General features: G+C 40.8%; 5 protein-coding genes across 8 annotated transcripts in view; 4 read left to right on the top strand and 1 right to left on the bottom strand.

The window, feature by feature from the left end:
- The window catches only part of PPIG (peptidylprolyl isomerase G), a 39,476-nt gene extending 32,439 nt beyond the window's left edge, over positions 1–7,037 (top strand). The window contains 6 exon segments of the mRNA XM_042464339.1: positions 1,467–1,671; positions 2,684–2,854; positions 3,399–3,483; positions 4,702–4,838; positions 5,767–5,980; positions 5,982–7,037. Of these exon segments, the coding sequence (XP_042320273.1) occupies positions 1,467–1,671; positions 2,684–2,854; positions 3,399–3,483; positions 4,702–4,838; positions 5,767–5,980; positions 5,982–6,881 (1,712 nt within the window). The 3' untranslated portion in view covers positions 6,882–7,037.
- Positions 7,038–24,448: 17,411 nt separating this feature from the next.
- CCDC173 (coiled-coil domain containing 173) lies at positions 24,449–38,839 on the bottom strand. The gene is made up of 9 exons (XM_042446681.1): positions 38,678–38,839; positions 35,969–36,183; positions 33,904–34,077; positions 33,621–33,814; positions 32,158–32,314; positions 30,222–30,361; positions 27,860–28,052; positions 27,452–27,616; positions 24,449–24,969 (listed from the first exon to the last, which is right to left on the bottom strand). The coding sequence occupies exons 1-9, from the start codon at positions 38,748–38,750 to the stop codon at positions 24,628–24,630; spliced, it is 1,653 nt and encodes a 550-aa protein (XP_042302615.1). The 5' UTR covers positions 38,751–38,839; the 3' UTR covers positions 24,449–24,627.
- A 192-nt stretch (positions 38,840–39,031) lies between these two features.
- PHOSPHO2 (phosphatase, orphan 2) lies at positions 39,032–46,660 on the top strand. 3 transcript variants are annotated; one of them, XM_042444913.1, is made up of 4 exons: positions 39,246–39,264; positions 42,084–42,204; positions 43,064–43,174; positions 44,177–46,660. In XM_042444913.1, the coding sequence occupies exon 4, from the start codon at positions 44,197–44,199 to the stop codon at positions 44,920–44,922; it is 726 nt and encodes a 241-aa protein (XP_042300847.1). In that variant the 5' UTR covers positions 39,246–39,264; positions 42,084–42,204; positions 43,064–43,174; positions 44,177–44,196; the 3' UTR covers positions 44,923–46,660. The 3 variants fall into 3 exon arrangements, with proteins under 3 accessions (XP_042300846.1, XP_042300845.1, XP_042300847.1); XM_042444912.1 differs by lacking the exons at positions 39,246–39,264; positions 43,064–43,174 and adding an exon at positions 39,032–39,054; XM_042444911.1 differs by lacking the exon at positions 43,064–43,174 and having other exon boundaries at positions 39,114–39,264.
- Positions 46,661–51,058: 4,398 nt separating this feature from the next.
- KLHL23 (kelch like family member 23) lies at positions 51,059–62,069 on the top strand. Its single transcript, XM_042444910.1, has 4 exons — positions 51,059–51,305; positions 57,057–58,271; positions 59,217–59,369; positions 60,221–62,069. The coding sequence occupies exons 2-4, from the start codon at positions 57,059–57,061 to the stop codon at positions 60,529–60,531; spliced, it is 1,677 nt and encodes a 558-aa protein (XP_042300844.1). The 5' UTR covers positions 51,059–51,305; positions 57,057–57,058; the 3' UTR covers positions 60,532–62,069.
- A 5,057-nt stretch (positions 62,070–67,126) lies between these two features.
- Positions 67,127–71,035, top strand: part of SSB (small RNA binding exonuclease protection factor La) — a 24,085-nt gene continuing 20,176 nt past the window's right edge. The window contains exon 1 of one of the 2 annotated variants that reach the window (XM_042441458.1): positions 67,127–67,426. In XM_042441458.1, coding sequence (XP_042297392.1) covers positions 67,331–67,426 — 96 coding nt within the window. In that variant the 5' untranslated portion in view covers positions 67,127–67,330. Of the gene's footprint in view, positions 67,494–71,035 lie in introns of both variants that reach the window. The other variant, XM_042441466.1, reaches the window with a different exon arrangement.

Raw genomic sequence — 71,035 nt, 5'->3', positions numbered from 1 at the left:
CAGTGCATGCACTACCATCTTCTGAGCTGTCATTTGGAGCAACAGATCCAGAAGCACCCCCAACTTGTGATTACAGTGTTTCAGGGAGCATACCCCATTCAGGACTTGTTGACAAACCTCCAAACCCAGGTTAGGAACCTTGACAGTAAGCATTTCTGTCTTGTCTGGGTTCAGTTTCAGTTTGTTTTTCCTCATCCATTCCATTACCTCTTCCAGGCATTCATTCAGAGGGGAGAGACTATCCTTACCTGAGGCTATACTTGAAGGCATGGAGAATTATATTTGATGTCATCAGTCTACCGGTAGCACCCCACCCCTTGCCTCTAGATGTTCTCTTCCAGTGGTTTCATGTAGATGTTAAATTACATTGAGGCTAGGATGGCACCTTATGGTAAGCCATATAACAGCTCCTTTTGTGAAGAACAGCTATCCCCAAGAACCACCATCTGGACCTTACCCGAGAGATAGGAGTGGAATCACTGAATACAATACATCCAATTCCCAAATCCCCCAGGTGTTCCAGAAGGACACCATGGTTGAGGGTATTGAATGCTGCTGAGAGGACCAGAAGCACCAGCAGGGACACACTCCCCCTGTCAGTGCTCAGATGAAGATAATCCACTGAGGCGACCGTAGCAATCTCAGCTCTATCCTATTGTGAAGCTGGTTTGAAATGGGTCTAGATAACTTGTATCATCCAAGACTGCCTGCAGTTGGGAGGCAGGTGCCCTCTCAATGAACCTGCCCAGAAAAGACAGATTTGATACTGGTCTATAGTTATTTAGGTCCAGGGATGGGCTTTTTTAGGAGTGGCTATGCCACCACTTTTTTTCAACAGGATGGAAGACTTCCCTCCCTGAGAGTTGCATTAATAATATATTGTAATTGAGATCTAATTGCATTTTCTCCTTGGACAACCAGCCAGGAAGATTACGGATCGAGAGCACAAGTTGTCTTTCTTACTTGCACCAGTAGCTTGTCTACATCAACAGTACTCACCAACTGGAATTGATCCACTCTAATCCTGCTCACAGTTACTGGACACCCCATTGTTAACTTATGCTATAATGACAATATCTGCCAACTCTTATCCGAGAGATTTTTTAACCCATTTAATTAACCCATTAATGGATGGCTCATTCTTGGCAAGAATGAACCTTCAAAGTAAGTCTTCTAGTGTGCCATTTCCTGTCTAATAATTCTATAGCTCATAATGTGTTACTGTTGAATTGCATTATCAATCCACAAGGCTGGTAAAAGTACGAAGAGCTTTTGTGTTACTGTAGTGGAATTACATATTATAATGCCTTCATTACCAATAGACCAGAAATTTGGGACAGTTGTTACTCTGTAAATTTAAAGAAACAAATTTGCAAAACGCTTTAGTTATCATTGAACGCTAAAAGGACCTTGGTTAGGGCTCTTGTGGTTGTCAGTAACTGTTTACCTGTTTCATTCATTCAAAGCTAAGAAGGAAGAGAAGAAAAGACGAAAGTCATTGTCCTCATCCAGTGATTCAGAAAGTTCAAGTGATTCAAAGTCTTCTTCTGATTCATCATCTGATTCTGACAGTGCTTCTGAAGAAAAAACAAAGAAAAAGAAAAAGAAACACAAAAAAAATTCCAAGAAACACAAGAAAGAAAAGAAAAAGAGAAAAAAGAGCAAGAAGAGGTATGTAGGGAAAGGGAACTCTGTGGCAGCATTAGGAAAGACATCTGCACTGGTATATTTAATATGAAATTGTGCCATAGAGTCAGTGACTCAAACCCACTCCTCTTCATTTTCCTATTGTATTTCAGAAATAATATATTACTTTTGTGATTCAGTTTAGCAAGATAAAAATTCTAAAACACATCTGGGTGACCATGGTGACTATAAAACAAATTTCAGTGTAAAATTTGAGATATTTCAAGAGAGCCTATAGTCTGGGAAAGCATTCTAGACCATTTAAGAGTTTTGAACTTCTTTCTGTCCCTGATGTAACTAATGAGCTTTACCAACCCTGGAGGTGAAATAGCCCCCCCCCACAAACACACACACACACACACACACAGAGTTAATAGATGGCAATTAACCTACATCACATAGAGCCCTGTCTCCTGCTGAAAGGAGCCCTGGTGATGCAGTGGTTAAATGCATGTACTGAGGCCACAAAAAACAATCAAATTCAGGGGGAAATCCAGTGAGGCTTACTAACACTAAAGTCAGATACAAATGAGTAGAAACTAAAATCTTTTGTTTGCTTTTTAACTCATGGGTACTGGAAGTGTTTTTACCCGTTTTAATGTTTTTCCATCCCCCTGTTAACGTATATTCCTCATTGCTTTAGGTTAAATCCTCCCAGACAAAATAGTCTCTTCTCTATATGAATTGTAGCTATAATTTACTGTAGTTGCTGACTAGCAATCAGTCATGTACCAGTCTGATGTACCTTGGTGAAATTCACTGTGGTTTTTAAAAGATGATGGGGGTTTTAATATAATCCTAACACAAATAGATCCTTCCTTTTGTTGTCATTTTGTGGGCATTTTATTACGACAGAATACAAATTAAATAATAAACTTGCATATTCCTATTTCTTACACTTAATCAAGTTCAGATGCCTGCTTGGGCATGTATGAAATTGCAAAACACATTATGCAAAAAACAGACATTGGTAACTTTTGTTCTTTTGTTACTGAAGCTCAGCAAGTGAAAGTGAAACAGAAAATCCCGAATCACAGCAACCACTTTCCACTGTCCGTCCAGAAGAGATTCCTCCTGTCCCAGAAAACAGATTTCTTATGAGAAAAAGTCCTCCTAAAGTGGATGAAAAGGAAAAAGAAACAAAGGGCAGGGAAAAAGAAAGAGAGAGGTAAAGTTGTTTTTGATCAGAGCTACACAGTGATGTCTAAGGTGAAATTGGATTCTCCGTGTACTAACATTTACATTGACCTGAGTTACATGCTGCATGTTGATCATTTGAAATACTTCAGGTAAATTTTAAAGTACATTCTTTGTACTTAAAAGAAACTTATAAGGAAGGAAAAGACTGTTCTTTTCAGTTCTGGATTCACTCATTTAACTGAAAATTTCACATGATATATTTAGAACAGAGATGCTTCAGCATCAGTTTCTTAAATTTAGTTTTTATTGAACAAATGTCCACATTTTATTACAAATTCACAGCACTTACATAAATATACTAATAATTAAGTAAAATGAGGGAATATTAACTTTTAGTAAGGCTTTACTTTTTATGTTCATCACAAAACACATAATTCTATATTTGAATTCTTTGCCATGGAACAAATATATGGTCAGTTGTTTGGGCATATATAAAGTTTCATGATTGCACAATTGTAAAAAAAAATCAACCACAGAATTTGTAGTGACGTCTTTCTGTTCTTAATTTTTAGTAATCCATCCAATTGTCAGTCATCATATCAGAGAAGGCTGTTGGTGACAAGATCTGGACGGAAAATAAAAGGAAGAGGACCAAGGGTATGTTTGCCTTCTCACTATCTGATTGGTTTTTCAGCTTTTAATTAAGTGGCCTTGATACAGCTGCATAAAATCTCTGAAAGTTGATACTTCTTTTTTATTGGAAATATTGGTTTTGGGGGGAAAGCATTATGAGGATAAATAGGAGAGACATGTCATCTTGCTTACAGTTGCATGTCATCTGTCATTATTTTTTTCACAAATACTAAATTCCACCAGATTTGCACACTACTTCTATAATTATGCAGTGAAAGAGCCTCCTTATTACAAACTTTTGTGATGCATTCCAGTAAGCAAGCTGTCCTACTTAACAGCATTTTAAGATGAGCATGTATTAGACACTTAGAGCATAGTGCCTTTGTCCATTTTAATTTGATTTCAAATATGGTAGTGCCCATTAGTGGCTGATGCACTTTTTTACATGGAAGAATTAAACTGTTTTGCTCCTATCTATGCATAATGCAACTTTAATACAGTTTCTTTGTTGGCAGCCCAAAGTATGCAAAAGATCTGCATCCCAGAATAGTCTTGACCGTTGAATCTCTCTTATAAAAACAAGCTTAAGTTTATTCATAGCTGAAGAGTGCTAAACTCCATGGTTAAATCTGAGGTTGCTTCTTAGGTAATTCTTAATACTCACTCGTATTGTTGAAGATGGACATTGGAATCTGTTCTAGCCAACACTGCTAGATTTTTTAGTTTTTGTGGGTTTTTTGGGCTGCTAGATTTGATTTCAGCATTGATTTAATTGGAGAAGACTTGGGTGTAAATTTCTACTCTAAAATTAAGACTGAATGCTAAATTTTGGCTGGATCAGACATAATTTCTTCCTTTGAGTTGTTGAGTTGTACTATGACAACTTCCAGGTTTTCAAGTTGTTCATGAAAAAAATGAAGTGTACATTTTCTGTTGCACAATGAAGAAAAACATTATTCTATAAATGTATAATTATTTTGTGTTCATAATGTATGGCCTACATCCAGTTGTCAGTCCCAACCAAAGCTGAACCATTGACTCAGTCACTGAATGATAAGTCTAAATCTGTATAGATCTTATTGCTTTAGTGGCTGTACTGTATTGGGGACTAGCAGTTGGATTTAGAGCTATATTTTCTTCTTCTTTTGGTGAAATAGTCTGCAGTCAGGAATAATATTTGTTACACAACTTATTCAGTATCCATAGACAATTTTAAAGTTAATTTCCTTCCCATTTTTAAAGCGCTATCGGACCCCTTCAAGATCCAGGTCAAGAGATCGTTTTAGACGCAGTGAGACTCCTCCACACTGGAGACAGGAAATGCAGAGAGCTCAGAGAATGAGAGTATCAAGCGGAGAAAGATGGATAAAAGGGGACAAGTAAGATGTGATCAAAAACCTTGCTTTTCTATTCCAATTTAGCAGTGCTAATTGACTATATAGGTAGTAATGTTTTTTCTTGTGTTATATCCTGTGTAGCAATAAAATTGCTGTTGATTGGTGATATTTTTCCCCTGCCCATTTCCCTGGTTTCTAATTTTGTCCTAGACTCAGAGTATGGAATCTGTGGTCTACCAGTTGTTGTTGGATTCCAGCTCCCATCACCCATGACTGATCACCATTTTTGAGATGGCATCCAGGAGCAACCTAGTTTTTTTCAAAACAGGATGATAAGGTCCATTGGTTTCAGGCACAGTAACGAAAATAGAGTAAATCCTAGAGAGCCTTTGATTCACTGGAACCTCTGTCACACTGTGTCCAATAAGTGTTGAATTTCTGCTAATACGGTCTCCCATTTGACTGGATCCATTGCCCCTAGAGAAGAAAGCAACTAGTTAATTTGGCATGCGGGTATAATCCCAGTTGTGGTGGGTTGCTCCCATCTGCCATCCCAGAATGAACTTTCTTGGTAAGTCCAACTTCTCATTTTAGTTAGGGTTGATGAGAATTGGAATCCAAGAACATCTGGAGAGCCATGATTTCGCCATCCCTATATAAAGTTATGAGTAGTTTTAACAATTATTAGTCTTACATACATATTTAGATGGGCGCAAGGAGGCTGGCATCCCCACCATTAAGCTTAGGAGAACGGCTGCAGTTGGGAGAGGTGATGTGTTTCCTTCATTTCCCTCAGCCCTGCATTAAATGCCTAAATAAAGCTGAATAATAATAATAATGTCTATTAAGTTTTATAAAACAGTTTCAGTTACTAATTCAGCTTTCCCCTTCTGACTTGATTAACTTCCTTTTCCTATACTTCAAAATGTGTAAAATAAATATACCTTGGGGTTATTGTTTTTCTTTCAAGAGGTGAAGTTAATGAAAACAAGAAGGACGTCACAAATCAGAAGAGTCCTGGGAGAGGAAAAGAAAGAAAAACATCTGACCACAGGCAAGCTTCTGAGAGTCCAAGTAGAAGAGGTGAAAAAGAAAAGAAAACAAAAGACCACAAATCTAGCAGTAAAGACAGGGAGACAAGAAGGAATTCTGTGAAGGAGGACAAAGACAAACATAATAAAAGTAAGGCCAAAAAAAAGGGCTCGATCTAGAAGCCACAGCAAAAGCAAAGAGCTGTCAAAAAGTAAGGAGAGAGACTCAAAACACAGCAAACATGAAGAAAAGAAAATACGTTCCGGAAGCAAAGAGAAAGATTATGAGAAAGAGAGGGACAAAGAAAAATATAATGATATTCGTGGGAGAGAAAGGAGCAGGAGTAAGGAGAAGAATAAAAAGAGTGGATCTAAAAGTAATGGTCATAATCATACTAAAAGTAAAGATAGGGAAAAACATGCCAAGTCAAGGAGTAGAGAACGTGAGCAGTCTAAAAGCAAACATGGTTCAGATAGTAAGACAAGAGAGAGAAGCAAAAGTGGAGACAGAAGAAAGCGAGACAGGTCCAGAAGTAAAGAGCGAGAACGCAGCAGAAGTAAAGATTATTCAAAACACAAAGACAAGGAAGTAAAGCGAAGAGGAAGATCGAGAAGTAGAGACAGAAAAGGCACACCAGAACGATCTAAAGGCAAAGAAAACAAGAGGAGGAAGGAATCACGCAGCTCTGAGAGGGAGGGAAGTCGAAGTAAAGACAGGCATCGGAACCAAGAGCATAGAAGTTCTCACCAAAAAGATGATGCTGATAAAAGGAAGCGCTCAAAAAGTCGTGACAGTAGTAGCTCAGAGACTAATAAAAGCAAAAAGCCCTATAGAGATCAGGATAGAAGTCCTGACTCAAGAAAAAGACGGAGCAGCAAGGACAGAGAACTGAAACGATCATCTTCACGCAGGAGTAAAGAAAAGGAAAAGTCCCGTTCTTCACGAGAAAAAGACACCGCTCTAAAATCAAAGAATCAGGAGAGAGAGCGTACCCATGGTAAAAAATCGGATCATGAATCAAGTGCTGGAACTGATGAAGACAGACATGGATGAGTTTATGGACTTATTGTTTCCATTCTGCCTCCAGGTTCTAGAGACATGTTGGGGAACACTTTTTTTTAATGTGGACTTCAGTTTGGTCTTTTGATAATCCACAGCCTGGATCATTTGTACTGCTAAAGTTTTAATAAACTTGAAATGGAAAAAGAAGTTTTATGTGTAATATGGTGTGCTGTGTTTAATATTTCATGGTTTATATGTATCCAACATTTGTGTTGCCAGAAGGTAACATAATGTATTACATTTATCATTTCAGTTTAGATTACTTAGAATAAACAAGCAGATTGGGCTGAAAATAAATTTAATTTCTTTAAACCAGTAGAATTCTGACTACTTGTGTTTCAAAGAATTTCTGTTAAAGTAATATTGGTAACATTTTGCTAACATTACAGAACTACAGTAAGTAGTCTACTAAGAGTAGAACAGAAGTATGCGTGCAGATGAAAGAGGGGCAATCTGAATTTTGAATACTTTAACGAAGGTATTACTTTGTCCAAAATGTGACATTGACTTTGAAATTGGGGGAGGGGGAATCAGCTGCATCTATATGTGGAATGACCATTTATTATGGATGAAATATTTTCAGAAGAAGCACTTCCCCCCTCCCAAGAAATGGTGATTGTTACATGGACCTTGATAAACATTTCATTGTTATTTCACACTTACTTGTAGCAATGCATTTTGTGGGCCATGTTACTGTATCTTGTTTCCTCTAGAAAAGTCTTAATTTTGCATGCTTTGTCTGAAAAAAAATCTGAAGGGGGTGAAACAGTCTCAGTAGAAGTGTATGTAGAATTTCCTGTTTTCTAACTGTTCAGTAGCTATTATTTCTCATCACCACTGTATGCTTGACACCAGCATTTACTCTGGACAGTAAATCCAGTGGATTATATTCTGTGGTGAATTTCCCTTAGTCCTCCTTGTGCAGATCAGGAGACCTAGCCCCCTTTCCAACTTGTCTAGCCTTTGCCCCCTTCAAAATACTGTTTAACAGCAGTGAAAGAGGGAATAACATCAGATGGGTTGCTCTTCCCCTTCACCCTGACAGGCAGGAATGGTACAGACCTTTGAGAAGTTTATACAGAGCTACTGCATCTTGTCCTGCTTGTCGCTCCATAGGCTAATTTTCTTGCTTCTTTTTATTCCACACTTCTTACTACGTTTTTCTTCATTTTAAAAAACAAAAATCTTTCCTTTTGTCTTTAATCCTTCTCTGTCTCCTCTTCTCCTTCTTTCTGGGGATGAGAATAGATCTCCAGCTCTTCGATGCTATCTCACAAGTAGGGGAAGAGAACCCTGCCATGGCCAGGGACTCCCTCCACTTAGTTCTCTGTTCTTCCCCTCCCCAATTGCACTTCTTGGGTGACCATTCCTCGGTTGGTAACCATGTCATCAAAGCTCTTCCTCCCTCCCTCCCCTTGGGAGCAGCAGAGAACTCTCTGTAAAGGAGGAGGATGAGTCCTCGGCCATCTGTTTCAAACAAAGGATTTTCCCCTCCTGTTAAAGAAGGCTGTTAAGGTATGTGGTCTCTTACCTGCCTGTCTACAGTAGATCAACAAGACCCAAGGAAGAACTGAGGGCACGGGAAAATGCTTCCCTGTAGCAGGCCCCTCCTGTTCAAATATTCCTTTTTAAGCTAACTTCATGGCAGCATGATTGAGGAATAGAACAAGCTTGCCATGAACATGCATAATAGTTAAAGTTATTTCCCTTTGACAAGATTGTCAGTCATGACCAATTGTAGGGGGCAGTGCTCGTCTCAGTTACTAAGCTGAGGAAGCCAGCATTGTCCGAAGACAACTCCGGTGGTCATGTGGCCAGCATGACTGCATAGAATGCTGTTACCTTCCCACCAAAGTGGTACCTATTTATCTACTTGCATTTTTACATGCTTTTGCGCTGCTAGTTTGGCAGAAGTTGGGACTAGTGACCAGAGCTCACTCTGTCATTCAGCGCCTGGGATTCAAACGGCCAACCTTCCAATCTTGTGATAGTCAGATTCTTAATGGCTGAGCCATCACATCTCTCTTCATAATACTGCTTGTGTTAAAATGTTTTATACCTTCCCCTGGAATATAATGTATACACTCCCGATTCCCTCTAGGGGATGCCCCATTATCTGCACTGCTCTCCTTGGTTTATGCCCAGGATGGGACCAGTGCCTTAAAAGTGACCAATGGAAAACTGAGACAGCCCTTTAAGAAGCACACAAGGCTTCTACCTCTTTCAGGGCTTCTGCTGCCCAGTCTGTTATGGCTAGAACCTATTTTATGGGCCAAGGGGTTAAAATTAAAGAAGTTCCAATTAACAATGTCCTGTGAGGGGAACAAGATGGCCCTATGGATTGAAGTATCTCCTGAGTAATTGTCTGCCCCTGCTGAAAGGAGACAGAACAGATGAGCAAATCATATAAGTAGAGATAAATGTGGAAGTGGGACATTCTCCAATGAGGCAACAATGTTACTGTGGGTTTTTGTGGATTTTTCAGGCTATGTGGCCATGTTCTAGAATAGTTTATTCCTGATGTTTCGCCAGCATCTGTGCCTGGCATCTTCAGAGAATGCTAGCATGGAAGATAGACAGCCACAGATGCTAGCGAAACATCAGGAATAAACTCTTCTAGAACATGGCCACATAGCCCAAAAAACCCATAAAAAAACTATGGATGCTGGCCATGGAAAGCCTTCGACTTCACAATGTTACCATGCTCTTCATGAAGATGTGGTGCCAATGCCAGTCCAAAGGGTAGGGCCTGCATTGGCTGATTATAGACACAGCTCTGGATTGGTGTCTTCTTCTCCAGAAAGAATTTCAGCCATCACCATATCAACTGCGAAGACTTCCAATAGGTCAATGTCCTTTTCCTTGTCTGCTTATAGGGAGTTATAGCAACAGTAAGTTGTTTTTCATAGGCATGCCTCCAAGTATATGCCCTTCCATGGTTCTTGCTCCTCCACCAATAAAAAATTGCCAACAAAGTATACACAAAAGGAGGGTGCCATCTTAGGTCATTTGCTAAACTGATGGGTATAACTGGCCATCTGGAAGGGCTGTGCCATTTGGGAAGTGATGTTATCAAGGATGGTACTCCTGTGCTGCAGTGAGCAGTATGGATTTCAACTAATCCAGGAGCAATGGGAGCTGGAAGATTTTTACCAGTGTAAACTGGCTAGAAATAAAAGCATTTGGGCTGGCTCTCCTGATCTCTGAGCTAGTCCAAGGGTAAGTGTTCTTACCAGAATACACAGTGTTCATACAGAACATTCATATAAAATAATAATAACAACAACAACAACAATAAATTGTTTATTTATAGACCGCTTTTCCTAAGATCAAAGCGGTGTACAGCATATAAAATAGGTACAATAAAAATAAAATGGCACTTTAAGACAATTTAACACACGTTAATACGAGTTACGATCCAATGTCAATTATCTAAAAACATACAATTCAAAAATATTAAAATCCCAGGTATATATAAATTGCCTGAAAAGGCTGTAATCTTGCTCACAGAGGGGAAGCATTTCTACCCAGCTCATGGGCAGAATCTCACCTCTGCGTAGAAGCTAAAACCCCTATTAGTCGCCTGAGCAAACAGATTGGAATCTATGCCCAGACACCTTTCAAGGCATTGTAGCAAAATTGGGGTCTCAAGTAATAAAGCTGTTCACATTACTAGCAAACAACAAAGTGAGAAGGTTATAGTTCAAGTCAGAAGGGGCTGAGAGGATGGATATACAGACCTTGACTGGCTAGGGGGCCTTCCGAATGATTCTGCCAACAGAGTTCTCTGAAAGTTAAGGCTGAAAAGAGCTGACATAGTCCTAGTGGTTCCCCTCTGATCAAGGAGGGCCCTGTCTTCTTGAGCCCCTTCCCATATCATAAGAGTCTGTGGCACTCCCACTACTCCCAGATCTGCTCACACAGGCAAATTGGACTTTTTTTTTTAAGTATCTAATTCATCTCTGCTGGTGTTCTGGCAGGAAGGAACAGATAGAGGTTTGCATCTGTACAGCATAAAGATGCAGACTGCAGCCATAACTTCCTTTCTTCTAGTCAAACAAGATGACCACTTGTCTTCAGAGCTCCATGTAAGAAGGTTTATCGAAGGTCTTAATATCATTCTGAGGGATTCACCACTACCTTTCTTGGGATCTCCACATAATGCTAAAGACCCTAAGTATATCACCATTTCAGCCTGCACATAATACCTCTGAAATACATGTCTTAGAATGTATTGTTTCTGCCTGCAGGATTTTGAGTTGGGAGACCTTGGCCAGGAAGGAACTGTGTGCGATCAGATCAGACTGATATAGACACCATATTTGTCCCTGGCACAATAGGTGATTTGGTGTCCTTTCATCCTTATCCCAAGAAGCCATTAGAGAAGATCAGGCACAGCTCACTGTTAGGAGGGCCATCCAAATCTACATGTTGGACCTTTTTTTTCTTTCAGCTGAATGAGATCTTTCATGGGGAGATCTCTATTTCCATACTAAGCAGGTGAATCAAGACTTGCAACATGACTTGTTATGTATCCTTGGGGCCCTTGTTATTTGGAAAGGTTGTTGAACACTAGGAGAATCGCCATTGTGGTGGCCTTTGCCATTACTGCTCCAGTTGTTGACCAGCTTCTACTTGAAAGTCAGTCTTCACCTTGGTGAGACACTAGAATTGGGATATCTTAGCTTCTGCTGAAGCCTCATTCAGTAGATATGTACTCCAGTACATAGATCAAAAATAAGTTTTTGTTGAAACAACAGCAATTATTCCTACCTGCAGAATGGGGAGCTATGTGCATCCCATCAGATGGTTGTCCTCCTTTCACTGCTGGGAAAAATAATGTTGGCTTTTATCCATGATACATTCATTTCCAGCAGTGGAAGATGAGCATCCTCCCACCAGTAAAGTAAGATCCTTTTTCGCTGCTGGTGTCAGTCTTAATTCTTACTAGTTTTGTGAGCGAGCTCTCTCCTGTTCCCCTGTGTGCCCTCTAAACCTCCTCTTGGAGCATTAGCTAACCAACTAATCTCTAAGGTTGCTCTTGATAGAGAACATCCCTCCAAGGTCTATACCATTCCTGCCTACTGGGTCAAGAAGAAGGAGCAACCGAGGATGTTCACGTTTCACTGTTGGAAATAAATGTATTGCAGGTAAGAAACTGTGTTACTTTCTTGAGATTTGGTGACCCCTCTGGAGTAGAATGCACAGAAGGTTGCAGTACCTAGGTAGGATCACTGAAAGTGGAATATCCCAATGTGCACAAGTAGAAACCACCATCAGATATATTCCCAAAACATAGTATGCCATGTGACTAAATTTGGGCTGTATTTCTGACTTTTCTGCAGCTGGAAGGAATCAAAATTAAATGAGGAAGGCGGTACACATTCGGTATGCAACTTGTACTGCAGGTGCCATTCTTGAGCAAATTACAAAAGTAGTGAGGGTGCACTAATCAGATAAAGGCAGTTGTCAGGGAAAGCAAGATATATGATGGTTCATAAGGTTGGATTTCTATTTAGTCATGGGGCAAGATATTAGCTTGGCAGCCATTGAGCACAGGAAGTATACTACATGGTCAGCAGCTGCTTTTGGTTTAGTTAATTCTCTTGCCTTCTTTTAGGCTTATTTGGTAACGTAGCAGGACAAGGAAAGATGACAAAGGACTGTTATGCCTCCTACTGTCTCTTGCATTGCTGGGATTGTGTGATTGCACATGTATTTGGCAGGGCAGAGGAAGCAACAAAGCAATTTAAAAAAAACTGCATGGTCCATCAGCTGCTTCTGATTTTGATGCCATTCCTGCTTTTCTTCAGAATGCAGCAAGAAAGAGGCATGTGAGGGCAGCAGTTGGTATCACTCTGTAGACCTATTACTTCAGGCAGGTGTCCTTGTTTTAAGAAATGTTATTATTTGTATGCTTACTGTAGAGTGTACCTATACCAGGGCTTTCCATTTGCCTAAATTTTACATTTGCTTAAACTGGGGTTATGAGAGGTGATTCTCCTTTGAGAGCCGCACCATTTTCAGGCACATCCATAAACAGGCTGCACCACCACTTTTGCTTTAGTTTTACTTTCTAAACTGGAAATGTTTCAGCTTTGGGAGAAAATAGTTATTGGGGATCCAAAAAGCCCTATACGCTTTTCATAGTTTTAAAATGGAGAGCCATTTCATTTGGAGGCTTCTGAGGGCACAAGGACCCATTACAGAAGGCACCTTTTGAGAATGGGGGTTTCAGGAAGGTTGCTGGTGTCCCATGGGCCACACAATTCCCATCACTTCGGCTAAGAGATGAATAATATATTGTGTGTGGGGGGGGAGTTATTGCAATAGTCAGGCCATCCCTTTTTCTGTGGATCTTCTGCTCTTCTTCGTGGACATGCAACCATCTCAAACATATTCAGTCTTAAAATACTGAAAAATATAGCAAAGATTTGCAAACTGAAACTGAGTGGGGATACACCCCCCCCCCCCGGGCATACGTAATATTCATCCTATAGTCATAATTTGGGTATACTAGCAGTGACCAGCAATCTTACACAGTCAGAATCATGACTATGGGATGAATATTTGGGGGGGGGGGGATCCCACTCAGTTTCAGTTTGAATCTGAATCTGAAAATGTGAATTTGAATCTGAAAAAATAATTTTCTCTATACTACTCAATATATTAGAACTGAACATGCACCCAGGATTCATTACTGATAATTTAGGAAGTTACTTAGTTGTAAAGATTAATTGAATGTTAGTAGATAAGAATTTGCCTGCAGGCTTAATCCCAAGCATGATTTGACATTCCATTATTTCAACTTGTTTACCTTTCTAGCAGAAGGACTCAAGTTCACAGGGGCTAGAAACCACTTACCTCCCTAACCTTCCCCATTGCTTTTTCTGTTTATTTTGTTTCTTTAATTTTTGTCCCTCCCCTTTTTTCTTTCTTTATAGTATTTCTTTGCTCATTCAATGTCTCTTTCTGCTTTGTTGTTGTGTGCCTTCAAGTTGTTTCCGACTTATGTCCACGCTAAGGCAAACCTATCATGGGAACAGTGTGACTTGCCTAAGGTCACTCAGTGGGTTTGTATGGCCGAGCTGGGATTCGAACCCTTGTCTATAGAGTCATAGTCCAACACTCAGACCACTATACCATGCTGTCTTCAATCTGTCTGCTTACTCGCCAATATTCAGCACCTTGCCTCTCAGAAGAGAGAGGGAAAAGGAAGCATTTAGTAGAGTTGCCCAGGGGTCTTTAGACTAGAGAAATGACTATTCTAGGTGTGAATTCAGGTTCCTTTCTAGAAAGGTTCAAGGATGGATGCCTCCAAGCAATTAAAGACCGGGGCAACAGCCCAAATTTTTAACTACGGTAACTCCATTTTAAAAATAAAATAACCAATAGATCTCTATCATTCAGACAAACAGTACAAAAACATTTGTAAGTGTCAATTGCATGCAGTCTGTTCTATGTGTAAAAGGTTCTTAGCAGATACAGGGATGTGTTATCCTTAAGGTAAAATATTTAATCAACTGAATTGAATAAACTTTCAGAGGAAGATGTTATAACATGATTGACCTATCGTGCTCTTCCTTTTCAAACAACAGATTTAGACTATAAAACATAAATGCTTGTTTGTGGAACAAGTTTACAGGTGTTAACAATTTGCCTGTTTGTGAATTATTTCACCATGTGTTTCCCCTGTAAATTTAATTTATACCAGGAGATGAATAAGTCAAAGCTGTGGATGTTCAGAAGCACTGAGGTCTGAGTTTGTACTTGGTGGCCCCAGAATAAAGCAGCACTAACTGAAATAACACTGACTTCTGTTCATAGAGAGAAAACTAAAGTTTAGACATCTTAAAGCATCTAAATATATGTTAATACTTCTTTCATGTGACAAAGTCCATATTAGTATACATGATTAAATTATACATAAGTAGTACTGTGATGCATTTCCAGTTTTGCTCATATTGTTAAGCCTAGTTTCATGTGAGGTAAATTTGTTCTGTGTTAGTTGAAACATCTGTACTAGAATGAAGAAATCTCTACTATGCTTGTTCTAATAATTGCCAGTTTATTACTAGAGCTATTTGCGTTTTACAGTATGGTTCAAAGTTTAACATAATGTCTCACCCTGTATGTGATGTTTGACATTACTCATGGCATTATTAATATAGAAATCCATTTTTGGAGACTCTCAAAATAGGCTGCTGTTAATGTTCTTTGATGGCTATGCAAAATATCCCAAAATATTATAATCTCTGATATCATACAAACAAATCATCTTTTATGATTGACATTAGGATTAGCTTGATCCTGCAACTACTGTGGTGCTAAACGTCTGTGTGAGAGAGAGCATATACATGTTGCTGTGGGCTGTAGAGCATAGCAGATAAAGCACAACAAATGGATGAATCTGTCAATTTTCTTTTCTCATTTTTCCAGTCTTAAGTTTACCTTACCCTGTTTCCACATCAATCTATGAATTGTTTTTAAAGCCCATTTCAATATTAATATCATTTTCATGAATATTTTTCCTTATACACATTCTGTACTTAATTTTGCCTATTGCATGCCGTTTTTGCAAGCTATTTCCCCTAAACAGCATATTCAAATATTATTCACGTTTTTATGTACACCAATGTATTTCCCTTAATTTGGTACATTTTTAAAAAAATCAGAGTCCTACACTGCAAAAGTATGAACACTGAAGCTCATTGAATACTTCATTTGATTTTGTGCAGTGTCAGATACGCTTGCATTAATATATGGAGTGGTCAGAGTTATCTTTTCCTAGCACAACAACATGCAGGCTCATACAGGAAAGCACAGACTATAAAATGTAGTGAGCTGGGACAACTTTGCTATTCCTTATTGGTACATCTTTGACCATGAATTCTTGTGCACACACAGGACACGAGGAAGTGTTTGGTTGCATCCCAATAGATTTGAAAAAATGTCCTGATGCAGTGGTAATGTTGGCAAATGGTGTCTTAACATCCAGCAAAAGCATTGAGATTGTGCCACATAATTCTGAGGGTTGCTTCCTTAAGGCAGCAAATCACAACATTGATCTCTTAGAGCAGTGGTTCTCAACCTTTGCCTCTCCTGCCAGCTTGCCCAAATGATCAGGGATTCTGGGAGCGAAAGTCTAAAATGCCTGAAGGACCCAAGGTTGAGAACCACTGTCTTACAGGTTTGATATTATGTTGTCTTATAAGAAGCCCTGAATCTTATTCTAGAGCCTTTCTTAGAGTATGCTGAAATTAAAGTATGCTTGAATCCCTCCTTTCCACCAAAGGACTTTGAAGAGAGAAGGGAAGATTTGTAAACTTCCATTATTTATTTTAATTATTATTTTTTGAACTTGTTACCAATTGTGATAATGAAATCCTTATAATATACTGTAAAACTCCTACATATACTTTTCTAGATTGACATTTATGGAAGAATATGAAGTTACAGGATGGAAATTCTCTTTTATTGTAATGTATGTGCAAGTTGGTTGGCTGGCTTTTATGGAATACAACAAAATCAAACTTATTTTTATGGTTCCCAAAATCATGTTTGTGTGGATATTTAAAGATGCACACTAGTCTTGAGCATACATTCAGTTTGTGTCCAAGGTGGAAGACTGCTATGATGTAGCCCCTTTGGCATGCTAGCCCAATCCTTCCTGACAACTTCAGTTTGGAAATTTGCAATAGGGCCCATGTTCATAGACCTCATTGGATGCAGGACCAATTGACATGACCTGTAAAAATTGAGCCATACAGATCAAACAATCGTGTCAGCACTCTATGTATAAAATCCATATATCAAGTGAAGCAGGATGGGCCTCCAGAATCCTGATCATCAGACATGCTCTGAATCTGTACACGAGCATATTCAAAACTCTATACAGTCGGCCCTTCTTATACACAGAGTTCTTATACATGGATTTAAGCATCCATGGTTTGAAAATGTTTAAAAAAGTATAAATTTCAAATATCAAACCTTGATTTTCCATTTTTATAAGGGACACCATTTTGCTATGTCATTATATTTAATGGGACTTGAGCATCCACGGATTTTGTTATCCACGGGGGATCTTGGAACCAAACCTCAATGTATAACAAGGGTCCACTGTATATTTTTTTATTTCTCTGTGGATTCAGAATAAGTTAAGCGCACTTACTTCCTTTGATATCAGCATGACAGCTTATTTCACACTAACCTAAGTCCCCCTGATTTCAGTGTAATCTAAATGTGATTACTGTGTTCTGGACTGAGTCCTGTGTGTCTTATGTCAGTAGTGCAAAGGCAGTTAGTATGATGCTTTGGAAAAATACTGACTTAGTTTGGGTCATTATTTCTCTGCTTGTTGAAGCAATATATTTGCAAGCCATGTACTCATAATCCATCAGAAATTATTGTAATTTGCCCGTTTTAAATTCAGTGCTTGAAGACTTCCTGGATTAGCTGACCAGAGTTTCCCATTGCTTGAGGTAATTGGCTACTAACTTCAGAAGAAATCAGGATCTGAAATGGCTGTATGAAATTGGTTTCAGACTTAGGCTTGTTCCAGACTTGATAACCACAGTTCTTTATCATCTCAGCACACTCAGACATGTAGGTTCAACAAAGCAACATTAGAGCATTCTAGAGGTAGGCAAGATTTTAGGGGCACCGGGAGAAGTGAACTCCAACACTTGGTTTGGTTACTCCAAGGGAAGCTGCTCCCGTCTTCCTGCTCAGTCCCTTCTTAACTGCCTCAACAACAGGAGGAACTTCTCTTTTTGCATTTTCTCCAAGACAGTGTAGACTAGATCCTGCATTTTCTCTCCCTCTTTGAAAATGTATGCTATGTTTGGTCCATTCTGACTGGTGAGCATTGCTCTCAAGCAGATATTGCACTTGTAGCAGCAAGCTACTTCCTATTGATAGACATGACTACTGCCATGTCTGCCTGAGTGAAGGAGACAGAATGGATACCCCCCCTTGCTTATGTTGCCCTTGTTGGTATTGCAGGCTGTACAACACCCCTAACAAGGTGCATGTGTGTAGATATACATGACTCACATGGAACTGCTTGATTAGTTGGCCAAAGGATAGAGAAAAGTTAACTGGGAGGGCCTCTTCCAGTGAAATCGTGTACCTAGCATCCATTTTGAAAGAGTATGACTTCATTAATACCATCACCAGGGAGTATAATTCTCTTCCTTAAAGTTCTGGCTTGGCTCAACCCATTTCTTGATCAGCGTGTTCTCCTTTTCTTTGCAATGCTCCAACTAAGAGTGTAATACTCCCTCTATGGAAAAAAATATTATTTTCAGGGGTATGTCCTCTACACATTGCATCTTCCCCATCTGCTCCCTATTGTTCTGGTCTTCGTGTGAATTAGGTATTATATTGCCTCTACTTTTTAACTTCTCTTTATCTTTATTCAGTTCTCTGAAATTGCTTAACCCCAAACTCCTCAGCCTTGTGAGTTTGCTCAAATGTTAGTGTTTTCCCATCCTGAAATAACTGTGTTCTATTTGCTAGTTATTTGTCTTTTGCATATTGTATACTATTTGCAAGTTATAAAGCTCCACTTTGCCTTTCTGCGATGCAGTTATTGTATATATTTTGATCTTTGAATGTTTAATAAAATTCCACTTTAGCTCTGAATGAATTCTTGACTCCGATGTGGCTAAGACTCAATGTTGCCAAAGGCACAACATCCCTTATTGATGTGTATGCTCAGAGCATGTTTGAATTCAAACATTTGCTCAGAACAGCATACATGATGACAGTAGGTGCATCAAAACGGCTTATCTACAAGTGACATTGTGGGAGCAGGGATGCTGACAATTATATTCTTGTTTGTCAGTCACAGTTAGGCAGCATTAAAAGACAGTTTGCAGTCTAGGGCAGAGGGTTTCAAGTTACTTGACTGGGGGAATCAACAGGGTTTTTTCAAACATAGTTTTTTATGGGTTTTCAGGCTGAGTCCGTGTTCTAGAAGAGTTTATTCCTGACGTTTCGCCAGCAGCTGTGGCTGGCATCTTCAAAGAATGCTGGAATGGAAGGGACATGCAAATCACCTCCTCTCAACCAACAGCATGTATACACCACTCCCTTCCATTCCAGCATTCTTTTTCATTTTGCATTTTTACAAATGGCTGATACCATATTTATGCTCATTGGTGTTCCTTTCTTCCCTAAAAACTCACTAGGGACCAGCAACTCATTTTCAGTAGCACTGCTCTCAGTCCTTTGACTGGTATCCAAAGGGGAAATCAAGAACTACACATCCCAGACAGAATAATTTGTCACTTGACCATTTTATCTCCTTTACCAGGAATCACAATTTTCCCTCTCCAGAGCATAATCATTCTCTGTGATTCATTCACACTTTTTGGGTTGAAGAAGGTTTTATCCTGAGTCTCAGTCATCCAGAGACTATTATATTGCTACAGGTGTGACTAAGTGCTTGATTCAAGAATATTCCTATGATTCTTTGTACAGGGAGCTCTATCAGTGTTGGCACTCCCAGTTTGCATTACACTGTCAAGATTATATCACCGCAGCATGCCATTAGGATGAGATCTAGTGTTAGTTTTTTTATTTCCATCAAGAATAGAGATACTTTCCACCAAACTGCTGTCAAAGGAGCATCTCTTTTGGGGGCCATAGAGAGCCTTGCTTGCATTTCCCATGTCAGCAGTATTTTAATAAGGGCTATATATATATCATTTGTTGTAGACAAGGAAGCAGTTCCTACTATTATGGCCTTGCTTCTCCAACTCCTTTGACTACTTAATCGATATCAACTATATCTACTCCAGCCACCTTGTAACTTCTTGGTGTTCTCTGTACTGTACTGACTTCAGTATTTTCCTCCTTGATAATAGAGGTCACTTAGATTCACTGCTATCTTACCCTACACTTCTTTGGACTTAGGTCTGTTGGCAAACACAGTTTGCCTCTCTGGGTACTAGCAGTTATTTAATTCCTTTCCTCAAGTTTTGTCTCTCTAATCCAGGGGTAGGCAAACTTTTTTAGCTGGGGGCTGGGTTGCTGTCCCTCAGACAACGGGGGCCGAAGCCAAAAAATAAATACTTAAATAATTTTTAAAAAATTAAATAAATACATAAACCGGGACAAATGTAGGACACAATTTTCAAATGGAGGATACTTTTTTAATAAAAAAAAATGGAGGACATGCGAAAAAAATTGATTTTTAAAAAAATGTTAAGATAAATGCATGTTTCTGAGGCTTCTATAGACAATTGCCCCACTATGCCCCTCGCACGAGAGGCCAAAGGCCCCAGCGGCAATCGGCGACAGGACTGGGCTGGGGCCGGTCCCAAGCCCTCGCCGGGCCGCATCCAGCCCGTGGGCCGCAGGTTGCCTACCCCTGCTCTAATCATTTACCACTGGGAAAGTGATTCCTTTTTCACTCATAGAGGCATTCATTTAATTTTAAAGTTCCTTCAGATGATGTCTTCTGCTAGTTACTTTCTCTGGTTCTTCTGTCTTTTCCTTACTACAGTAAATCCAGTAAGGAGAACCATAATTACAGGTGCAGTTCTTCTTCAAGGCCTCTGTGCATTCTCACATACTGGAGAATAGTGAGACAGAGCAGACAGCATCCAGTAGTGACAGCTAAGCAAAGCCCATATGAAAAGGCAACTGCTTGAGCCCATCTATCCAGAGTGATTTCCAAATGAGGGCTCCTTGCACTAGCAGTCAAAAAGTATTATGTATGCACTTATTCTACCTTGTTCTTCCATGTGGCCGTTTGTGCAGTGATGCAACCCACCCTTCTTTTGCACAGCAAGTGCCACTGGCCTCCTCTTGTTCTGTTGTTTCCTTGCATAGCTGCTGAGGTGTCCTTTGAGGAATTGAGAGGGAAAACAGGAGCTACGTCCATTTGAATGCACTGAGGATTGGGGTGGGAAACCTTTCAAAGCACTACCCTACTCTGAAAAGTTCTGAATGTTGCTCCCCATAGACATGGGACAATAAGTGTATCAGCACTGATGACCACTCATAGAAACACCATTATAGGTGTGTAATCTGTTTGTCACCAGTTGAGAAATAACAGGATTATGGGTGATTAACCAGGAAGTCTTCAATTGCAGCACAGAGCAAGAAAAGGGCAACACAAAGACATGAGCCCCCCAAAGCTTTTGCATACCTTAGCATACTGGCCTAAACAGGTCCCAATGAGTGTCTGATTTAATGGTAGAATTTTTAAATCAAAAATTCCAGTGAAAACACAATTAAGCCCGGTATTAGTATATTATATTAAAGAATGACACATTCCTATCTTTAGCTGTATATCAAATTATATTTGAATTGCCCAGGTATTATTACTTCATGAATTTAGCAGATTTATTGACAACCTAAGTTGTTCTGTCTTCTCCAACCAATTTCTTCAAACAAGGAGATGTCTGAGTGGATGGTTTGCAGCACTGAATATTTATATCTGCTCTCTCATTCTGTCTGTATCTAAATGTTTGCATTTGTCAGCGTTCTAAAGATACAGAGCATATTAGCCTCAAACTTTGCACTAAATATATTGCAATAGTTGGATTTTTAAAAATTGGTTAAAATTTTTGTAACATGCAGTACATGTTTGTAAGAGAACTTGCTATGATTTTCAGCTTGAATATATAGCCCCTTTTGCATAAATATATATACCTCTGTAAAGCTATATAGAGAAATACATCTATGTCCATTTTGATGTGTTCTCTTAAATGTATTTTTTAAAATATGATTAAGTTACATTATCTGACCCACAACACTGTGGTGACTGATAACCTTCATAGGGTATGTAGTCACTGATCTGTTGGAACAGATGGGTTTTCAGAATAATACAATAGCTCTCTCAGTGTTGCCTAAAGAGTGTTTGAAAATACCATTATTTTGGACATTTTTGTAGTTTGTCTTAGCTGGGAAGAACACATGAAAATGTGAGTGCTTGGTATGGAACATGCAATCTATATATTAAAAGTATTTTGAGAAGTTAAAAGCTGTTTTCATATTCTGTTACATCTGATATTCTTGAAGGCAAGGGCTGGTTCAGATCTTTGGCAGTTGGTGAGATTGTGTGTGTGTGTTATGGGCTATGGATACAACCTAAGGAGCACGTGCAGTTCAATAACTTTTTCCAGCATTAATACTACCACTCACACACCTTCCACATTTTGCTTCCTTATTGTTAGACCTCACAGGTTGTTGCAACTATTGTCCAATACTTGCTGACATGAGGGCCCAGTGAATTCGCTGCACTGCGATTGCTTAAATCACTCCTTAGTCAGGTGCATCGATAAATAAACCCCAAAGACTCACACTATTATTCAATTTTTTCCGATATGATTCTGAATTTCTCCTGGCTGTGACACACTAAATTAGATTGACTGATTGAAATAAAGATTTACAGAGCACCTGTATTTGCTTGATGAAGAAGCAAGACTTCTGATCTTTAAAAGAAACAATCTTTATTAAGTTGTGAAAATGCCGTTTATTGTTTGAAGGAGCTCCCACTGAAGATGGCTTTGCCTGAACCAACAAGGCAGAGCATGAGTCAGTATCAGTCTTGATTAACATCAGTAACATACACATAGCTGGTCTTGAAGAGAGTGCATTATTCTCATATACCCCAAAGTATGCTCTCTTTCTCTCTCACAATTCCCATGTATGCCTTCACTTACTCTCTCAACATGAAGAAAATTATTTTGAATAATGCTTCCAACTTAATCAAAGGGACTTCATAGAAATACATATCGTTACCAAGATAAAATGGCTTTAACAGGTAAATGTTAGCAATAACAGACACCTATAGGGCATTCAACAGTTGTGGGGCTATCCCTGAAAAGACTTACTCACTGAGTGTTAGTATGCAGAGGAGTGCCTGTAATAATCACTGAGCATAAGCAGAAAACATGGGACAAAGCAGTCCTCTGAATATATTGTCATCTGTGTTGCATTGAGAGTAGAACTTAATATACCTGAAACTAGGTGGGGCTTTTTTTTATTTTCTTTCTTTCTTTCTGTCTGTCTGTCTTTTTTCCCCTTTGTTTTTTACTATTCAGGGTGAATTTGTTGCAGTGGAGAATAACATGCAGCTATGTTCAAGAAGTTGGTAGGAGATAATAAACTCCTAAATAATCTGTTATTTCCTGATCATATCTTCCAGGTGATGGTGAAGATACTGCCTACACATTCTGTGCTTACCACTAGAATTATAACTAGTTACTCATCTGCAGAATGTATTTGTTGTCAAGTAGGGGGATCAATTTCAGATTACTCTTTTAGTTGGCAGAAATTTTGTATTTCACTTACTAAAGGTTTTTCTCCAGGCAACTGGGATTGACTGTGCATATTCACACAGATTTCAATTCTTCCACAACACTGAAAGTCATTGAAATAATGTATTCATAAACAATTTAATCAGTGTGTCAGTGTGTTACCATAACAAGCTGCTTATAATAAACAATGTGTTGCTGTAAGTTATTCTTTATGAGGTTGCAAGTCATATAATACTTGAAAAACTTTTCCTCCCCTCAGAGGGGTTGCTATGTTATATTCATTTCAGCTGTATTAGTTACATTACATTAGTTATTATGTAACCTGATTTTAAAAGCCAGATGACTGATCAAGAAGACAACAGAATAAACTGGAGGTAGGTAGTCAACTTCTAAGTAACACTACAGGCAAAACTACATTTCCCCCAATCTTTCTACTTTGTGTGGAAACCAATCTCTGTTAGTTTCTTGTTGAAACTTTTAGGCTAGAACAGTGGCCCCAAAACTACTCTTTAAGAAATTTTGGATTTCAGCTCCCAGAAGCCTCAACCATGTTGGCCAATAGCCTGATATTCTGGGAGCTGAAGTCCAAAATCCCTTAAAGAGTACACTTTGGGCAGGGACGTAGCCAGGGTGTGTGTGTGTGTGTTCCGAAACCCCCTTTCCGTTACATACAATGAGTGGTGCATGCCGCCACACCGCCATGCCCAAGCCCCATTATAATGGTGGCACTTAATCTGGACCCCCCCCTTCCCCAAATCCTGGCTACATCCCTGCTTTGGGGACCACTGGGCTAGAACCCACATGGAGAGCAGTTCCCCGTTCTAGGTTTGACTCAGCAGACAAAGCAGAGAAGGGCATTTGCAGACAGAAAGCAGAAAGAAGGATATTTAATCCTCCCTCAATTGGCTGGAATTCCTCTCGGGCCCCACCAGTACATTTCCAGCCTCATCCTCACATCAGTTTTTCCGATCAAGTGGGAAACCTTCCCAACCTACAAGTTCTCGGCCCACAGCTCTTGACTTTGGCTGACAAATATCTGATTGGCTATCTCATATTTATGACTGAAGGGCTAGTTAATATTTCCAAACTAAAAGCTAAAATAGAAAATGAACAGTTAATACTTTCTTTAAAAAACACACATATGAGAGATAGAAACTGATGTAATTAATCTAGCAGAAGGTCCTAAAGACAGACTGAATTGTAAAACAGATTTTTTGGAATATCAACAAAACTTTTAACTTCTCAAACCTGGTATATAAGGAAAACAAACATTTGAACAGCTTCAAAATTCTACACATTGTTTATTATTGATTTTCCAATTTTTTTGTATATATAATTAGACATTTACAACCTTTATTAAATTACCTCAAGCTTGCCAATTTCTTACTCTGTTTTTCACAAACTGGAATATTTCAAAATGCATTAGACTTAATTTTAACATTCAAAACAAGAGAGGGGTGTTACCATGTAAAACCTAGTCGTCCCTTAGTGTTACCGTATTCATGTTCATTTAAGAGCCTCATTTCTTGAGCTGTGTCACCAATAAATGGCAACTTAGTAGACTGCTTATCCTGTGACTGAAGCTGTTGTTTATGATAAATGGATCCACTGACACCAGCAATACCTTCACTTGCTGCTTTATAAAGAGGGTAAAGATGGTGAGTTGTCTTGGACGCCTCATCAATGACTTTCCTTGCATACTCCTGGAATTCCTGTTCCTTCCACATTGCAATACGTTCTTTTTGTCTTTGATATTCTAGGTCTTCTTGCTTCTCACGTTCTTTTCTTGACAAATTTTCAGCCTGGAGGAGAAAATATATTCCAAAATAGTTTTATAATATATTTGAACTCAAACTATGAACTTCTGGAAGTCCTGATTCCTCACCACTACCACCACCCAAATCAAACACACATTAGTACAATATTTGGAAAGACTCAAATCTCAACTTTTGTATATATTTTTAACTATGTGTGCTTTTATTTTAATTTTATGCTTTTTATAAGCCACCTTGAGTCCCAGTCAGTGAGAAACATAGGGTATAAATAAATAAATCTAGGATGAGTCATAAAACACACACACAACAAAAAATAACAATACAGGTGAAATCCATTTTGCAATGACATCAATACTTAAATTTCTGTTCATTTTAATGGTCCCAAGATTACACTTAAAGTACTACTGAACAGTGTTCCTGCACAAATCCTGCTGAAATAAAAGAGAATTTTATTGTAATATCAGTTACTAAACTGCTACTTCCTTTCATGCGTTTCTGAACAAATGTGGTACAACCCCCCCTAAAAGGTTGGTGGGTTGCAAATTTCACTGCTTCGTGGTTTTTGCTTTTAAGATCATAATGTGAAAGTTCCAATTTTGGAGGGAAAGTAGGATACAAATAAATATCATCATCATCACTACCACTGCCTTATTCTCTGCATTGGGGGATCTGTCTGTGGGCAAGTCTACTGGCCAGAATGCAAATATTCCAGACTGCTCCTGGAATATTCTGGCCCTAAAGCTGCTCCAAATTCCACCTGTTACTTGGAGACTTGAGTGCCACCAGGCAGCTGTCTACATGTGTGACCTGCTGTGCTGCCTGGCACTGCCCCCATGGATTGCTCTCTCTGAGGTCAAAAACAAGGTGCCCAGCATCTATCACATGGTTGGGCACCACATGTGCATGGGTAGAACTTAAGCCAGCAGCAGTACCACCAGGCAGCACAGAGGAATGCTGTGTAAACTGTTCCCCAGCATCACTCCAGAGTGCTCTCGAGTAAAATCCAGAGCAAAAGGTAAATTATTTTAAACCGAGGTAAGACAGAAATAGATTCAATGTGGAACTGAGATTACTTGTGAAGACAGTCTATAGTTGAATTGGGCCTTTGGCCCTGCTGTCATGAAGATAGGTTGTGGGAAGGGTGGAGGGAAACTGCTTTAAATGGTCTGTGTAGACATGCCCTGTATTGCATATCTTCTTGTTTGAGTTACTGAGTATAGATACAAATTGTGGAAGCTCCATCTAGTTTCTGTCAAGATCTGCTCCCCTTCCTTCAGCAGCGCTTGGTCATAGAATCATAGAGTTGGAAGAGACCGCAAGGGTCATCCAGTCCAACCCCATTCTGCCATGCAGGAAATCCAAATCAAAGCATCCCCGACAGATGGCCATCCAGCCTCTGCTTGAAGACCTCTAAGGAAGGAGACTCCACTACACTCTGAGGGAGTTTGTTCCACTGTCAAACAGCCCTTAGTGTGAGCCCTTACTGTTGAGGTCGAATCTCTTTTCCTGTAGCTTGCATCCATTGTTCCGGGTCCTAGTTTCTGGAGCAGCAGAAAACAAACTTGCTCCCTCCTCAACATGACATTCCTTCAAATATTTAAACAGGGCCATCATATCACCTCTTAACCTTCTCTTCTCCAGGCTAATCATCCCCAGCTCCCTAAGTCGTTCCTCATAGGGCATGGTTTCCAGATCCTTCACCATTTCAGTTGCCCTCCTTTGGACACGCCCGTTTCTCAATGTCCTTTTTTAATTGTGGCGCCCAGAACTGGACACAGTATTCCAGGTGAGGCCTGGCAAAGTAGAATAGGGTGGCACTATTATGTCCCTTGATCTAGATACTATACTTCTATTGATGCAGCCTAAAATCGCATTGGCCTTGTCAGCTGCCGCATTGCACTGTTGACTCATGTTCAACTTGTGGTCTACTTGGACTCCTAGATCCCTTTCACACGTAGTTTCATTCAGCCAGGTGTCCCCCATCCTATATCTGTGCATTTCATTTTTCCACCCTAAGTGCAGTACCTTACATTTCTCTGTGTTGAATTTCATTTTGTTAGCGTTGGCCCAGTTTTCTAGTCTGTTCAGGTCATTTTGAATCTTGATCCTGTCCTCTGGGGTATTAGCTACTCCTCCTAACTTGGGTCCACCTCACACTATTCAGTAAGGCCCCTGAGCCTCTTACAGAGACTTACGGAGAGCCATTGGCAGCTACATGGAGGAGACCGTCCACTTCCATGACCTTTCTGCTTGTGACAGTCAACATCCAAACCTCTTTCACTATACCATACTGATGATTATCCTGATATGTTATACTACACTGTTTTCAGGCAGGAATAGAAGTTCCTATCTCTAATACATTTGCCATATGCCAGTCGAGATAAAGGAAGCCTGTCCCCATTATTTTATCCAGATACAGCTCTCTTTCTAGCACAGAATAGAAATGTGTGAGCCATACTAGAATTTGTGAGCCATACTAGCTTTAGTAAATTAAATATGTTGCACTTACTATTTGCATGACATGGGCTTCCTGTAATTTTAAGTTTGCACAATGATTTCTATGTTTCTTGTCTTTCTCCAGTTCTTGATAGATCCTGTCTGCTTCTATTAATCCTCGAAGTGTAGCTTGAGCTTCCAGTTTTTCCTGCTTTTCTTTCTCTTCCTTCATTTTTATCTATAAGAACACAATCCAATTCATATTCCAAGACAGTGAAATCTAGTATCTGAGAACCATGAACCCTCCTAATTTACTCAAAGTTAGAGACATGCTGTTCTTATATTTGGAACAATATTTAAAAAGAATTTTTGCTAAATGTTAATGGAAATTGTTTTCATGCAAGTTGTTCAAGTTCACAACATTTTCAGGAAAAAAAATGAAAACCTGCAAAAAATGCAAGGGTTCATGAATATTTCTTACCACACTAATTCTGTGATCTTTGATGGATTTGAGATCAGCTTTGTTCTTTTCTTCTTTAGCTTTACGTTCCTTCTCAAGCTCCTCTTCTGTCTCTGCAATTTCTCTTGCGATACGCTCATCTTCATCATCAGTTTTTTGTTTCATCTGTTGAAGGAGGTACTTGCTGATATTTTCTCTGTGTTCCTCCATTAACCTGCAACAGTTCAGCAATGTGGGCAGTGATACCTTATCTGCACGTTACAAAACCTAATATTGAATAAATACTGAATACCTTAATACTGAATAAGAACATGAATCCACACCAGCCAAAGATGCCACGATCTCTGCCAATAAATATATAGCCAAATTCCAATGAATCCTAACAAAGCAGACCCGCTGAATAAATGAAATGCGTGTAAGCACTGACTTGCCATTCAGCTCTTGATTCTACTCTAGCTGAGAGCAGCAACTGGATTTAGGCCATGGGCAGTGGTGTCATTCTGGTGGAGAGTAAAGAGGCTTCTTTACACAACTCCCAACACAGCTGACAAATATGAAGGAGTCCCTCAAGCATCAACATTGTCCAGGAGCCACCACCCCATCCCTGAGTGACTTCGTAATGGGAAGGTTACCTGCCTCTTGAGGTAATTTATGGTTTTCTTTTGATTGTAAGATATATTTTGAAAAAATATGTGTTTCTAAAAATATGCAAACAAAGCACACAACCATGTTTAATCTAGAAATAAATTCTGTTTGTTATTTAAAAATTTTAGAAATACAGTCAGCCTTCTGTATCCACAGATTGTTCATCCACAGATTCAACTACACAGATCTTGAAAATATTCAAAAGAAAAAAAATTCAAAAGGAAAACCTTGATGTTGCCATTTTCTGTAAGGGACAGCACTTTACTATGCTGTTTGTATGTAATGAGACCTGAGCATCCACAGGTCCGTGAAGGGGCGGGGTGTCCTGGAACCAAACCCAGTGGATACCTGTATTTGCATATACCTACATAATAGGATATCTTGGAGATGGAACCAAAGTCTAAACACAACGTTCATTTATGTTTCTTATACACTTAGCCTGAAGATAAATTTCTACAATAGTTTAAATAATAATGTGCATGTAACAAAATTTGTGTAGACTGAAAAAATCAGAAAGCAAAGGTGTAATTTTCTCAGCCACCCATGAAAAATATTTTGATTTTTGGAGTATTTCAGATTTCGGAATTCCTGATAAGGGAGACTCAACCTATATATGAATGACACTTGAATTCCATCACAGCACATCATTACAACCTACTGTAACTGTCAGAGATATTACACTCAAGCATTTCATTTTATTTCATAAGCTTGGCTTAAATAATTTAGTCTTCATTACAAAGAATATCAACATACAATACAGTGATCTAAGTTCAGACATTTACTAGACCAGCAAAAGTCTTTCCAAAGAAGACCCTGAAATGTAGCTAATGTCACATATGATTTAAGCTCTCCATATAGATGCTTAACTGCATTGTTTTGTGTTTTATTTCCCCCTTTTTTGTGGGATAGAAATTAAATTATTTGGACACACACACAAAACAATCACAACATAGTTGACATTGGTGTGGATCCTCAGTTCTCTTCTGTAAACAGAAGAGCTCCCACCTCCAGAAAGGACACCGATGCAGTGAAGCTTTCACAGGAGGAAAAGGAGGAGAAGGAAAATTTTCACTGATGTCCCCTCCTCTGCAGCAGCCTACACCAATGCTTTTTAAAACTATCTGACATAGCAGAATGGCAAATATCTTTTTTATAGAATCATATCTTTGGCCACCAGAAACTCTCCGTGGACTGGCAGCTGATAGTTTATTGGATAGTACCAATCCCTAGACCACTGAGTAGCACTGGCCTATACCACTTGTCACGCTATTCCAGAATGTCCCTCCATTCTCCCAAACAGATTTTCAGAGCTTTAAGCCCACCCCATGACAAATTGCCTTCCTATCTTATGCTAGTGGGACTGTGGGTGGAATGTCACTGAGGGAACAGTAGAGGAGAGTGTGTTTCAATCAGAGTCTGAGTCATGATCTGTATGGTGGGGGGTTGATTATCATTTGTTTATAATAAGGAATTTTTAAAGAACAGGTGCTGTTTATAATACCCATTTTTTATTTGGACAGAATTAACTCATACCAGGAAAAAGCTAAATCCCAATTTTAGTCTCCTAAAATACTGTTATCACTTGTACCTGTCCAGATATCGCAAGTAGTATCACAACTGAAATGGCAACAATAAGCATAGCACCTTTGGATTTCCACTGGCAAAATTCATTATACCAGAAAACTGCATTTTCTTTCATTTGGATCATGTATTTAAAAAAATCACTGATTCTGCCTACCTGAGCAGTTCCTCTTCCTTTTCTCTTCTCAGCTTAGCCATAGCTCGCTTTGCTTGATAATGAGCTCGAACTTTATCATCTTCTTCTTCTTCTTTTTGCTTTTCTATAGCTCTCAGAATTTTCTGATCAGCAACATACGCCTTTAAAATAACACAAGCCCCACACAGAGAAAATACATTTTGCTTACCAACAGTCACCAAAGCTTGCACTTTCCTTGATCTCTTGCCTCTGCATAGCTCAGCTGAGTAAGAGACAACAGTACAGTGGCTCCCCAATGCTCCATCAGGGTTTGCTGCTTCAAGGCATCCCAGGGGTCCTGGGGAGGTGGGCCTGAATGGAGGTAATTTCCTTGCCCCCTGCAACATTCCCTGGGGATGGACATTTAGGGAAGGGAAGCGGTTTTGACACTCTTATGTAGGGAGGCCTGGCAGGACACATCTGGTTTATAGGCTGCATGTTGCACACCTCTGAACTGAGGAACTGAACTAATTGCATCTGATCTTGGAAGCTAAGCAGGGTCATCCTTGGTTAGTACTTGGATGGTAAACTGCCAATGAATACCAGGTGCTGTCATCTATATTTCAGAGGAAGGAAATGGCAAAACCACCTCTGACTATTCCTTTCTAAAGGAAACCCTATGAATTCAAGGGTCCATGGGCATCTTGAAAATATTGTACATACACACACAAGCTCACATTATAGAAATTAGTTGTCTGGACAAATGGCGTCATTGAAGAATTCAATGAGGAGAAGTAGGGCAGAAAAACAGGATAATTGTTTACCTTTCCTCTTTCCCAGTAAGTGAAGGTATGTGTGTGTGAGTGGTGGGAGGGGGAATTCCTTGGACTCGGGTCAAATGCAGCAATCTCTTCACCAAATGTGTTCAAAGATAAAAGGAAAAGCTCATTCTTCCCTTGACCCCAAACATTCAGCTAACAATAGTCAGTAATCTAAAAGTCTAAATGCTACTTTGCATTTACTTCCCTGCTTATGCAAACCTTGTCCCGCAGAAGTTCACTAGTACTGTGGTACAAGAAGTCATGTGTAGATATGCCCACCAAACCCACACCTCCCTCCTTCCTGCCCACCCGTCTACCTTGTTTTAGTTTTTAAATTTCTCCTAGCAAAATGAGAAAGTCAAGAGTTGTCAACAAAGCTAAAATACCAACAAGCAGGGTTTTGGATGCTAGCACTTTTAAAAACCCAAAATTGCCTTGAAGGACTCCCTATGGTAGTTATGGAGTGGTGGGAAAGGCCTTCTTAGTGAAAAGGAAAAACGTCAGTGGAAGATAACATGATTAAACTTTCTATTTGGTAAATACTTCTAATATTATAGAGTAGATATTCTTACGTTTTACAGAACAATAAATTTTAGTGGCCTCTTACTTAAAAGAATTCAGGATGTCTTGTATCGATTAGAACACGGAAAGATTAGAAACACAAAAGCAATACTAGCAACACAATCATTATATACCACAGTCATATATATGTTCTGCCCAAGGATGGAAAATTGTTAGAAACTACCATTCGACTTAATGCTGATATTTTAAAAACTAGCCAGTCATATTCTATTACTTAAGAGTGGGTAAAAGCCTATGATGCCAAAAAGATTATAATTTGGTATCAAGTGGACTTTCCTAGTGAGAGCACTCCACAGACAAAAGATCACAAGTGAAAAGACCCTCTGTCTTATCACCCCTCTTAATTTCTCTTATATGAGATATGTGGAGATAATTTCAAGTTTGGTACAGCACCTTACCTAAGAACCAGAAATTTGCTCTCCCTCCATCTTTCATGCATAAATCTGTTAACAATTTATTTGACTGGCGTATACAAATCCAGCATCTCTTAATGTTTCTATAACTTTGTAAACCTCAGAAAGTATTCTTTGGGTCCCAATTGTCTAATGTTTGGCTACTGGCTTCTTGCTACAAACCTGATGGATCTGCTTACGCTTAAGTTTCTCCTCACTCTCCTTTTCCTCTTTCTGCAGCATTTCCAGTTGATGTAGCCTGACTTGTGCCTGGATCGCTTCCCCTTCTTTTTTCTCTTCTAGCTTGTTCATTTCTGCTTGATGTTCATGCTCTTTTATTCTAAAATGCAAACAAAAGAAAACCACATGGTAAATTAGCAGATATCACTAATGTCTCGACTTCCTGTACAATTAATGAAAGTTCCGAATTAAAGGCAGGAAGTTTTTCAGAAGTCATACACCCAAGCTGAAGTGCAAAACCATTTTATCTCTGCATTATGCATCAGCAGAAGTAGGCAATTTTATAGAAACTGTTATTGTTGTGTGCTTCAATACAATTCCTACTAATGGCCCTAAAGAGAACCTCTTGTGGGGTTTTCTTGGCATAATTTGTTCAGAGGGGGGGTTGCAAGTACCATCCTCTGAGGCTGAGAGTGTAAGTTGCCCAAGGTCTCTCAGTGGGCTTACATGGTCAAGCAGAGATATGAACCCTGGTCTCACAGTATCCTAATACAACACTCAAACCAACACACCATCCTCTGGCTCCATACACATCCCCATTACTGATAAGCTAAAACTCCCCAGCAATTCTGACTTGCTGTTTTGTTCAGATGTAACTATTACCACACACACACACACACCATGTAGATGTAAATGCTACATTTCAATCTAATTAATTCCAGGTGATTAAGACTGTCCTGCACTAACCAGTATCCTTGGGTCTCTGGCTAACACCAGAGGCCAGTGTGTCATCTTCTACTCACTTTTGTGGTCCCAAGGGAAGTGGTTATTTGGCCAGACTTTTTTCAGATGTGGAGGCTTATTTAGAATGTGGCTCAATGAAAGATACCATCTTATCTCTCTTGTATTACCTACTCTCTGATATTAATATGAGTCAATAGTAGCTGCTGGGGTCAAGCAGACCAACTGCTTCAGCCCCAGTCATTCCCCATTCAGCGAGGGACCACGGATGCTAGATGCTGTGATCCCAAGGCCGGCCACAGTGGTGGTCCTGAATGGCAGGCGTTTGGACTGGATGGCCCTTGCGGTCTCTTCCAACTCTATGATTCTATGACAGCCTGGAGAGCTTGTTTTGCACTCCTTTTGTTTGCAGCCCTGGGCTGCCTTTGGTGGCTGTGGCACAGTTTTGGACTGATCCGGGGGATGCATCATTTGTACACTGCACTCCCAAATCAGCCTGAAGCTGGTGCTTTTGGTCCATGTGTTTCGGGCCATTAATCAAATATCCCAAATAACAAAAAAATATTTACACAGACATCTATAATCTAACAAGGTTTCTTTTCCACCTCTAAATACTTAACCAGATCAATTTCTATATTATTGATTTATGAGGGGAATTGTGTTTCCCTAACTAAGCCTGGTCTTCTTAGGTGGATTTTCAAAAGGGTTATCTTGATTATATTTACTGTTCTAATTGATCCTTGTTAAGCTGCAGTCTTTTCAGGCGGCGCTCCTTGGCCTTTTCCTCCTCTTTCTGTATAGCTTTTTGACGTTCCCGTTCTATTTCTTCGAATTTATGGAGGTATAGATTTCCTTTTTTCTTGTTATATTCAATCTGAGCATCTCTTTCCTTTAAGACTTCAGTAAGTAAAAAGGCTTTCTACAAAACAAAATTTGAACATTTAACAGGATGTTATGCTTCAACAAAGTCGAAACATTAAAATGAAGAGGAGCAGTCAGCTACATTACATGGAATCCTTTCACTCTCTCATTTTCATAGTATTGTTGCATTTTGGCTTTTTCTATAAACTCTTTTCGCTTCTGTGCTTGGTATTTTGCTTCTTCCAGGTCAATCTTTCTTCGCTCTTCCTCTTGCCTTTCTTTCCGCACTTTTTGAGCTTTCAGTTTCATTTGTGACATACCCTGCAGTAAAAAGAAATCTCTGCTATTAGAGAATATTATTAAGAAGCAATGGTCCAAAATTGCCCTCTTTAAAAAGTCAGACAAACAACTATTATTGTTGTGTGCCTTCACGTTGTTTCTGACTTATGGCAGCCCTAAGGTGAACCTATCATAGTTTTCACCTCCCTTCTCTTTTACCTCCCATTCTACCTCAAGGGTACACCAGATAGCTTCAATTTTTTAGTTATATTAAGTGGAACATTTGCAATCAAATTCAGTGACAATTTTATTGTCTCTCATATATGCTTCCTTTTCATGGTACTATCTGTGTTTGAAATAACTTCCATAGTAGCAAATTTCTGCTGCTATGTTGACACGGCACAAAACTATTTAATCACAAGGAAGGGCTGAAACAGATGTTCTGAAAAAATCCGCTCCTATTTTGGTTGGGAAAGGGCTGCCTTTGGCAGCCCCGCTGCAGCCCCAGGGCAGCTTCTGACCATTCCAGCAGCTTGTGCTCCAGCAGCATGCAGAGTTCTGGGCGGCTTCCGGATGTCTTGGGGGCATACGGCATGTAAACGCCACAACCCCAAGCTGCCTGGAAGGTGGCTTAACCTGCTGGTCTGTTCCAGCTGTAAGTTCTAAGGAATTCAGTGAGGTTTACTCACATGTAAATATACACAAGATTCCAGTCTGTGGCACTTGATTAGAAACAACCTCACTGACCTCAATGGAACTACACTTGTCCCTCGATATCCATGGACTTGCTATTTAAATGCCTGTACTGCAGCCATTCACTCAAAACCACAAGGTTGCGAGTTCAAGACCAGCAAAAGGGCCCAAGCTCGACTCAGGCTTGCATCCTTCTGAGGTCGCTAAAATGAGTACCCAGACTGTTGGTGGCAAATTAGCTTACTTGCTAATTAGCTTACTTGCTGTTCACCGCTATGATCTTTGGAATAGCAGTATATAAATAAAACAAATTATTATTATTTGCAGTTTTGATCATCCACAGATGGCAAATCCTCCCTCTCTCCCTCTTGCTTTCCCTGGCGCCGGTGCCACCGGGGCCTGTAATCCATGCTGGCTGCATGGCAACTTGCTTTCACAGCAGTGCTCAGGGACAGGCAAGTGCACGCCCCACCCCCCTCCACTGCAGCCAATGGATGTGCGATACGTCCATTGGCTACGGCAAAGGGGGCGGGGCGTGCCCATGCCAGGCCCCGAGCACTGCTAGGAATGCAAGTCCCCATGCAGCTGCTGTGAATTACAGGCTCCGGCAGCTCTAATGCAGGGGGAGGGGAAGAAAGAAGGAGGGAAGAATCCCATTGTCCTCAATGGTGGCCCGCAATTGGGGACAACGGGAGCTGAATATTTGCAAAATTTCAGATTCACAAGGGGGGGGGGCAGGAATGTAACCTGCAAATCTGGAGGGACCGCTGTACTTCCTAGTAAACACACAGAGGATTGCATCCCTTACCCAGAATTCCAAAATCCAAAATACTCTAAAATCCAAAAATATCCACATGGTTGGCTGAGATAGTGACACTTTTGCTTTCTGATAGTTTCTGATACACAAACTTCACTTTATATACAAAATTGTTAATAATACTATGTAGAAAATTACCTCCAGGATATGTTCATAAAGTGTAAATGAAACATAAATGAAGTTAATGTTTAGATTTGGGTCCCATCTTCAAGAACTCATTACGTATATGCAAATATTTGAGAATCTGTAAAAACCTGAAATCCAAAACTCTTGTGGTCCCAAGAGTTTTCAGCCCTGTCTCTGCTAAAATATCAATTCTGGTTATGCTGCAGCTTTTTTGACTAACAAATTCTTTTGCCTCACTCAGCAGAAGAAAACACACAGAAATTCAAGAAGGCAGTGAAATGCTCATTTTTTTCTTACTGCAATAGTGTTGGTCCAGTTCTTAACAAGCGCTTGAGACTTTAAATGCAGATCTTTCCGTTCTTTCCTTTCTGCACGAATCTGTGCCGCTTCTCTAGCTCTGGCAGTGAGGCTGTCTTGTATCCTTTGCCATTCTGCTCTGGGCAGTATAGTTATTTCACGAAGATCTACTCCTACTGGGAGAAATATTCCCTCAACTTCATCCTCTTCATTTGCTGTGAACGAAAAACATTATTTATTTACATCTATTTCACTTCCAGGCCAGAAAGTCATAGTTTTAACACCCACCTGGGATCTCAATCTCCCCACCTCAATTACAGTATCACTAATAAGAGAGCAATGGGGTAACAGTAACGAAACTTTTTGTATACTCATAAAACTATATTTCAAACTTGGATATATATTATAGAAATCCAAAAAAAAATTGGTATTACATGATAATATAAAAAATTACTATTCAAAATTCTTCAGAAAGTTCTCCATATACTAGGTTGGCATGAGATGTGTAAAAGGGATTCTATGTAGTCCAGAAAACACACGGATATGGCAAATTTGGAGTTACTCAACAGTCTCATAGTTCTTCAGTCCTTGGAAATAAGGACTGAAGAACTACAAAACAGTTGAATATATGTCCAAGTTTGTGATATAGTTTCAGGATGTACAAAAAGTTTTGTTATTGTTATTCCGTTGCTCTGTTATTTGGGAACTATGTGACCCTCCCAATGTTCTTGAACTGCTGCTCCCAAGAGTTTCACTAGAGCTGCTGGGAGTTGAAGCCAACAAATTAGAAATCTTTGGCAAATTAGCCAGCCTTATGACATCCAAACACTACAAGTGAGCTTTGAGTGGAAATGTTACAGGTTATACCTCTTTCATTTCATGATCAGGTGGCCTTACTGTTGGCGTTGCTAGGGTTGCCAGGCCTCCTCTAACATGGTGCCAGTGCAGTGCTGCCGCCACATGGCAACCTGTTCCAGGTTTGGTGCAGTTGCTGGGCAAGCGAGGAAGGTAAGAGATTCCCAGGATTCTCTAGCACTGAGCCAGGACAGTTAACGTGGTTTCAAACTGGGCTATTTCTGCAGTGTGTTTTCAACCTTAGTCGTCTTCTTATTTCTTGACTGCAATCTCCATTCTGATCAATGTTTGATCCCAGGTGCAAGAAATCTTTTCCTGTCTCAATTTCCTTCTTGTCCAGGCTGAATTCATGTAGGTCTTCTGTGGTCGTTATTTTGGTTTTCTTTATGTTCAGCAGTAAGCCTGCCTTTGCACTTTCTTCTCTGCCCTTCCTTAGTCATTGTTCCAAGCCTAAATCCACTCCAAATGCTCTTTAGTGCAATAGTGAGGGTTATGAACCCACAGGCTACACACAGGCCTCTCCTCACACAGCCCTACACACAAAACAAATACAACCTTCTTGTTTTTGGCCAAAAGAAATCAAGCACTGTCACTTCTGGAAATCTTCAGGAATGGGAACAAGAACAAGATGCAGCTGGACATGAGACAAGGTTAGGTGCTAAACTGTATATCTTTGCTCTTAAAGATCCTGCCTAGTTTGTTCATAGCTGCCCTTCCCTAGTCTTCCTTTGATTTCTTGACTGCAGTCTCCTTTCTGATCGATGTTTGCTCCAAGAAACAGGATGTCTTTAACTATCCTAAGTACTCTTCTCCAGAGCCAATTCTCAATTTATTTTTCTTCTTATCTGCCCTCCTCCCTGTCCAGCCCTTGCATCTGTACATGGCAATAGGGAACACGATGGTTTGGGTGAATCCAATAACACCCAAACAATGATACCTTTATGGGGCAAACCAAAATGAACAATGATATGTTGCAAGCTTTCAGACAGGAGAAAAAAATGGAAGATGTTAGTCATAGGCCTGCATTTCTTGTTTCTAGTCTTGGTTCACAGGGTAGGGAGGGCTATCTGCAGGCTGGTACCTCCCCCTTTAGACATGCAGTCACTGGGAGATTCTCAAAGTCAAGGAAATTTAATGTCCATTTGCAATTCAAAGAAGATGTTTCCTTGGAATCCAGGATGTCTCCTTCCTTAGTGAAGCCACAGGCTCATATTTAGGTGCTGTATAGGAAGATTCCTCAAGAGGTCTTCATGCTCTGCCTCAGGAAGACTTCAGGTGTCTAGACCCCAGTGCTGCTCACTGCCATGTGGGGATTATGGCCTATGAGCCACAGGCCACAGAGAAAGAGACATGCCTAAGGATTCTACGTGGAGCAACAGGGAGGAGGCCAAGGAGGAGGAAGGAGGTAATGCCATGGAATCATGGAGTTGGAAGAGACCGCAAGGGCCCTGATCCAGTCCAACCCCTTTCTGCCATGCAGGAAATCTCAATCAAAGCCTTCCTGACTGATGGCCATCTAGCCTCTGCTTAAAGACCTCCAAGGAAGGAGACTCCACTACACTCCAGGGGAGTGCATTCCACTGTCGAACAGCCCTTACTGTCAGGAAGTTCCTCCTAATGTTCAGGTGGAATCTCTTTTCCTGGAGCTTGCATCCATTGTTCTGGGTCCTGTTCTCTGGAGCAGCAGAAAACAAGCTTGCTCCCTCCTCAATATGACATCCTTTCAAATATTTAAACAGGGCGATCATATCACCTCTTAACCTCCTCTTCTCCAGGCTAAACGTCGGACCCCCCCTCCCAGCTACTGACTCCAGCAGGGTTTGGCAGTCGCTGCCGGCCCCTTCCCTGACTCACGGGTGGACTCCCGGCTGTGCCTCCTGCGCCTGCCCAAGCGCACCAGGGGCGGCCGAGGCATTGCCCCCGTCATGGCCAGCCCCGGTGGGGGGGAGGAGGAGGGGGGGCAGCGGACGCTCCCTGCTTGGCGCGCGACGGAGGGAGGAAGCTGCTGTCTCTCAACCGCCCTCAGCGTTCCACGGTTGCCAGGCGACGAGGAGGGGGAGGAGCCACAGGAGAAGTCGCGCGCGCGACGCTCTGTTCTGCTCTGCGCACGCGAGAGTTGCCTGGGCTCCTCCCACGTGACCCGGCTGGTGGGCGAGGAGAGGTTGCAGGTTCAGTTTGGGCAAAGCCTAGGGAAGGTTGAGAGCGGCTGCCTCCGTCGTTATCCCTATACTGTAGGTTCTGAGCCACTTTCTCAGACCCCCCTTTCTTTTGACTATTGGTCCCTTCCGGCGCCCCGCCCCCAAGAGGAAGGGAGGAAGGGAGGGAGCTGGCCAGGGCTCCTCTGCTGTACCTTTCGGGAAGGCGGGCGCGGCGTAGTGGTGGCCCCAGCGTTGGACTGCACCGTCGGAGGCAGGGTTGGAATGCCTCCGCTCAGCCAAGGAGTAAGCCCCTCTCCCTCAAGAGCAGCTAAGCACTCCCTAAGCTGCGGCTGACACAGTGTCCGCTAATGGCCCCCAGGAAGCTGGGTCCTCGTTTTAGCCACCCACCAAGGAGGGCCCTGGCTGGGCTCGAACTCACAAGCGTATGGTTTGCAAGGAGTGGCTGCAGCACAGGCGGACTCTGAGGCTGAGGGCAGGGGCCGGGTCAGGAAAGATCATAGTCATAATAACGACCCTAATCGTAAGCTGCTCTGAGGAGCACCACAAGCCAATTTAAGCACTGCGCCCCAAGGGCAAGCCTCCCCTGAAGGACGCTGGGCGGGAAAAGAGGGCCCACCTCGACAATAGGAAGAATGTCCTGACACTCCTTCCTTGGAGGCTGTCTTTAAGCAGAGGCTGGATGGCCATCTGTCCATGGGGGTGCTTTGACGGAGAGTTCCCGCATGGCAGAAGAAGGGGGCTGGACTGGATCAGGATCAGGGCCCTCCTTTGGGTCTCTTCCAACTCTATGACTCCTGATGAACCCTTTCTGGCCATGGGGGAACATTCAGTTATGTAGCAGCTAGACTCTTGCATCTTGTTTTTGCTGCCTGCTTCTGCTTTAATCTAACCACCTGCCTCCTTGTTTGCCTGCCTGCCTTCAGGATCTCTATGCGTTGTATCTCTTCCCAGCCCAGTCTTTTTAGATGGCCAGACATCTCAGCTTAGACCCTGTCCTACCTTTTCCTCCGCAGTGACCCTCCTGTGAATCTCTGTCCCAGGTCTTGACTCCTAATCTGGCAGGAAGACGCTTGGGCCTCTGGCTCCATGTGGCCCACTGTTAATAGCCAGGGGTGGTCTGGACAGCCTTTTCAAGGTAGTGGGACTGGGTGGCCCTTGGGGCCTCTGCCAACTCTCTGAGTCTATAAAACCCCACAAGAGGTTGGCATTCGGGTCGCCGTAAGTCAGAAAGGACTTGAAGGCACACAACAACCTCTACCTTCAATGACTGTGTCTGTTGTTGCTGCTGCTAACTGCCCTCAGCCTCGACTCATGGCGACCCTGTGGACTCTGGTCCAGCTCACACAGACATACATAGCAACAGGGAATACGATGGCATGTATGAGTCTGACTTTTTATGCTCAGTTGGATATCTTTGCATGTTAGAAACATTTCTAGTTCTTTCCTAGCCACCATTCCTGTTCCTAGTCTTCTTTGGATTTCTTGACTCCATTTTGATCAGTGTTTGATCCAAGGTTTGGAAACTCTCATGGTCTATGTGGAATTTACATAGCTCTTCCGTGGTCATGATTTTGGTTTTCTTTACGTTCAGCAGCAAGGTTGCCTTTGCACTTTCTTCCTTGGCCTTCCTCAGTAATTGATCCAAGTCTATGAGGTTTTGGCTAGTGTCATCTGCATATCTTAGATTGTTGATCCTCCTATTTTCACTCCTCCTCCTGTGTCCAAGCCTGCTCTTAATATGATATATTCTGCATACAAGTTGAACAGATAAAGTGATACAGCCTTGTCTGTCCCCTTTGCCAATTGGGAACCATTCTGTTTCTCCATGTTCTGACATTAACTGAAATCCGTACTATGTGTCTGGGGAAGTAGACCCAGGTTTACGAAAACTTATGCTACAACTTGTTTCACACAGTCAGTCTCGAGATCCCCTTTCATGCCGAAAACCAATACTGCCATTTGCTATTTAGGTACAACACAACTTTGATAATAGCTAATTTCTGGTGGTCAGCTCTGCGTGTCATGAATTTTGGATGCCCCTCCTTCTTATTTTGAAAAATGTGCAAGATAAGTTGCACTGGACTACACTGTAGAAGGCGATGGGGAATACAGTGGCTTGCACAGCTGAATATCTTTACTCTCTAAGATCTTGTCTACTTCTTTCCTAACTCCCCTTCCCATCCCTAGTCATCTTCAGCTGCTGTTACTGGGTACTGGGTCTACCCTGCTGACATTCCTTCTTCTGCACAAGTATTAAAGGTACAAAAGCTGTCTCCTTTATTCACTCTGGCAACTCTGTTTGCCCAAAACCCAGATCTACCCATTGGCAAATGTTCCCAAAGTATCCTCTTGCAGTTGTTGTCATCATGTGCCTTCAAGTTGTTTCCTATTTGTGGCAACCCTAATCACAGGGTTTTCTTGACAAGCTTTGTTCAGAGGAGGTTTGCCAATGCCTTCCTCAGAGGCTGAGAGAGTGTGACTTGCCTAAGCTCACCCATTGGGTTTCCATGGCCAAGCATGGAATCAAACCCTGGTCTCCAGAGTTGTACAATTGTATCCCGAATCCTCAGTTTGCAGGCAAATGAGAGCTGTAATGCAAAGTGTTGATGAATTGTCCCTCCACTAAGAATAAAATGTTTCTTAAGAATGTATATATCACTAGTAGTTGAAGGTGTTTATGAGAAAAAGCTTTGTGCTCTCACTGACATTTTAAGGTAAGAATCTTAGGATCTCATCTTGACCTGATGGGCTTCTCAGTTTTTTACTCTCAGGGCAAAATGGTTCTTAGACCTGTGACAGATACTACTGTATATATCACCTCTAGTGTGAGAGGCAGTGTATGCCTCTGTAGACCAGTTGCTGTGGTGCACAGATGGAAGGTGTAGTTGCACTGATGTATTGCTTTCTCGTTTCCCACAAGCAACTGGGAAACAGGATAGGAGAATAAATGGGGAATGGACATTTGGTCTGATTCAGCTTAGTTCTTCTTCCTTTCTTATGTTCAGTGATGGGAAGCAGGTGCCACCTTGGCTGTGAACGAAGGATCTGCATAGTGCTGGTTGGGCAGCTTAATCACTCATCTTCTGTCTTTTTCCCTACAGAGCATGATCCATTCACACTTTTTGCTACTCGGAACAAGCAAAGCTGTCATCTGAATGAGGAACACTGCTTGCTCTCAGTCTGTCAATGCTTACTTCCATTGTGGAACTTCTATCCCAAAATGTAAGTGACATTTATGACAGAAATTGCAGGGACTTTTGAAACAGAATATTTATTTCAGGTAGTTTCCACTGAAAAAACAGTGGGGAGCTAAGTCCTTGCCTAGCTGTAAAGAATGTAAAAAGCAAGTCAAAGTTCAGTGGAAACTGTCTGATCTTAAACTATCCTCTGAACCTGTTGCCTTTTTCTTACCCTTCTCTTATCTCATATAGCCTCCAAAGTAATCAGATTCCACAGTTATTTCTTCCTTTGTACTGTAGTGAACAACTAAATTGTGTGCCTGTGTGCTGAAAGGTGTTTCTGTTAAAAACAACAACAAACACTGTTAGGATTATAGCATTATCAACATGGGATCTGTGTTCCCATATCAATTCAGTATCTGGAACAATGTTTATTTGTGTGTGTTGTACTCCCACAATATTAATTTACAGTTAAAATATACACAATGATGAAATATGATCAGGATTGTATGGTTTAAGGGTTGAATTTTTTCTGGCCTCTGAGCAGTTGATGTCATTGTCTAAGTTCCAGGGACAGTCTTCCTGAGAAAGGATCAGAAGGATTCAGTGACTCCTTAGATAAAGAGACCTGCAAAAGCAGCCCATAGCAGTTGATACAATCCAGGATCTATTCTAAATGATTGGAGCAGTTTTTATGAGTGCATTGTGGGGTTTTTTTCTAAATTGTGAAAGCAGTTCAAATCCCCACTCCCAAGGTGGTTTTAAACTAGTCAAGTCCTCTAAGCCTGCCCTGCTTCACAGGACTGTTGCAAGAATAGAATAATGTATTCCATCCTGAGCACCTTGGAACCCAGTGAGGGCAGGAGGAAAATGTAAGTCTTTTCATCTTTCTTTATGTGCAGCTGTTGTAAAGTGCCCTCCATTTATGTTGGGACAAAACTGAAACACATTCACCACTTTTTATGTTGAGACCCTTCAATGAAGTCAGGTTTCAAACATCCGAACATCAACCAGTGAGTACCATTGTGTTGTTGGACTGTTAGATTGTTTTTCCTATATTGGGGGAAAAGTTATTTTTACAAAGTATTTATTGATTTATTGGATTTATATCCTGCCTTTCTCCCAAGATGGGATTCAAGGCAGCAATTCCATAATCTTGAAATTAACCAAATGGCCTTTTTTTAAAAAAATTGAGAACTGCTTTATAAACTACACTTATATATTGAACATGCATTTCATTTCTAGAGTAATTAGTTGTATTAAACAGAAACAACAAATACTAATGTGACATCTCAAAAATGTGCATGTGTTATGGCTATCATTTTCCTGAACTTTAAACACTTGCTATAGTAAATTTATTGCTATTTAAGGAATCATCTGCTTTTAGACTTATCTGCCTATGTTTTAAATTGATATGCTAAATAAACACTCATTTTACCAGGTGTATTGTACTAAAATACAAATGCTGGAAATGTAATTGTCCCCAACTTGTTATGTTTTTTGTATTGTACACATGATGCAATGATGTACCTGTGTGTATCATAAGAGATTTCAGGCAATTGTTATGTGGATCTGAAACATATAAGGTATGGAAAATATTATTTTACTACATATACTAGTTTTCTTTGAAGGAACTCCACACATGTGGTTCCTACCCTTACAACAGTCCTGTGAGCTAAGTGAGGCTGAGAGCTTCGTGACCAAGTAAAATTTGAACCCTTTTAATTTCTAGTCCAGCCTTTCGTCCACTCCACAACACTGTGTGGTATTATAGAATCCAAAATCTAGTGAATTCTTATTACTTCCAAAAACAAATACTGTGGTATGTAGCCTGATCTGAGAATGATATAAGATAATTTTTCTGGTAGAGCATTTTTTCTGTGATCATGGACAAAAAACCATATTATTTTTATAGTCTGACTAATTCTCTTTCCAAGGCCATCATCACCAAACTATAATATAATTATATATAGTAATACTGCTCTTGCATAAACAGTTTTTCCTCTCATTTTCAGGGTTGATTTATCCAACAGCAATGAAGCTTCTGCTGGTGTTTGATTTTGACCATACCATTGTAGATGAAAACAGTGACACCTGGGTTGTGAAATGTGCACCTGCTTCAAAACTTCCTGATGGAATAAAACATTCCTATAAAAAGGGATATTGGACAGAATATATGGGCAGAGTCTTCAGATACCTGGGGGACAGTGGAGTTAAAGAAGAAGATATGAAAAGGACCATGACGACGATCCCTTTCACTGCAGGAATGAAAGATCTCCTAGATTTTATTGGCAAACACAAAGACATTTTTGACTGCATAATCATATCGGATTCCAATGCAATATTTATTGATTGGATTTTAAAAGCTTCTAATGTCTCACAACTATTTGATGAAGTGTTTACAAATCCTGCAAGTTTTGATGGCGGTGGATATCTTACTGTACAGAATTGTCACATTCACGATTGTGCAAAGTGCCCTATAAACCTCTGCAAGAGAAAAATCTTAGAAGAATTTGTAGAAAATGGCTTAACTCCAAGAGGGGAATACTCACACATTATATATATAGGTGATGGTGGGAATGATCTGTGCCCAGTAATGCATTTAAAAAAGAATGACATTGTCATGCCAAGACATGGATATATGCTGGAAAACATGATTTCTCAGTTGTCTCACAATCTTGTTCCTGTGGAGGCTTCAGTAATCAACTGGTCATCTGGGACTGAGATTCTGGATTATTTAGAGTTACTTATAAAAGGATAGTTCTTAGTAACAGTGATAATTTAAAAATTGGTGCTGCTATCTTGATATGATAGGATAATTTCCTTCAGAATGTTAGAAAATTAACACTTTGTTTACATCACTTTAATTCTTTGTCTTCCCTTCTACACAGTAGATGAGAGGAGATGGGATGGATGGGAAGTGGACTTGAAAATGGGGAGGAACATAACTGAATGAAATAGATGCCAAAGTAATTGTCAAGTGTAGTTGCTATGTAACATCTATATAAAGGAGCAATATGTTTAGGTCTCTTCTGATTGTATACAGGCCATGGAAATGTAGGTATGGAAATGTAGGTAACTACTTTCACAAACAATAGCTGAATATCTTTTTCTAGAGTTGAAAATTTTACCCTGGTCCTGCAAAATGGCAAAAGCCACTGGTAGGGGGTAGAAAGATTGCATCGCCTCAAGCCAAGATTGGTCTACGGTACCTCAGTTTCTGCAGCAGTAGCTTCTATTCATGTATTATTCATGTGGGTTAACTTATTCACACATATGAGATTTAGTTTTAATTTTTGTCAGCACCTGCGTGTCCCTGTCACAAGGTCCATTGCACCTATATATGCTAGCTGCTATTGGCAAGAAAATATCTAAAATTCTCCATTATATGTAAGTAGGAAAGCATTTCTCTATAATCTCATCATATAAATTGGGGTTAGTTGTTTCTGTATGTTACAAAATCAGCAAAAAAAATAAGATTTCTAATATGCCTCTGTATATCATGGCAGTTGTTACCCCAACCCCATTTAACAGATACTCTTCCATGTATTTCTTAGTAAATATTGTCATTATTGAATATCAGTCTCAGACTAATTGGTCACAAAGTTAAAGGTGATATAATGCACAAAACACTGTTTTATACTTTCTAATTTCACTTGTCCATACCATGCAAATGTTCTGAGCTGAATTCACAACTGAAGATGCAATGAAAGACATACTCCTTCTCACAGGTAGTAAAAGCATTTGGTATTTATGCAACCAGATCCTACACATGTTTGCTTGAACGTTCAATGGGACTTATTGTAAGTGTGTATAAAACTGCAGCCTCAAATTTCAAGTCAGGATTTAGCTAATGTGATTGTCTTGTATATAATAGAATCAGAAAGGAAAACTGTGTGTGCTCTCAACTCAATTTTATACTTCTTCCTGCATTCTTCTGTGTTACTGAGGCACCATATGTGTATATCTTAGCTAATACCTGTGGAAGTTTTTAATCCATTTTCTGATGTTTTATTAATATTTTATGTTTTAAATTAAGGCTTTGAAACATGTAATGTATTGTGTTAATCTTTCCCCCGTTGTGAAGGGTGATTGTGTTGATTTTTTTTTTTTTTTTTGGCTGAATATTCAGAAATTCATATTTAGGAAAAAGCTTCCCTCCCTAAATTTTTTTTAAAATTTGCTTTGGAAATGTGGATAAAGAAGCCTGGGGAGTAAAAATTACAAAAATAACTGTTGGCAGTCCTCTGTTTCAAGAGTATTAGCTGTCTTGTAATATTAAAAATTTTAAGCTAAAGGGCTTGGTACAGTGTGAAGATCCTTATGTTAATAATTAAGTGAAAATTCACTTAGGTTAATTTGTCTGAATGCAGTATGCCTGCTGCAACTTTTAGAGTCTGTACATTGTTTTAAAATAACAAAGATTAATTTAATTTATCCTGTTTGTAATATTTTGTATTTAAATATCAATGCTTATATCAATAATAATTAAATATTTTGTCAAGTAACCAGCTTGTAATGTGAATATTTGGCTTGATATTAAAAGGGAATATACAGCAGCAGGATACGTTTACATATATAAATAGATCTAATGTAGAGAGGTGTTTTTCCATTGACACTGTTAGAGATTTTTGCTCTCAATGGTTTAAAAGAACCATGTGGTAAGTACAAGAACAATTCCTCATTCATTTGCTCCATCTTATAAAATTGTCCCTTTGGCAATGCTTCTGATAATAAGAAAAAGTGTACACTATGGTTTAAGATGCTTATCTTTCATTATAACCATTGACCTTAAATAAGTAGGAGTTTTGTTAAAACAAATAATAAATTCACATGTTAAAATGTACTAAAAGAGAGGAGAAAGAAACCTACAATAGATGCTGTTTAAACTCGCTGGCTTAAGAAATATTTAAAAGGACTGAGAAAGCAATATATATATAAATGGACTGAGGGAAAAATGCATTTGGTTGCCTTCACAAAGACGCAAGCAGCCTGGAGAGAGCTTTTCACTGATGGGACATGAAGAAAGAACTTTGTTAGTTGCAACTCATCTAACCTCAGTTTATTTTGTTGAGAAATGTCCAGTGTTCCTTGTGACCTTGTAAAAGGTGGTGGGTGTAATTGAAGTGTGTCTGGTACAAGCCTTTGACAAAACATACTTCTCTCTGTGTTAAATTCTCTCTTCTCAGCAGTCTTCTAAAATCAAAGGTACAAAAATGAAAGGAAGGCTATTATATGTAGGTTTGTGAAATTACAGGGTTCTAATTTTGTACTTGCATGATTTATATTTGAAATTAGATTCATTCAGTTTGTCAAATGTGCAAAGCAGATGTGTGCACTCAGAATCCCTTCCATGGCAAAATTAGTCTGCATTTAATCCAGAATTTGCATGTAGGCTTAACACAAGTAATACCTTAGTAATCAGACCAAAGTCAACCTAATCCAACATTCTTGACAGGAAGCAAACAACTAGCAGGTGCCAGTAGATTACAATCTCATTTTCTACTCATTTTCCTGTAAAATATGTCCCAGAGGGACAGACATATATGTGCTAATCCTTAGCTTCCATGGGACTGCTTTTATTTCCAAAGAGTTATTGCTAATCTTAGCCTATAGAACCCTTCCCCAACTCAGAACTGCCTGGATATGTTGAATGACAACTCCATCAGTCTCAGCCACCATTACCAATGATGAGTGTTACCTCCAAAACATCTAAAAGACGCCAGGTTGAGGGAGCTGTTTTGCAGAGCCCATTATCATAGTCCTGGGAAATGAAAAGCAACAATTGAATGTGTGCAGATGGCTCACCTCCTCCACTGAGTTGTTATAGCCAGCTGCTTCTGCACTGAATATACAGAGGAAAGGAATTCAGGCTAGATTTCCAGGTGGTCAACCTTCTATTCCTCCCAACACCCTGCCTATTTTGATAAAAGAAATCTGAAGATTTTGAAAGGTTGCATGTTTTACTGTGCCTGAGCTTTGAGTTGGATTTATGAAAGTGTTAGACTAATACAGCTTGAGGGTCCTTTATCCAGAATGCCCCTAAATCCCAAACTTCTCTGAGATAGTGACACTTTTGCTTTCTGATGGTTCAGCGTACTCAAACTTTGCTTCATTCACAAAACTATTAAAATATTGTATAAAATTACCTTTGGGCTATATGTATAAGGTGTATGAAACATAAATGAATTTTGCACTTAGACTTGGGTCCAGTCTTCAAGATACCTCATTGTGTAAATACAGTCGCGCCTCGCCATACGCTGCCTTTTTATAGGCGGCTTTGAGCATAGGCGCTCAAAGCCGCCGGTGCGCACGGGGCGGAAGGGGCGGTGCATCCCATTCAATTGAATGGGCGCGTGCGCCCGTTGTGCCCTGCGCGCGCCCGCGCCGCTGCGCTACCACACACGAGCCCCATTGTTTCCAATGGGGCTCGAGCATAGGCGGAATTTGCCTTACGCGGAGGGATCTGGAACGGATCCCCCGTGTAAGGCGAGGACCCACTGTATATGCAATTACAGAAGAACTAAAAATGCATTTGAGACAGAGTGCTGGAGAAGAGTGCTGAGAGTACCATGGGCAGCCAAAAAGACTAATAATAAGAAGAAGAAGGGGGAGGGGAGTCCTGAACAAATTAAGCCTGAAATATCCCTGGAAGCCAAGATGATTAAACTGAGGCTGTTGTACTTTGGCCACATGATGAGAAGAATGATTCACTGGAAAAGACAATAATGCTAGGAAAAGTAAAGGGAGTAGAAAGAGAGGAAGACCACATGCCAGGTGGATGGACTCAATCAGAGAGGTCATGTCTGAATTTACAGGCCTTAAGCAGAGCAGTAGAGGATAAGGGGGCTTGGAGATGTCTCATTCACAGGACCATCATGGACAGGTGACCAGACATCCACCTTTTCCAGGACATGTCCTACATTTCAACCACCTGTCCATGAGGAATTCCAAAACGTCCTCCATTTTGAGCATAACTAAGAAGCATGAGTTTATAATAGTATTTTGAGCTTTTCTTTAGTCATGCCCTGCTATTTTTCTCAAGTCTGCTACATTTTTTGCAGTGCCTTGTCCTTTGCGGTGAGGACATCTGGTCAACTTGGCCAAGGCTCAGGGTCGACTGGAAGGCAGCTAAGAACAACGTAAATATAGGTATTCCAAAATCCGAAACACAAAACACTTCTGGTCCCTAGCATTTCTGACAGGAAGAGACACAACCTGTACGGATTTGGCAATGGCACTTTGTTTGGGATTCATAAAGCAGACTGTGCTGCTTGCTACCCAGCTCAGGCACCCTAATACCGTATGTATCTATGTTGCTGCATCTTTGAGACTAACTGAAAGAAAGAAGTTGGCAGCATGAGGTTTCCTAGACTTCAGTCTATTTATTTCCTTAGATGCGTTTCGTTGACTTAAATCAGTGGTCCCCAAACTGTGCCTTTAAGAGATTTTGGACTTCAGCTCCCAGAATTCCAGACTGCAGAAATAACCCAATTTGAGACAGCTTTAACTGCCCTGGCTCAGTGCAAGGGAATCCTGGGAATTGTAGTTTGTTGTGGCAGCAGAGCTCTCTCTGACAGAGAAGGCTCAATGTCTCACAAAACTACAAATCCCAGAATCTCAGCATTGATCCAGAGTCTCAAACTGGATTATTTCTGCAGTGTGTTTTGGATTGGATCTTAACTCTAGGAAAGCTCATGCTGCCAACTTTTACACTTAAGTGTCTCAAAGGGGCTACAATATTTCTCTGTACACAGATACCTAGCTAGCCAGGGTTGGCAACCTCTAACCATCCCAGGAAGCAGTAAAGCCTTTCAGAGGCAGAGGCTGTTTTAAAGGGAGGCTTCCCTCTTTCTCTCCTGGGAGGAGGAGGAGGAGGAGCAGACTGAATCCCTGCTGGGATGATGACCTTCTTGGGGAGAGGCGACGGCGGCCAGCTGAGGCACCAAAATAGGAGCCATCTGCTCTCTCTCTCTCTGGAGCTCTGAGCCAAGAGAAGCTAGTCTCTTCCAAAGATGGTCAAAGGGGCTGCCAGGAGACCGAGGGGGGCCAGTTCGCCTCCAAAGGGCAGCTGTGGCTCCTGATGTTGTTGTGTGCCTTCTTCCAGTTGTTTCTGACTTATGACAACCCTATCATGGGCTTTTCTTGGCAAGTTTGCCATTGCCTTTCCCTGAGGCTGAGAGAGTGTGACTTGCCCAAGGTCCCATTGGCTGCCTCCTAACCCCCCTTTTGTTCTCCTTAGGGCTTCAAGGGGCACCTCAGCCAACTTCTGTTGTTGTTGTTATGCACCTTCAGGCTTTTCTTGACAAGGCTTCTTCAGAGGAGTTTCTCTTTCCCTCGAGGCTGACTGAGGCAGGGTGACCAGGCGTGTCCTCCTTTCCCAGGACCTGTCCTACATCCCATGTATTAGGTTTCATTATTTTCGTAGAATGTACCCCAGAGGCAGGTTTATTTTACCCATTTTAACTGACTGCATGTGCAGCGCTGTGTACATTTACAGCACTTTATAAATAAATCCTTAATAATAACAACAACAATACAATACAATAAATAAAAATGGTCCTCCAGTGTGAGCCTGACTCAGAAGCATGGATTTACCTTGACAGGAGTGTGTGTTTTGTGGAGCTTTCATTTTGGTCATGCCTTCCATTTCCCCCCTCCTGAATGCCCTCCAGTTTTGGTCCTCCTTTGCAAGGAGGAGGACATATGGGACACCTGGGTGAAGGGAAAGAGAGAGGGGCCTGTCTCCCTGAGAGTAAAGGGGCAGAGAGAGAGGGTCCCAAATGGTGTCATCTTATACCCCCCCCTTTCTCTCTCTCTGCCCTTTTCTCCTCCTCAGGGAAAGAGACCCCCATTAAGCCCCAACATGACGATGAGGGACTCCCTTGAGAGAAGAAGCAGCCCTGGAGGAGGAAGCCACCCCTCCCTCCACAGCCAATCCTTGCCTTGCCTCCCTCTTCGGCTAAAGGGGGCAGTCAGTCAGGGGCTTCCCTTTGCCTTTTAATATCATTATTGGCATTACTGCCCCCCATGTCCTCCTCCTCCTCCTCCTCCCTTTGTTTCCTCCTTTCTGCCTCCTCAAGCCAAGACAAGGGGGGCAGCCATCGCCTCAACCCTCTCTTTCGCTTGCTTTTTCCACAGCAGGTGCGTCTTCATCTTGAAGGGATTGTGGATTGCCATTGTGTTTGTGTTGTGTGTGTCCCTAACAACCAGGGAGAGAGTATTATTATTATTATTATTGGGAAGCAGGGTCCTCCTTTTCCCGGACCCGCCCTCCATTTCATCCTCCTGGGATTCCAAAGCGTCCTCCGTTTTGAGTTTCTATTGATAGCAGTGTTTCCAGGTTTTAGTTCCTCGTGTCCTCCCTTTTGTTTCGGACGTCCTACATTTTTTGGGGGGTGTCCTTCGTCCTCTTTTGAGGTTAGGAAGGAGGACCTATCTATCTGTTGAGTGGAGCCTCGGTTGAATTTGTTTTTGTAGCTAGCCTTATTAGTACAATACAGGAGGTTGTTGTTGTTGTTGTGAGGGGGAGGGGTTGATGGCAGATACCGTTTGCCACAGCAGGGCAGTTGGTTTGATGTGTGGCGATCAGGGCTGGAGTGAGTGAGTCCCTGCCTGGTCATGGAAGCCCACCTTGGGCAAGTCACACTCTCTCAGCCTTTCCATCTGTAGTCTGGACCAGTGCTCCCCCAAACTCTGCCCTTTTCAGAGGCTTGGGACTTCAGCTCCCAGGATCCTCAGCCACGTTGGCCAATAGTCTGGGATTCTGGGAGCTGGAGTCCAAAGTCCCTTAAAGGGCACAGTTTGGGGGAGCACTGATCTGTAGATAGTTGATGTATTGCCTGTTTTATAGGGTCATAATTGTATTTTAATGGAATAACTGGTCTAATATCTTTTACGGTACATTTTATGACTTTTTAGATTGTACTAAATCTAAATTTAGGGTTGATTTTATGATGTCTGTAAAGCGCCATATAGATTGATATATAAATAAACAATAACCACAACAACAACAGCAGCAACAACTCCCTTTGAACAATTTATGGCCAAAACAAACAAACAAATCCATGACAGGTTCGCCTGAGGGTCGCCATAAGTGACTTGAAGGCATGCAACAACAACAACAACATAGTGAATCTAGGTAGCCTTTTAAAAGGATGGTCTGATCTCCAAGTTGTTGTTGTTGTTACTTATAATGACAACAGATTTTATTAACTAGCCTATTCCTTCCCTTACACTTTTATTGTTTTGACCTGCCTGTGGGCTACTGCTGGCCATGTGTCTTGTGTGTGTGTGTGTGTTGTATGTGCAGAGTAATGTAAGTTTCCTAAGGCTTCAGCCTTTGGTAAGGAAACAAAAATATTGAAATACCAAAAAATGTCAAAGCCAAGCCTGTTTGGGTCTAGAGTAGCAGAAATGTACCTTTCTCTGTGCTTCCCTAAGAATGGAGACTGACTCCAGAAACAACACAAGGAGCTTGTAGTTCAAAACAAAAGTTTACTAATGTCTGTAATCTATATTACTAATCTAATTTGACCTGTTTAATTACAGTATATTTTACTTTATGACTTTTTAGATAATATACCACAGGCCAGTTAGGTGTTGATTTTATGATCTCTGTAAAGCGCCATGTAGATTCATGGCGCTATATAATTTTTTTATTAATATTTTTACATTTTACAATACAGATTGTTACACTTTCTTCATACAAATATATGCTTTAACACTTTACTTATTTTATATGAAAAATCACCTCAGTGCAGCCTTTCCCCGGAGCCATTCCCATCCATATACTCCAACCAAAATTTTAATTCATCTTGTTAAGGTAATTTTTCATCTTCTTTTCTTAATATTTTTTCAATAAATGTTTTCCATATTTCATCAAAATCATTTCTTTTCCATAATCATTTCTTCACTTTCAGTTTACATGTTAATTTATCATTAATCGCTATTTGCCAGACTTCTTTATACCAATCGTCCAGTTCCACATTTATTTTTGTTCTCCAACTTCTTGCTATAATTAATCTTGCTGCTGTAAGCAAATTTGTTACAAGATTTGTTTCTTCTTTTTTCCATTCTACATCATTATATAGTGATAACAATACTATATTTGGCTTTCTATCTATTCTTATAGCCATAATATTTTCTGTTTCTAATATGACTGTTTCCAATTTTTTTTACATATTTACATTGCCACCACATATGTATATATATATATGGTCCCACTTCATTACATCCTCTCCAACAATATTTTTAATTATTCTTATCTATATTATGTAATCTCACAGGTATTAAGTACCATTTCCAGATCAGCTTATAATAATTTTCCTTAATTCGTACCGATAGATTTTTCAAATGTCTTTGTTCCCAAATCTTATTCCATTCATTTTTACAGAATTTACATCCTAATTCTTCTTCCCATATCTCTTTCCAAATATTTTGGTTTATTTCTTTTATTTTATTCTCCATTAATATTTTATTCATTTTGCTAGTTATTCCTTTCATACTTTCATTTTCCTCTAGTTCTTTTCCTTTCTGAATTATTTGTTCAAATTGCGTATATTTTTTTCTTTTCTATATTCCTTTTCTTCCAATTTATGAACCATTGTTCTATTTGCATATAATGAAACCATGACATTTTTATTCCCCTACGTTTCTCTTTTATATTTTCTCTTCCTGTTTTTAATTCTATCCAATTTTCTATTTTATCTATCTTCCTTTCCTTTAATTCCTTATCTAATAAATTTCTTAAATTCTTTGGGAATGACTTTACCATTATTACTATCAGTGAATTTTCATTCAATAATTCTTTTTTTATATTTATTCCATATTTCTAGTATATTTTTCATGGCGCTATATAAATAAACATTATTAATAATAATAATAATAATATACATAAAGGCTATATCCTAATTTCACTAGTGAATAGTTTAAGCAAAAAGAATTCTTTATCTCAGTTGAAAGAAGAGAAAGATGGAAAACCAAACAGCTCAGGAGAAAATCTTTAGGGAAAGTCTGTTAGTCCCAGAGAAGGAGTGACCTAAATCACATGGTTATTTTGAATAAGAGAGAGAGAGAGAGAGGAGAGTCCATGCAGGAAATCCCTATCTGTCTAAGGAGGGGGAAAGGGAATGCAAAAATCTCCCAACAATTTCCACTTGCCTGTGGGCTCCTGCTGGCAATGTGCCTTGTGTGTTACCACATTTTAAATGATCAACCAGGCAGAAATAGCTCACCAAAACATCCACATTCAGCACAGTGGTGTTGCCATATTAGCAGTGTGTCAGGAGAAGTCAATGGCAAACCCCCTCTGAACCAATCCTGCCAAGAAAACCCTGTGACAGGGTCGCCTTAGGCCACCTGAAGTCATGAAGAAAAACAACAAAGTTGGAAATGATTTGAGAGCATGCAACAACTCCTCCTCCTCACAGGATGCTAAGCACGATTGCTCCAAGTTATATTAAATTACATTACATTAAATGGGACTGGAATGGCAATATACACTTACTTAAGAGTAAATTTTATTTAATTAAATACACATTTTTGGTTGTCGTGGTGTGCTTTCAGGTTGTTTCCAATTTACGGCAATCCTAAAGTGAATCTATCACAGGATTTTCTTGACAAGATTTGTTCCAATGGGGACTTGCCATTGCCTTCGTCTGAGGCTGAGAGAGTGTGACTTGCCCAAAGTCACCCAGTGGGCATTCAAACCCTGGTCTCCAGAGTTGTAGTCCAATGCTCAAACCACTACACCAGGCTGGCTCAATTAAATACACTCTGGAAAGTATATAACATTATACTGTAGCAGAACCATCAAAATATTTATCTGCTTAAAAAAGTAAAGCATGTTTGTTTACAAAATTAACCCCCCCCCACGTAATTTTGTATGGGACTGCAGCCTAAAATGTCTTAGTTGCCGTGTTAATTGGTAATTACAGTACGTAGTTATTTTTATCCAGTTTATTTTTCACTCACTGCTGGTTTTATTGTACCAACTGCAAGTTACCAAAAATACAGTTTGAATGTTTAATTATATTACTTCTTTCCATTCCCCTGAGATACTTCATAGCTGTAAACATGTATGTTTACACATATATTTAAGAGATATGGAGGATAGTCTGAGGACCTTTCATGCTGTTACAGACAAATAAACAAATATGTTAGCCTTGTCTCAATGGGAGCAGGAAAGGCTGATGATTATTACTTGGGGGTTCCTGAAATAATAATTGAATATGTATGATAATGAAGAATAAAATAGATATTATGCAGATATTTACAAGCATGTAAAGTATTTTGACAGTGGAAATAATACTAAATGATCAAATGAATATATTTTTTTCACTACAGCTGAACCTCATTACCTTTCTGTCAAGGAGATTAAACTGATGTGTAAATTAATGTTCTCGTACAATAGGAGATACGTATATGACTTTTCTTCGTTTGACTGACAACAGGTTTCTGGCAAAACCCTAAACCCTTCTATTAGGGTGTAGCACTGTACTCCAAGACTATCATCCTAAATTAGAAGATACTCCTGTATATTTATTTGTTTTTAACATAATGCTCTCCATGACTTTTATGAAGTATTTAGTTCATGCCCTTTCATCCTTACAGTCTAAAAACTGACATAAAGACGTGGAAGAGGAAGGAGATGGTAGAAAAATATAGCATTTTTCTAATGATACCTAGGCTAAGTGGGTTTGGCCAGGGCTATCCTAATATATTTGGCTGCCTGAGGCACAGCAACAAATGGTGACTTCAGTCATCCTAGTCAAGCAAGATTCATGGTACTCAAAACTAGCCCTGTTATTTAAGAACCTGATGAAGAAAATCTCACAAGCATCTCTGTCTCTCCCACTGAAAGTAATATATGACCATTTCCTACACATTTATGACATCCCAAATCTGCTGCCTGAGATGAGTGCTTCACAAAGCCTAATTGTAGGAAGAGTCCTGGATATGGAGATCAGTTGGCTGTGCCAAAAGCTTTACAGAAAAATGGTGCTTTGAAAAGAAGAGAGGTGTCATCATGCTATGAGAAGCAGATTAAGCGTAGCAAGAAAGGAAAGACGGAGTTCTTAGAAGGAGCAGGAGATCTTTAGATAACTGAAGGCAGGGGCATTGAAAAGGCAAAAGTAATGGGGAAAGTATCTGTCAATCCAGAAGAGAGATGAGTCCAGAGCTGGGAGACAATGGATGGCTTTGAAGATTATTCAGGAAAAGGAAATCAGTGTAGGGTATTAACAAAAGGTGTCATATGTCTGGAAGAATTAAAGTATTGTGGCAGTTCATGACTTTATGCTTACCAGAAACAGAGACAGCGACACCTATGTTTTTTGATGGTTCAATGTACACAAACTTGGTTTTGTGCACAAAATTATTTTAAAATGTTACCTTGAGTGTATACAAAAGATAAATTAATTTTGTGTTTAAACTTGAGTCCCACCTCCAAGATATCTCATGATATATATGCAAATGATAAAAAAAAAACCCTCAGAAATGTGGTCCTAACCATTTTGGATAAGAGAGAATTAACCTGTATACACTTATTTAGGAAAAGTTATGTTGAAACAATACTATTTGCTTTTGAGAGAGACTAACTCAAGGCATTTTGCTGCATGGAGCAAAGAAAAGCATGCCCCTTCCCCATTCCATGCACTGGGGAAGGGACAGTGGTCACCCCCACCAACCCTGAAGGCAACAGTGCCTTAAGATAAGAGACACAAGGAAGGAGATGCAGGTCTATCCTCCAGCACTTCCCTTCCCTATCCTCCCCTCCCTGAAGATGCCACCTCATTTCACTGAATGGTAGAACTATCCCTACTTTCAAGTGAACATGCTTATGAGCAAGTTTTACACATTCCCTTTCTTTACCATCTTTATATTTTATTGCAGTGATGGCACTAACAGAACAGGAAGAATATACCTATCTATATAAAGACCTCTCTCATCCCGTGGAATTCTTGGATGCCTTCAGAATATTCTACCTGGAAGAATTATTCACAGATGTTACTCTTCAGTGCGCATCTGGTGTGGTTTTCCATTGCCATAAAGCTGTGCTAGCTGCTTGCAGCAACTATTTCAAGGCCATGTTCACTTCTGACATGAAAGAAAAATCAAAGAACCAGATCACTCTTTCTGGCCTCAGTCCCCCAGTATTGGAATCCCTGGTGATTTATGCATACACATCAGAGATCGAAATAACAAAGAGCAATGTCCAAAGCCTCCTTCAAGCTGCAGACCTCCTTCAGTTTATCTCAGTAAAAAAAGCATGTGAACAGTTTCTGATAAGGCACTTGGATATTGACAACTGCCTAGGGATGCACTCCTTTGCAGAATACCATGTCTGTTCAGAGCTAGAAAAGGAATCTAGAAGGATATTGTTATCCAGGTTTGAAGAAGTGTGGCAGCAAGAAGAATTTTTGGAAATTAGCAGTGAGAAACTCCAGTTTATTCTCTCAAGAAAGAATCTCAGCCTTTGGAAAGAAGAGGTTGCAGTAGAGCCCATTATTAAATGGATTACCTATGATCTGGAGGAAAGAACAGAGCACATTTATGGGCTATTGAACTGCATTGAAGCAGATTTTGATGAAATGTATTTGAGATCTGCTTTAAGCTTGTATAAGAAATGCCGATTAAATGCAAATAAGATCAGGTCTCTGATACACCATGCCCTAAATCCAAACCCAAAAGCAGGTTCTACGAGGTCTACAGCAGTCATGTATGTGATAGGGGGTTATTACTGGCATCCTTTATCTGAAGTGCATGCATGGGATCCATTAACCAATGCTTGGATCCAGGGAACAGACATGCCAGACCATGCAAGGGAAAGCTATGCGGTCACTAGTCTAGGACCCAACATTTATGTCACAGGGGGCTATAGAACAGACAATATAGAAGCTCTTGATGTCATGTGGATATACAATAGTGAAGCTGATGAATGGACTGAAGGCTGCCCCATGCTGAATGCAAGGTACTACCACTGTGCAGTGACCCTGGGTGGCTGCATCTATGCTTTAGGAGGTTATAGAAAAGGGGCCCCAACTGAAGAAGCTGAATTCTATGACCCTTTAAAAAAGAGTTGGGTCTCTATTGCAGATATGATTAAAGGTATGTGGCAATATGCATACTTATTCTGTGAGATTTGTTTGTAGTTACCAGTTAAAATGTCATGGAATAATCTAAGGATAATATACTATTTTTCTCTTATTTTTGCACACGTTATATTTCTTCAGGCTTTAAACAGTGGGTTAATCAAAATACTGCACTATTCTGTTGATTAAAACAGTTGCATGAAATACAGTGGCCTGAATGAACAAATGCTATTGTCAGTTGATCTTTCCCTTAACCTATATGCAAAGCAGAATTTTAAATAATTACAAAAACAACATTTTAAATAGCACAAATCTCTCCTTTCCCCAGATGTACAAGTGGAATAATTGCCACTTAAAATAAAATAAATACACCAAACATTTAGAACTGCACTGAACTAGAATGAATCCTGTAGAAATAAACAACAACAACAACAATTCATTCTAGTTCAGTGCAGTTCTAAATGTTTGGTGTATTTATTTTAAGTGGGATATTATTCCACTTGTACATCTGGGAAAAGGAGAGATTTGTACTACTGACAGTGCTAAATCATGTTTGGTTTGTGTGTTGTCTTTTGCCTCAACAAAAAAGAGAGTGCAAATGTCTGCAATATAACCAACAGAAGATCAGCAAAAAAACTTTGACATAGTTAATGGAGTTTCCTTAAGCACTGAAGAACTAGAGCTTTAAGTCCAGATATAAAACTTACATAAATTTTGAATGGATTAAATAGAAATCAAAAAGTATATGTTTGTTTAAGTACATTGGTTACGTTGACATAATTGGCTGCCCTTAGTATTTACTGTATTATGAATTTGCTTAAAAGTCTAGATTTGTCATTTTGTATGTATATTAGTTACTATAGACATAGATATTATATAACAGTAATAACTTGATGAGAATTATGATGAATATTGTTTATCCTTTCTGAAAGCCTTTCATGAATATAGTATTACTGAATAGGGGTTGGAAATGCCACAGCATGTGTCTTGAATGAAGTAATCTATGTCACTGGAGGTCACTATGGTTATCGGGGAAGCTGCACATATGACAAAATTCAGAGCTATCGTTCTGAAAGCAATCAGTGGAGCATAATCACCACCAGTCCATATCCAGGTAAGTTCTATACCTACTTAGCAGTTTGAATAACCACATACCAATTAGTCTGTTTTTATTCCATAAAAAATTCTGGAACTTCACTACTGCTTTGGCCCCATGTTCTGTTGTCATTCAACAGCCCACATCCTCTATTAGCAATACGGGGGGAGGGGGGTGGATTGGGGATTAGCATTGCCTGGTCAACAACTCTGCAGGGTGCCCATCACCTCCTCAACTTATCGCTTGCCTATTCACCTGCATTTTCTTGTGTACCAGAGTGAGAAGATAGAGAAGCATCCTTCATTTAACTTGCACTCTCTCTCTCTCTGTCCTAAGAATTGTGTCAAAGGAAAATATACCAAAAAAAAAAAAAAAAAAAAAAGGCAGACGTGAGAGTGGGGAGGGTGTGGGTGGGCTGACATCTGAAATCTAGCATTGGCTATACAGTACTTGTTCAGTTCAACTTGCTATATGATTTTGTTGGCATGAGAAAAATGGTTTCATTTGCCTACTCCAGATACTGATGGCTGTGCCTGCTGTATTGCAGGCATCAGCCTATTCCCAGGATCAGAGCAGGATCTTAATTTGTCCTCTTTGAAAATGCATTTCTGAACATAGAAGTACTTGCATCAAAGAAGCTGGGCAGGGGGATTGCTGCTTCAACTGCCTAACATAAATACCAGACATTTTAATTCATAGAATCATAGAGTCATAGAGTTGGAAGAGTTTGAAAGGAAATAAATTATTTCACACTGCCTGCAGACAAATCTTTCAAGTGTTCCTCATGAAGATCAGTCTCTCTCTATTATAACTTCTGGGCATTACAATGGTTATTCAAAATTCTGAACCTCTGTTTGTTCTTATTTTAGAATATGGATTGTGTTCAATTGCATTGGAGAGCAAGCTGTACCTTGTGGGTGGACAAACTACAATCACAGATTGCTATGATCCAGAGCAAAATGAGTGGAAACAGAAGGCTGATATGATAGAAAGGAGGATGGAGTGTGGTGCAGTCGTCATTAATGGATCCATCTATGTAACAGGAGGCTATTCTTCTTCCAAGGGATCCTATTTACAGAATATTGAGAAATATAATCCGGAATGTAATAAATGGGAAGTTGTGGGCAGTCTCCCCAGTGCTATGCGTTCACATGGTTGTGTCTGTGTTTACAATGTGTAAGCAGACAAAAATGACACTTCTCTGTCAAGAAGAAAATCTATGACAGCTTAGAATGGGAGGAAGATGACCAATAACCTGTATGGGACTTGGTTTATGGAAGAAACATGACCTCAAGGTGATGAGGTAACACTGTTGAAAAAGGCTTTTATTGGCTGAGTAACTTGTGATCTACCTAAAATTCTGCTAATATAAGGATTGTCACTTTTTGGAGGACAGGAGAGAGTTGTTATTTCTGCTGTCTCACTTTATGAGGGTCCTGTATGTTCTGATTATTACTAGAGACTAATCCAAAGAACTGTGGGGCTCTAACAAAGGGCAAACAACCATTGCTCCTAAAATAATTTTTCTTTAATATCCTGAATAAGCTCCTGATTAAGAGTCAGGAAGCTTTGAAAGGCTGGTCACTACTAGGTGAGAGGATTGCAGTGGTTGTCACAAACTCATTGTGCTGCAGCTATTTTTATCAAACCAGCATGACTACCTTCAATTTTTGTCTAATAAAGACAATACACGTGTACCAGTTTTTCCAATGCATACATTTTATATTATAGTGTAATTTTTATATTATACTGTGTATCAGTGTTCCCCAAACTTTTTTGGGCTATAGCAATAGCAAGTACATTTCTGTGTGGCTGTGAATTGGCTGCAGTACAGGCATTTAACCACTGCGCCACTGAGCTTCCCTATTGTCCCCTTTCCTCTGGAGCAACAACCCTAACACTCTCCCCCTATGCATATTTCTTGATGTTAGGTCTGCTGTTCTACTGCAAATTCAAAACAATCCCCAATATCTATTACTGCTCCTTTTGCATCCAGTCATTTTGGGAGCAACAACCAAGCATCTGGCTGAGCAGTGATTGAGAAGCCTCTCAGCCCTGCTGTCCTTGGGGCAGGTGAGAAGCTTCTCAGGTGCAGCTCAGCCAACTGCTCAATCACTACTCTCCTTGTACCCAGTCACTCTGGGAGCAGCAATTGAGAAGCAACCCTCATCTCCACCATGATCCTAAAGGCTGTGGTTCTCTTTGTCTTTCTTGTGTACCAATACTTTAACTGAAGGTCCCCCTCTACCCCCCCCTTTTCTCATCCCCCCCCCCCCCTTCCTTCGCATAGCCCCTCCTGTACCTTTCCACTACCCAGAGGGCATAAGACCCACTTTGGTAATAACTATATATATTATGAGTGTCAGCGAACAGCACATAGGAGGTTAGGTAGTGGCACTTCCTTGTTTCTAATTGGGCAGAAGACCCTCATTTGTGTATTTTATGAAACTGCTCAACTGATGCACTGTAACCTTTTTTTGATAGAATTTTAAAACAGAAAAGGATTATTTTTTTCATATTTGTAAATTATTTTGCAGATCATCCTTATGTTTCAGACTGCCAGCAATAACTTATTTATTTATTTAATTTAAAAACTGAACTGTGATGTAGGCCATTGAAGATAACTCAGTGCGTATGTTGTGTTGTAATCTCTTCTATCCATGGTACAATACCACTGAAATTAATTTATCATAATTGGACACATAAAATAAGTAACTTGGGGATGTATCATGGGAAGGTTTATTTTTATTTCCACTAAAAAAGGCTTTCCAGTTCCACACTGCTTTTGCACTTAAAAATGTATTTTAGGTGTCAGATTCTAGACTAGTTTTATCTGCTGTTATTTGTATGTTGCAAAGTTCATGGTTTCTATGCTAAACTGTAACAAGAAACACATTTACACTGGCAAAAGAGGGTTAAGTCATGCTGTGTGTTAGGTAAGATCTCTGGAAAATATCTTGATTACCACACTACATCACACAAATTCAAATTTGTGAAGGGAAATAATAGTGTAGGAGTTGAACTAATGCCTTTCTCATCTAAATATTTCTAAATAGGATACATCAGAATAAATGACAAGAGGACCTGTGAAATTGGATTTGGCTGACAAAAGTATGATCCTGCTCTCCTTTGTTGAGAAATAAGTTATACTGAAATCAATAGGACTTACCTATAAGTATTTTAAGCTGAAGTGCTACAGGTAATTTTGAATTGTGCATACCTGTTTAGAATTTGCTGTAGGTTGTTTAGTGGGCAGAAAAATTAACACTTCTGACACCAGGACAACAATCTGAATAAATAAAATACCTCACATGGTTAAGAATTATAACTACTTTTAAGTCAAAGGTACTACCATAATATAACCTGCATATTTTACAAGATTAGTGAAATAGCAAACCCTCAATATTTCCAAGAAGTTGCTGCACCAAGCCATATCTATCAAGGAGCTGATGCTATTGGCTGTTTTTGCCAGAGCAGTGCCATGATGACTTCTAGAAGCCAAGGTACCAGAACTAATGTTTACAATCCAGTGTGCCTGTTCACAGTTCCATTGGTTTCAATGTTAGAAATTCACCTTGAATTGCTTTACATTTTTTATTTATTAAAGTGGAAATGAATTAGAAACTATATAGTTTTCAGATCCTCAAAACAATTGCCATACTTATTAGTATTACTGTTCCTAACTACTGGTTTATTAACAATAAATGCTATTTATTTGACAATATTTTCATTAGTTATGATTTAATTGTTGCAGTGAATACATTACTATATTACCAAGAATAATGACCACAGGATTTACATAAATTTAACCTGTGGAATGAGGAAAAGAAAACAGTTAAAGATTTCCCATTCCTTGGATCAAACACTGATCAGAATGGAATCAAGAAAGAAGAAGACTAGGAATGGGAAGTGCAGCTATGATAGTACTAGAAAAATCCTAAAGAGTAAAGTTATACAACTGAGCACTAAAGTAGGAATCGTCCAAGCCATGGATGATTATGGATATGAGAGCTGGACAATGAAGAAAGTGAATAGAATTAAAATCAACATTTGAGATGTGATGCTGGAGAAGAGTACTGAGAGGATAGTCAAAGAGTTCTCCTACCGTGGATCAAACACTGATCAGCACAAAGACTGCAGTCAAGAAATAAAATGATTAGGATTAGGAATGGCAGTGATGAAAGAACTAGACAGGAAAGGGCTAAGTTATACAACTGAGTGTTCGGGAGAGGAGCTGTGTCCCTTACGACCACACGCAGAGTTGATGCACGTAGACAGGACGCCTAGAAGGAGGTCTGCGAAGAGCGAAGGTTCTGCAAGTCTCTGAGCTGCACAGCAAATTTCCTCCCACACACAGGCTGCAGCCTTGAGCTCCCAGCTTGAGGAAATGAATCTCTGGACAGCGAGACTTCACTCAGCACGAGGGCTTTTAATCTTTGTTGCAGAACTATTTACAAAGATTACACCAAGTATCAGACAGCCGTCTTGAATACTCACTACTATACAGACCAACAAAGTGCTTCACCAACCACCGACTACAACAACCCAACAATGGAGATAGTCATCTTCTCCTTAGATAGGTGGTCTTCTTGGAAGTCATGTGACAGTCATGCCACCAATGAAACCTGGCTGGTTTCATACCCAGTACCTTGCATCAGAACACTACTCATGATGCACTGCTGGCTGGCTTCACCTACTGTGCATGTTGCATCAGACTTCCCATGATGCACAGCTCACCAAATGCTGACTCATGTGCCTGCCACTTGAACTGTAGTAACCTCTGCTACAGTTCCGCCTAGTGGCCACATCCATGTCATTTTCCAAACCAGGGTGCCACATGGTCCTGACACTGAGCACTAAAGTTAAAATCGTCCAAGCCATTGTATTCCCCATCACCATGTATGGATGTGAGAGCTGGACAGTAAAGAAAATGGATAGGAAGGAAATCAACTCCTTTGAGATGTGGAGAAGAGTGCTGAGGATACCATGGACAGCCAAAAAGAAAGAAATGGGTCCTTAATGGGTCAAGCCTGAACTCTTGGAAGCCTAGATGACCAAATTGTCAGAATACAGCAGAGTATAACTGACAATTTCGGAAACGTGTTCACAGCCCTCAGCGAAGATGACAGCAGATGGATGTCTTCCAGGAATGAAGGAATGCAGCTACCGTCGGGAACTCTCCAGCACCACTGTAGGCTTCTGCTGATTAACGGCCAGACAAGCCAGGCTCCCGAAAGTAGTTACAGTATCTTTATTTACAGAGTGCAAACCAAACAACCAATGCTACTATACAGAACTACACAACCAACTCCTATCTCTCAACCCACAAGCAATTACTGGAAGCCCTTGAGTTTATATACACTCCAGACCATGCGGTCTCACAAACTCAGTCACTTCCTGTCCCGCACTGTAAAGTGTCCTCCTGTCCATGCAGACATATGTTTCATCATCCAGGCTTTGCTGCACGTAGGCAAGCAGAGTGACCTTGTGCCTGTGAGCATCAGCTGTGGCTAATTGGCTTTGGTCTTCTGTTGCTGGATGCTCATGGTCAGACACACACATCTAAACATTTCTCTGTTTGCTGGCTTTAACCCTTAACACCTTGAATGGGTCAAGCCTGAACTCCTGGAAGCCAAGATGACCAAATTGAGCTTCTCATACTTTAGCCACATCATGAGAAGGCATTGTTAGAAGAGACAATAATGCAAGGAAAGGTAGAAGGTAGTAGAAAGAGAGGAAAATCACACACCAGATGGATAGACACAATCAGGAAAGTCATGGACCTGAGTTTGCAGGGCCTGAGCAGAAGAGTGGAGGACAGCGGGTCTTGGGGAGGTCTCATCCACAGGGTCACCATCAGGGACATAGCCAGGATTTTAGGAAGGGGGGGTCCAGACTAAGTGTCACCATTATAATGGGGCTTGGGCGCGGCGGTGCAGCAGCACGCACCATTCATTTTTCTAATGGAAGGGGGGTCCGGACCCCAAGAACCCCCCCCCCCTTGGCGACATCCCTGTCACCATGAGTTGGGGTTGACTGGAAGGCAGCTAACAATAACAACATAGAAGCCAGATATTTCAAGTGTTGGGGAAAGGAAGAGGAAAGAAACCCCCCAGACTTAACCTTCTTGCTGAGTCCAACCAAACAGAAAGGCTCCTCAGTCCCTCTTTTGCAAGGGAGGAAACGGTGACCAGATCGTCACTGCAAAGGAGGACAAGGCACAACAAAATGGAGGACATGACTAAATTAAAAAAACACTCATAAATATAAATTTGGGCTTCTTAGTCATGCTCAAATTGAAGGATCTTTTGGAATTTCTCTTGGACAGAAAGCTGAAATAGAGGATGTGTCCTGGAAAAGGGGACATCTGGTCACCCTGACCGGGAGGAAAAGAAGAAAGGGCCACATTTACACGTAGACATAATGTAGTTTCACATCATTTTAACTGCCTGGGATTTGTAGTTTTGTGAGGCACCATCACTCTTGAGTTTATTGTTGTCTGTCTTCAAGTCATTTCCAATTCCAACTCATGGCGACTCTACTGTAGGGTTTTCTTGACAAGTTCCTTCAGAGGAGGTTTGCCATTGCTATCCTCTTGGGATGAAATGTTAAAATATTAATATATTTTACATAGAATGCCCAAACACTCTTTACAAAATAAAGGCTCAAAACACTCATAAGTATGAATTCATGCTTCTTCATCTTGCTCAGAATGGAGGCCATTTTGGAATGCCTCCTGGATAGAAAGGCTGAAATGTAGGGCATGCCCTGGAAAAGGAGGCTGCCTGGTAACCTTGAGCCCAACCATACAGAAAAATCCCTCTTTTGAGAGAGAAGGAAACCTGGGGTCCACCTCAAAATGGAGGATGTTCCAGAAAAAGGGAGGACATGACCAAAGTAAAGCTCAAAACACTTAAGAGAAATATAAATCCAGGCTTCTTTGTGGAGCTCAAAATGGAGGGCACTTTGGAATGCCTCCTGGACAGAAGGCAGAAACGTGGGACATATGCTGGAAAAGGAGGACATGTCTGGTCACTCTGAATGTAGGACATCGAAATGTAGGACACGACCAACTAAAACCATAAAAAAGCATTTAATATACAGTAAATGTAAATCCAGTCTTCTCAGTGGTGCCCAAAATGGAGGGCACTTTGGAATCCCTCCTGGGCAGAAGGAGACTGAAATGGAGGGGCAGGTCCTGGAAAAGGAGGACATATCTGGTTACCCTGAATGTAGGGCATCTCAGGGAAATGTAGGACATAACTCAATAAAACCAGGGCTGGGGAGCAGGAGGAAGAGGTTTTTACAGGAGTAGGAATAACATTAAAGAAAAAACTTACTCCAGAGTAGGACAAGGAGTAACCCCCAAAATCACCACTGCTCCATAGCCCTTAACAAAACAGTGCTCTCTATCACCGAACTAGTGCTATTCCACTTTGACTGCTCTGGCTGCCCCGTTGCATTCTGGGGCTTGTGGTCCAGCGGGGCCTAAGAGCTCTGGCTGAGAATTCTAAAACGCCCCTCTTTAAACTCCAAATCCCAGAATGCAACTGGAGGAGGCAGATGGAGGAGCAGTGAAAGTAGAATTGCAGCACTTATCGCATTATACAGTACTCTTACAAATGGGGCTAGGCCGCTTTAACTGTTCTGTCCGCCTCGTGTTGCATTTTGGGGCTTGTAGTTCAGTAAGGCTTAAGAGCTCTCTGGCTGAATATCCCAAATGCCCCTCCTTAAACTCCAAGTCCCGGAATGCAACAGGAGGAGGAGGAGGAGGAGGCCTCCAGAGCAGCGAAAGCGGCCTAGCTCGGCTTAAAAAGTGTAATGCGACAAGGCCTGGAAAAGTGCGGCCATCCGGGCACTTGGGCCTCCTTCTTCCTTTCTTGAGATGGCGGCGGGCGTCGCAGGGAAGGAGGAGGAGGACCCCCGCAGCCGCCTGTGCCCTCGCTGACTGAGGGGAAGCGGGGCGTCGCCGGCCGCCCATGGCTGGAAGGAAGGGGCGTCCCTCTCTTGCCGCCGCGGAGGCTGCTGGGACTGGGACGCCGCCGGGGAAGCGTCGTCCTCCTCCTGACAGAGAGGCAAGCGCCTGAGGCCAGGAAGGGAACCAGGGAAGCTCGCTCGTGTCTCCTCAGGAAGGAGGAGAAGGTAGGTTTGAGGCCGCCACGGAGGAGGAGGAGGAGGCTGTGGCTGGGCCCCGCTTAGGCCTCGGCCTTGCTTCCCCCTCCGCCTCCTCCACGTGGGTCCTGGAGGCTCCCGCACCCGCACGGTGGGAAGAACGCAGTCCAATACCGGTCTAAGTTGCTGCTCCGCAGTCCTGGGATTTGTAACGACCAGGAATGCGTCCACAGTGGAGAAATAACCCGGTTTGGCACCGCTTTAAGGCCTTTGTGGCTCTTTGCTACGGAATTCTGGGAGTTGGAGTTTGTTGTGGCCCCAGAGCGGAGTCAAACCAGGTTATTTCTCCACTGCGGATGCAGGGGGGGGGGTGCCGGCACCCATTCAGGCTCCCTGCCTCCCCGTGTGCCAGTTTTACCCCCGTTTAAGGTGAGGAGGCCGGGGACGAGGACCAGTCGGAGGCAGCCCCTTCTTCCCAGGGCAGCGCAGGGACTGCAGGAGGAGCACGTGGAGGGAGCAGCCCGGCCCTGGCTCTCGGCTCTCTCACGGCCTCCATTTGCCAGGACTCCGCAAGCGCCTCCCTCGGCTCTCTCTCTCTCTCTCTCTCTCTCTCTTTCTTCCCCCTCTTCCTCCCCCCGTCCCCTCTCTCCCTTTCCTTCCTTCCTTCTTTTCAATCTCTCCCTCCCTTTACTTTCTTCCTTTTTCCTTCCTTCCTTCTTTCCTCCCTTTTCTCTTTCCCTTTACCCTTCTTTCCTCTCCCTTCCCTCCCTCCCTCCTTTTCCTTCCTTCTTTTTCATCCTCTCCCTTTGCTTCCTTCCTTTTTTCTTCCTTCTTCCCTCTCTCCCTCCCTCCTGCAGTAGAGAGTGTGCAAGTGATGGTAGCCTCTCCATCACTTTGATCGGAAATGAGGACAGCAGGTACTAGAGGCTCTGTTTCAGAGGAAGGCACTGCCTAAACCACCTCCTGACTAGCCTAAGAAAACCCTATATATGAGCCAGCCTGCCATACTAGGACTTGGGAGACCAGGGTTCAGTTCCCCTCTTGGCCATGGAAAGTCACTGGGTGACTACCGTGGGCAAGTCACACTCTCTCAACCTATGGAGAAGGCAATGGTAAAACTGAGAAAATCCTATGGTGGGGATGCCTTAGGGTCACTGTAAGTCAGGATGGACCTGAAAGGACCAAACAAGAAGAAAACCTTATGAAATCCATGGGCTCCCCATAAGTACCTCTCCCTAAACTGAAAATCCCAGGATTCCATAGGATGCTGGCATGGCATTACAATTATGTAGTGTGAAGGGGCCCTTGGTTTTGAAGTGGGAAATGGGTGACACCATTTCAGACTGTTACATTTGATTATTCCTTTTGATTACATGTGGGGGAACAGTGAACTAGCCTGTGAGCTGGGGAAGTTCTGGACCACAGACAGGAAATGGGTGGCCCTCTACAGTAGTTCATACTGTACTGCACCTTCTGTCATCCCTCACCATTGATTGTATTTTCCCAGTAGGATGGAAGTTGCAGCCAAATGTCTGCATTCCCTACTTCTGTTCTAGACCAGTGCTTCTCAGTCTAAATATGCAGGGGACTGGCAACCATTATTTCCCAGTGAGCCAGGGATCAGCACTAAATTTGCCCCTATAATGGGTACAATTGTTTCTTCCTTTCCTAGAAACTTGTAAAGCACTGCCAGCCAGTGGCGAGAGGATCGGCACCAGTCCAAGGACCGCTACTTGAAGTAGCACTGTTCTAGATCACTCCTCTGGTGTGCTTGTATTTTTTAATGTTTTAAAAGTGGGTAGATATGCCTCCTAAAGCTGATTTTCTGGCCCCAGACTACCCTTTGTCTGGCAAAAGAGAGAGAGGGTTGCCTTTTCTATAAGCTTCAGGTGTAGTGATCCAGCTTACAAACAGATTGCTAGGCTTATATATGTATATGTGTGTTTATTCAGAACTAGAAGTGGAATTTCAGCCCCTTAAACAAAAAAACAAACAAGCTCCATTTATATACCACTTCATACTGCCTGAGTAGTGTCTAAGCGGTTTACAACTGTAAGCTAATTTGGCCCCAACAGTCTGGGTACTCATTTTAGCCACCTCGGAAGCATGCAAACCTGAGTCAAGCTTGAGCCCTTTAGCTGGTCTTGAACTCACAACCTTATGGTTTTGAGTGAGTGGCTGCAGTACAGGCATTTAACCACTGAGAGTGTTTTGTCATCCTTGGCAAGCCATGTGCTTTCAAAATGACCCAGGGTTGCAATACTGACACCTGGATCCCCTGAAGATGCCCAGCCCTGGTTTAAAACATAGGAGAGCTTTTCCCAAAATACTTAGCTTCCCTGCAGGCTGAAATGGATATATTTTGTCTACCTTCTACTCTAGGTTTAGTCCTATCCTAGCTTTATTTTTTTTCCTTACCAGAGGAAGAATACAGTGCTCCCTCGGGTTACGAAATTAATTCGTTCCGCCGCCGCTTTCGTAACCCGAAAAGCATTCGCAAGCCGAAATGCCATAGGCGCTAATGGGGAAAAGCCGCGATTTCGTGCGAAAAAGCGCTGAAAAGCACCAAAATTTTTTTCGTAACCCGAAATAACCTTCGTAACCCGGAACAGTTTTTTTTAATGGATTTTTTTCGTAACCCGGAAATTTCGTAAGGCGGCGCATTCGTATCCTGGGGTACCACTGTAATCACAAGTCCTTGGTTCTAAATCTGGGTTGTGGAGGAGAAATATACCATTAAATACAGTTACAAGTTTTCATCTGTTGAGATCTCATTGACTGAAGGGGGGAACAATAGCTGGAAATGAACAACTAACATGGATGTGCTCCTTTTCCCATATTTGGTGACCAGAGAGTTTTTCTGGCAAGTTTCTTCAGAGGGAATTTGCCACTGCCATCCTCTGATGCTGAGTGTGTGTGACTTGCACAAGGTCACCCAGCGGGTTTCATGGCACAGTAGAGATTCATACCATGCTCTCCTGAGTTGTAGTCCAACACTCAAACCACTAGACCACGCTGGCGCAGATGCCCAAATAGTAGCTGGCATCTGGGGTGCTTTTGCTTGGATTTCGATAGTGTGCCACCTGTGTCCAAGGTCAGAACAAGCCATATTAATATGTTTTAGATAATCCAGTATGGAACTTGCTCTGCATAGGCGAAACTTTGAGAAATGTTTCAAAATTTCATTACATCCTGAGTGTGACAGCAAGATATTTGTGGGCCTACATGCACATGGTATTGTATTAAATGTACTCTGCAATCTAGTTTGGTTGACAATTTGTTTCCATGTGCAATTAAAAGCCTTGGATATTATCTTGAAACCCTTAGTGACTTTGGTCCAGGATACTCTTCTTGTATGATCCCACCTATCCTGCAACATATTAGCGGCCTTCCTGTCGAGTCCTTTGCTATTTGTTTACAGTATTTTATTTATTTTGAGTATTTATGCCCTGCTCTTCAGCCACAAAGGCCCTCAGAGTGGCTTATAGCTATGACATAATTGTTCAGAATGAGATAAAAGGTGATCTCAGCATCATAATCAAATTGTGGAATACATTGCTGTACTTTATCTA

Source organism: Sceloporus undulatus, chromosome 1, assembly GCF_019175285.1.
Source record: "Sceloporus undulatus isolate JIND9_A2432 ecotype Alabama chromosome 1, SceUnd_v1.1, whole genome shotgun sequence".
Lineage (NCBI taxonomy): Eukaryota > Metazoa > Chordata > Lepidosauria > Squamata > Phrynosomatidae > Sceloporus > Sceloporus undulatus.
The sequence above is the reverse complement of the archived record's forward strand: the minus strand, read 5'-3'. Positions and strand labels throughout refer to the sequence as shown.

Bases quoted from the DNA above. Each gene is read 5' to 3' on its own strand.
- CCDC173 (XM_042446681.1), bottom strand. From the start codon at position 38,750: ATGACGGGGGCAATGCCTCGGCCGCCCCTGGTGCGCTTGGGCAGGCGC. The intron at 33,815-33,903 runs GTAATGTAGCTG...TTTGTTTTGTAG, and splicing joins AGAGAGTGAAAGGATTCCAT to AAAGCCTTTTTACTTACTGA. The intron at 32,315-33,620 runs GTAAATATAATC...TTTGCATTTTAG, and splicing joins AACAAGGATCAATTAGAACA to AATAAAAGAGCATGAACATC.
- KLHL23 (XM_042444910.1), top strand. From the start codon at position 57,059: ATGGCACTAACAGAACAGGAAGAATATACCTATCTATATAAAGACCTC. The intron at 58,272-59,216 runs GTATGTGGCAAT...ATTACTGAATAG, and splicing joins TATTGCAGATATGATTAAAG to GGGTTGGAAATGCCACAGCA. The intron at 59,370-60,220 runs GTAAGTTCTATA...TTCTTATTTTAG, and splicing joins CACCACCAGTCCATATCCAG to AATATGGATTGTGTTCAATT.
- PHOSPHO2 (XM_042444912.1), top strand. From the start codon at position 42,138: ATGAGGAACACTGCTTGCTCTCAGTCTGTCAATGCTTACTTCCATTGT. The intron at 42,205-44,176 runs GTAAGTGACATT...TCTCATTTTCAG, and splicing joins TGGAACTTCTATCCCAAAAT to GGTTGATTTATCCAACAGCA.